A 69049-nucleotide genomic window follows, 5' to 3' on the forward strand; every position below is an offset into this window, starting at 1 on the left:
GGTTGGCCGAATTGGTGATGGTGGTAGGCGGCTCCTCCAAATGAATCCACCATAACAAGATTCTCATTGACCTGCTATTTCTGATCAAACATCATGAGTTTAAACTCTCAAAACTCAAATATAATAACAAACAACAACACAACCTGGGTGTCATCAGCCAAATGCTCTTCCCCCTCACTTTCTCCTACATTCCACAAGAAACTTGCATATGTAGCAAGGACATCACTGTCAAGATGACACCAAGCCTTCAACTGTTAGATCAGTAGCCATTTTGTATTCATGTTTGAATACATGCACTGATGCTAGTTTGTCAGAACAATATGAGACAGCAACAAAAATGAAAACTCGCCTATTCGCAGGAGCAGCCTCAACTGCTTTTTCAAAATAACGTAAGGCTTTAGCTTGGTCACCACGGAGCTGCCATACCAACTTGGCGTATTGAGACAGCAGTTCACCATCTTCAGGATCTGCCTCTGTAGCTCGAAAATAGTATTCCTCAGCACCACATAGGTCTCCAGTGGACTGTCACGAAGTTAAATTCAACAGTTTTATAGCAATGATCAGACTTTGGATGACTGTTTCAACATTTTAGCACAATCTATGGGAAAAAGAGATCGTGCCAAAGCTCTGTGTTAGGATTGGCACACACAAGGCTTTCACACACTCAATAAGATCACACACACACTCACTGTTGTATGAGATCACACAATGCAGAAAACACACACACTCACACTTTGAGTATTGAAGATGATAATTTTGGAGAGAAAACTGGAAAACTCTTTATTGATTAAACTCTACTCTAAACTACATACACGGTGAGCTATTTAAAGCTCTATAATCACGTAGCAACTGCTACTAACTAACTACAAGAAGAATCAAGAAAGCAAGAAGAATAACCGCTACATCTCAGCTAACTAACTGCTGCTCCAACGGCTAGTTCGGCTAGGTTGCTTCTACCTTCTCGGTTCAAGACCGAACTCCTTCCTCGGTTCAAGACCGAACTCCTTCCTCGGCTTACAACCGAACTCTTCCTTCTCGGCTCATTCCAGCTCAACGCCGAGCTTCCTTACCGAGCTTCCTTACCGCTGAGCTTCCTTACCGACTTCTGCCTTCTTCTTCTTCTCGGCTAGTTCCAGGCTAGTTCCAGCTCGGTAAGCCGAGCTTACCGAACTCCTTTCTAGCCGAGCTTCTTCCAACTGAAATGAGCACTCCATTATTACAATTCTCCACCTGAGGGCTCATCTCAGTTCTTGCACAAACATTGATCAATTTCTTGCAATGATCAAACTTGTCTCTACCTAGAGACTTTGTTAGCATGTCAGCCGGATTGTGCAAGGTGTTAATCTTAATCACCTTCACTCTCCCCTTTTCAATCTCATCTCTAATGAAATGCAACTTTATGTCTATGTGCTTGCTCCTTTCATGAAAACCCGGATGTTTAGCCAAGCACATAGCTGAGCTGCTGTCACAATGAATCACCATTGTCTTTTGGTCAAAACCAAAGTCAGAAATCACTCCCTGAATCCAAAAACTCTCCTGTACAGCTGCAGTGAGAGCTATATACTCTGATTCTGTTGTTGAGAGAGCAACAACACTTTGCAACCCTGACTTCCAGCTGATTACAGTTCCAAACATGGTGAAAAGATAACCTGTTTGGGACTTTCTGTTGTCCAGGTTTGCAGCATAGTCTGCATCACAATAGCCCTGCACAACCTCCTCAGCTTCACCTTCCCAGCCATTGAACACAATCCCCCAGTCCTTAGTTGACTTCATGTACCTCAATATCCACTTAAGAGCATTCCAATGCTCCTTCCCCGGGTCTGCCATGTATCTGCTAGTCACTGAGATAGCATGAGCCAAATCTGGTCTTGTACAAATCATAGTGTACATAACACTTCCAACCACACTAGCATAAGGGATAGCCTCCATCTCATCAGCCTCTTGCTTAGTTTTAGGGGCTTGTTCCTTTGATAGCTTAAAACTCTGGGACAGAGGAGTTGATGCAGCTTTTGCATTTTCCATTTTGAATCTCTGCAAAACTTTCTCAATATAGTCAGTTTGCAGCATCCACAGCTTCTTGCAGCCTCTATCTCTCTGAATATGTATGCCTAGGATCTTCCTTGACTCTCCTAGATCCTTCATTTCAAAGCTTGACTTCAGATCTTGTTTAACTTTCTGAATTTCTGTCATAGAAGGCCCTGCAAGTAGCATATCATCCACATAGAGTAATAGGTAGGCAACGGGAGTCCTGCCTGCCTTCTTGATGTAGATGCAATCATCATATTCTGACTTTGAGAAGCCAATCTTCTTCATCTGTGCATCAAACTTCTTATTCCACTGTCTAGGACTTTGCTTAAGTCCATAAAGACTTTTCTGTAACAGGCACACCTTGCCTTCTTCTCCAATCTTCACATAGCCCTCTGGCTGTTCCATGAAGATAGTTTCCTCTAGATCTCCATTGAGGAAGGCTGTCTTCACATCAAGCTGTTGTAGCTCCCAGTCAAGCTGATTCACCACAGCCAATAGAATCCTAATCGAAGTGTGCTTCACAACAGGTGCAAACACTTCATTGAAATCGATTCCCTCCTGCTGTGTGAAGCCTCTAGCCACCAGCCTTGCCTTGAACCTGATTCTGTCTTTATCAGTGGTTTCTACCTTCTTTTTAAACAACCACTTGCAACTGATCAGCTTCCTCTCCTTTCCATCTGTATTCAGCTTGGATTTGTCCACCAAAATCCATGTTTTGTTCTTGAGTAAAGACTCTATTTCCTCATTCATGGCTTCAATCCATCTTTCTCTATCTTTACTCTGCATAGCTTCTTTATATGTGAGTGGATCTGCACCATCAATACCTTCAGCAGCACACAGAGCATAATACACAACATCAGAGAACTTTGTTGGTGGCCTTGTTTCTCTTCTAACTCTGTCCCTTGCAAGCTGATAGTCTCTGATAGAGTCTGATATAGACTCACCAGCCTGGTTGCCCTGAGTTGGAGCCTCTTCTTTATCTGAATCAGACTCACTCCCTGAGTCAATAACTCCACCTGCTCCTAGGCCAACCCCCACAGGCTCCACCTTGAAGAAATCACCCTCATCTTCATTGGAGTCCGGCTTATCTTTCAGGTATGGCATCTGATCCTCCAAGAACACCACATCCCTACTCACCAAGACCTTCTGCTTACCGGGCTCAATACACCAGAGCCTATACCCCTTAACACCCCTCTGATACCCCAGCAAGATACATTTCAGAGCCCTAGCTTCAAGCTTACTTTGCCTAGCATGAGCATAGGCCACACACCCAAACACCTTGTATTTTGAGTAGTCACTATGAGCTCCATACCACATGTAATCAGGAGTTTCAGATTTCAGGGCAGTAGATGGGCATTTATTGATGAGATAGGCTGCTGTATACACAGCCTCACCCCAGAATCTGCTGCTCAAACCAGACCCAAGAAGTAAGCACCTCACCCTCTCTAGGATTGTCCTATTCATCCTTTCCACAACACCATTTTGCTGAGGATTACCAGGAACAGTCCGGTGCCTCTTCATACCCTTCTCTTTACAGAACAGATCAAACTCAGCAGACAAGAACTCTAGGCCATTGTCTGTCCTTAAGCATTTAACACTTCTACCCTTCTCTAGCTCAACCTCCTTACACCATATCTTGAACTTTGTGAGTGTTTCAGATTTTTCTTTAAGAATATATACCCACAACTTTCTTGTATAGTCATCAATGATAGCTAGATAATACTTTCCTCCACCAATTGAACACACCGGTGAAGGCCCCCAAAGATCACTATGTATGTAGTCTAAAGGGGCTGTAGAAGAGTGAATACCTGTAGGATAGGGTGCCTTCTTAGCCTTTCCAAGTATACATTGCTCACAGGGGTCCATCTTGTTGAAATCTCCAGAGATCAGACCCTTCTTGATGAGTTCTTTCAAGCTTCCTTCGGCTGGGTGGCCCAATCTCTTGTGCCATAGCATTATGGAATCATCTGACACTGCATTGCTTTCTCCATCAACAGCCTTAGCCTTCAGATAATAGAGAATATGCTCTCTGTCAGCCTCCATCATCACTGCATCTCCAGATTTCACAAACAATTTTCCTTGACTCATCAATATGGTGAACCCTTTCTGTTCCAGCATTCCCAATGAGATGAGGTTCCTCTTTACTTCTGGAATATACCTCACCCCAGTTAGGATCTTTATAGAGCCATCTTGTAGGCTTAGCTTTACCTTCCCTATTCCTTTGATCTGACAAATGTGGTTATTACCAAGAACAACCGTACCCGATGCTTCTTGAAGATCATGAAACCAGCTTCTATTGGGGCACATATGGAAGCTGCACCCCGAGTCCATTATCCACCTATGACTGACCCCACTATCACTGATATTCATGAGTTGAGCCGGGGGATCAGCACTCTCCACACAATCAGATTGATTGTGTCCCTCAGAGGCCATCTTTCTCTTCCATGCATGACAATCTTTCTTCAAATGTCCAGGTTTCTTGCACCAATAGCAAGCTCTGGTTTCCTTCTGAGCATCAGAACTTGAGGGTTTAGGGCCCTCAAACTTCTTCTTGAAGTTCTGCTTCTTGAACTTCTTCACATTCAAGGCCTCTGCAGCTTGAACATTGGAGCTTGCAGAGCCTCTGTTGGCTGTCTTCTGGAGTTCTTTGGCCATCAAGGCTGAATAGACTTCTGCATAGGTGATAGGTTTATCTCTTCCATAGATAATTGCATCACTTAGCTGGTCATACGAGCTAGGCAAGGCATTCAAGGTGAGAATGGCCTTATCCTCATCTGAGATCTTGACATCAACAGATCCCAGGTCATCAATGATCTTGTTGAACTCCTCTAGCTGCTCAATGATGGACCTATCTCCAGAAAAACTATAGGCATACAGCCTCTTCTTGAGATACAGCCGGTTAGCCAAGGATTTGGCCAAGTAAACTTCATCTAACTTGTCCAAGATCTCCACCGCAGTCTTGGCTTCTTGAACTTCCCTCAAGACCTTATCTCCAAGGCACAGAATCACTGCAGAATGTGCCTTGAGCTGCATCTCCTCCATCTTTGCCTGAGCTTTTTCATCAAGCACTGGAGCCTTTCCTTTCTCCTCTGGTTTTGCAAGAACTGCCGCCAAGCCTTGTTGAATTAAAACCGCCTTCATCTTCATCTTCCACAGGCCATAATCATTCTTGCCTGTGAACTTTTCTGCATCAAGCCTTGCTGCCATCTTTGAAACCGTTTGATCCTCTGTAAATCAGTTTCAATATCCCTTTCCCACAGACGGCGCCACTTGTTAGGATTGGCACACACAAGGCTTTCACACACTCAATAAGATCACACACACACTCACTGTTGTATGAGATCACACAATGCAGAAAACACACACACTCACACTTTGAGTATTGAAGATGATAATTTTGGAGAGAAAACTGGAAAACTCTTTATTGATTAAACTCTACTCTAAACTACATACACGGTGAGCTATTTAAAGCTCTATAATCACGTAGCAACTGCTACTAACTAACTACAAGAAGAATCAAGAAAGCAAGAAGAATAACCGCTACATCTCAGCTAACTAACTGCTGCTCCAACGGCTAGTTCGGCTAGGTTGCTTCTACCTTCTCGGTTCAAGACCGAACTCCTTCCTCGGTTCAAGACCGAACTCCTTCCTCGGCTTACAACCGAACTCTTCCTTCTCGGCTCATTCCAGCTCAACGCCGAGCTTCCTTACCGAGCTTCCTTACCGAGCTTCCTTACCGCTGAGCTTCCTTACCGACTTCTGCCTTCTTCTTCTTCTCGGCTAGTTCCAGGCTAGTTCCAGCTCGGTAAGCCGAGCTTACCGAACTCCTTTCTAGCCGAGCTTCTTCCAACTGAAATGAGCACTCCATTATTACACTCTGCAACACAAAATTCAGCAAGATATTTGCTCCCGGATCTCTTCCTCTCCATGGTCCTTACATTTTCTTGAAAATTATACTCCTGAGTAAAGGAGTATAATTGATGCCCAAACATTACACGATGCACCAACCAAGATATTATTTATTATTACACCAAAAGCCCAAATGGCCTATATACTTCTTACAAAATCACTGTACTACCTAAATTAGTATGTTCTTGAATAACTGTACCACAGTTAATATGTGTGTACAAATACAGAAACAAATAAAAAATCTTAAATTACAGTATTTTTTTTATTAAACCTTGACTTTAATGAAAGGATTTTCAGCAGACAAACTGAAAAATTGCGATAGGGCTACTCAATAAATACAGCAAAAATAGTACTCCAGTAAAAACAAAGTTATAGAAATCTCACCTCCAAATATTCAGCATGATTTCTCCACTTTGTGAGAGCGGCCGCATCGGCATCGCCACCTCCCCCTTCCACCAGAAAAATAGAAGGGATAGTTTGGTCTCCTCCGGTTTCAATCTTGAGATTTTTGAATCTACTCGGTGCCTTTCCCTCCTCTTGTTCGTCTTCATCCTCAACTTCTTGAATCACCCTCATCCCATTTTCCCCAAAACTGAACTCAGCATCCGCGTTTTCCCCAATCGTAGCAGTACTCTCAATCTTTTCTCTAACCGCCTCCACATTTCCGACATGTTGGCCGAACTCGTCGTCAGTGTATATGCAGAAGGAGGGCTCCGTGCGCAGCAGCATCGATTCTTCATGGCTTTACTGCGCGAATTCACTCATACTTGTCTAGAATTGAAATAGATGGAGAAATGTTAGAGAGGAGTTTGAGGCGGTGGGATTGATGAACTACTCTTTTATATGCAAGGTGTGATCAGAAACATGTGATTAAGATAGGATCTAATTACAGGCAGTCAATGCAAGTGCAACTTTTTTTTTTCTTCCGATTTTTTGATATTGGCAACTTTTATAGGGTTGACTTATTCTACTCACAAGTGAAGATACTTAATTAGCGCACTTATTTATTTATTTATTTATTTAAATAGATAAATAAGAGTATATTCTTATAATATTTTTATTGATATTTCGTAGATCCAGTAGATAAGACTAAATCTATATTTCTATATTTATAAGTGGATGAGATTAAGGCTCATAAATTTCAATAAATAGTAAATAAAATATCAATAAAAGAGTAATATCGTAATTATGTTATCATATGATAATTTTCGTGGTTTTTTTATATCAACATAGTGCATCACAAATATCAACACAATGATATGATTATTTCAACACAAGTACACGAAAATATCTATACAGTTTTATTGATATTTTACATAGTTGATCCGTCAGCGTAGATCCAGTAGTTCTTAGCTTAAATTTCTCGTTGTTCCGTTTGAAGCATGCTTTGTTTACCACGCCAATGGTGTCTCAATGATCTGTTTTAGCTCTGTTTTAAACTTAGTTACATGAAGAAGATGAAGTAGGAGGTAGTTAGAGATTCAGATATGAAGTTTGCTTTATGCTTTTGCTTTTCCAGTTTTTTCTGTCAACCCAGCCAGTTAGACAAATACGGTCCCCACTTACTTTTCTTACCTTGTCTGCCTAATTTAGGAAATCTCTAGTATGAGTTGTTAGTTGCATGTGCTCTTAGTTGTTTTAATTTAGATTCAAATGTTTGCTTCTTGTTTAGTCTTTCATGCATATTTTCGTACGTTCCAATCTAGTTGATTAGTTTAGGTAGAGTTCCTTGTTTAGTCTTCTAAGTCAAGTAGGCAATTCTTAACCCACTTTAGCTGCGTGCCAGCAGCCAAACCCTCCCAAAATGTCCTTCACACATGTTTACACCTCTATCCTTGTGGGATTGAATCCTTACTTCCCTATGCTAATTAATACTCCATCCGTCCCCTAATAGGAGTCTCTCTTTGACCGGGCACGAGTTTTAAGAAATGTAGAGAAAAGTTGGTTGAAAAAGTTAGTGGAATGTGAGACCCATATTTTTATATTGGTTTTATAATAAAATGTGAGTGGAGTGAGTTAGTGGAATGTGGGGCCTACTACCATTTATGGTAAAAATGAAGAGTGACTCTTAATGGGGGACGACCCAAAATGAAAATTAGCGACTCTTATTCGGGGACGGAGGGAGTAGTATTTATGGGTTAAGGTTTTGAAAGAAACTTCGGATTGCACGTCTGATGACAAATAGATAGGTCTAGAGAGTCTGCCTGGTCAGTTCACGTGTTTCCAATGCACATGCACAGACGTGGATTGGTTTAGCCAATTTACTTGATCAGTCCACAATTATTTTATTCACAACACGCATTCCAAGCTAGACTTCATGTACCATGATTATCCATTTAGGATTGAGTTATGAATATTGAAGGAAGATTCATCTAAGGAAATAAATCAGAATATAAGTTTTGAGATAAAATTTAAATTAAAAAATTGAACCCTAATTAAAATTTATAAAAAACCTCCATCCGTCAATTACCAGACTAAGTCTCTGATGATGATATAGCCCATCGCTTTGAGAAAATGAAGACTCGTAGAAAAATAAATTAGATTTTATGTATAGTTTTTAGTTTATTTTATTTTAAAATACACGAGTTCAAAATTGAATAATAATTCAAATATTATTTTACCGCTATTTTCTATTTTTTTAAAGTTTATGTAATTATTTATCATACGACTCGTACCCCAGATGACAAATCCTGTATCTGCCACTGCACTCAAGTTCATGTATATAATGGATATAGACATATAGTACATAATAATTATGGAGATGAGATGCCGTCCATTTTAATTTTACATTAAATTTAACTTGTAATGCGTTAAAAATGATTTGTTGCAAAGAAAAGAAGAAATCGAACATAATGTAAAATACTATACTAGTACATGATTGTGGCATTAGTACTAATTTAATTACCTAATTAATTCTTTGTTTGGGCGTTGTTGCACTTGAGTGAAGCTAATTATATGGTGTTTACTAATAAGGATTGAAGAGTTAACGCCAAAACAAAGAGGAAAAACAGGGTTGGAAATATATACTACCACAAAATATAACGTAGAGAAACGAATGCTTCGCAGTGAAGAACATTTCACATCCACTCGTTCCTAAATTAGTAAAAATGCAAGAAAGCCAATTCCGATATCATTCTTTATCTAACCTCCCTACATCCATTGCATTGATGTTGTAGTTATCAATCTCCTCCAGCGCCTCTCAGACCTACCTGCAAACACCGGCAACGGTGGGATTTTCCGCCCACCGTTGCATGTGAAGAAGAATAAAAAATGGCGCCGCCGTCGAAAACGCACCAGCTGCTGGAGATCAACATCATCTCCGCCCAGGATCTGGAGCTGGTGTCGAAATCGATGAAGACATACGCGATGGCGTGGATGAATCCGAAGCGGAAGCTGACGTCACGCGTGGACGAGGAAGGGAGGAATAATCCTACGTGGAACGAGAAGTTTGTGTTCAGGGTGGAGGACGAGTTTCTGAAGCAGGACACTTCGGCCGTGATGATCGAGATCTACTCCAACAATTGGTTCCGCGACACGCTGGTGGGCACCGTGCGCTGCCTCGTCGGAAATCTGATTCCTCAGACCGGGAGATCTCACAGGGGCCAGCCTTATATCGGCATGCGCTTTGTTGCTCTTCAGATACGCCGTCCATCGGGGAGGCCGCAAGGTATCTTGAACATCGGCGTGGCCTTACTGGATAGCTCGATGAGAAGCATGCCGTTATACACCCAACCTGCCATGTCCGCCGTCGGGTACCACGATCTAATGGAGGACCCGGAGGCGATTCCCGGTGATGGCCCCATGCTGCGGAGACTGAGAAGCGAACGTAGCGAGATGACGGGCTTCGGCAATTTCTCCCCGAGTAGCTCCATCATCGTAGTCAAGCCCAAGATCGAAGCTAAAGAGAACTCCATTTTGAGCATCACCGAATGCATGGTTCCCGTGGAGACTATAAGGAGGGTGGGCAAAGCCAGTTCTGTCATTAATGGCGCAGAGCTCAGAGATGACAGGCCTAGACCACTACCTAGGAAAGGTAAGGCAAGTTCAGTAGTGAGCTATTCGGTGAAGAGCACCAAGAAACCGGAATCTCTTAAGGCAATAAATGTTGACGTTAAACAACTAGCAAAAATGTACGACGAGGCCGTTGATCAAAGCTACAACACCACAAAACCTGACGACGACAGCAGCCAAGCCGTTAAGGACTCTGAGCCACAGCAGGAGTACGTCAAGAAGGGAAATACGGCATGGTCGGACTCCGAGGTGGGGCCGTCTCCTTCGGAGGTGGCGGCAGTGATGGCGGAGAGGCGGTATCCGCTGCAGGGCGATGACAAGGAGAGCTCGGTGTTGGACGGCTGGAGCATGGACGAGAGCGTGGAAGGGCTCAGATCAAAGCTAGAGAGGTGGCGGATGGAGCTGCCGCCCTTGTACGACAACGCCGCCGCCGGCGACTTCTCGCCCAGTAGTTATATGTCGTCGACGAGGACTAAGGCTGATAAAGCTAAGGATGGCAAGTTTTCATGCTTTGGGAATATATTTGGATACGAATGCCAATGCGTCTGCGGCAAGCCTCCCGGCGACAAGAAGCGCCAGCTCACGTCTCCGGAATCTTCGCCGGATAAATCATCCATCTTTTGAAGGAACACGCATTTGACAAGTTTATGTGTATTAGAGTGAAGTTGATACTACTCTTGCATGGTGGTGTTTTTCATTTCAAATCTACGTTGTTTTTGTATGTTTTTTTGGCGTTCATGATTTCAAGTTTTGATTTTTCAATCTTGATCAAAGATTCAAGTGCAGAAAATGGTGGATGATTCGATTGGGAGGTTTTTGGAGTGAGATTGATTTCATGGGCTTGTAATTGTTCGTCTAATTAGTTATTTTACATGATTTGTAAATCAATAATATTGTTGCTCCTTTTTGAGAGTATAGATATATTTATTTAATGCGTATTTTTACTTCGTGTAGTTATCTTAATTACATGTTATTTATTGTTAGTGGTGCATAACTAACCTCGTACGCTTTCTATAATTTAGGTTGTGACTTTTAACGTACAAAGATGACTTACTATCTTTTTTTAGTTTATCCCACTCAAGAAGACTCATTATTAAAAATAGAAATCCTTTTATCTAGACTTTATTTCATCTCTCATACTTTATTCTCTCCAACTAACACACAAAATACTGCATAAAATCCTATGCATCCCAAAAAATGGGTCATCTTCCTTAGGATGGAGGGAGTAGATAATAATTATTTTTATTAAAATTAATGTATTGCTCTCTTTGTCTCCTAAAAGTATGAATTACTTCTTTATTAGTCTCCTTAAAAAGTACTAAGAACTTTCTAATTTTAGAATTATTAAACAACACACTATCCCTACACATAATTTTATATACAACTTATACAATTAAACTTCGTTCGTCTGTCCTACAAAAATATGTGCCTTCCATTTTTAAAAAGTTATATCAATTAAATAATATAGGTCCTACTATCTACTAACTCTACTTTAACTACCATTCTCCTCCTCTCTCTTACTTTACCATACCATTCTCCTCCCCTCTCTTACTTTACCAATTTTCTCTTAGTTCCCGTGCCATACCCATTGCCCATATTTTTATGGGACGGAGGGAGTACTTTACTCTATCTTCAGCTCTATTACTTTATTCTCTCTATTTTAATTTTTATCACATCAGTTTTTAAATCCTGTGCTCAAAAGAAATACCTGAACTAGCTTGTGGTAGATAAAAGGGTTTAAGGTTTTTTTATCCTCAAACACCGTCGTGGTGGGGGTTAGGCGGACCTCCAACATGTTCATATCAAAACCAAAACAGGGTTTAGGGTTTAGAGTTTTTTTTTCAAACACCTTCACGGTGGGGGGTTAGGCGGACCCCCAACTTGTCTATATCAAAAATCAACAAAGTGTCATACATTGGCCAAGCCCAAAAGTGACTTGGTCCACAAAGTAATGCATATCAACAACTCTAACTAAACTACTTGGATATCCCCACAAACCGGGTACTATCCGTCTAGCAAGAGAACAAAAAACAAACAAAACGACATGGGTGATGACCAAGAGCTGGCCAAGCCCAAAGGAAGTACAAAACATACAAATCAAAAACCAGAACAAAGTGTAGGAAGCATCATCCATCTCGATATCTGAATCTGAAGTTCGGATAGCCCAAATCAAAAGTGTAGAAAGTTCGATTGCAAAGGCTAATCGGCATGTACTCCGCCCAGGTCGCCAGGCTTGCCTTCTTCGGCAAGAGAATGATGGTCGTGGCTGTGAAGCTGCGGGGCATAGGAGCTCCTAAGAAGAAGTCCTCCACTGCTGCCACCACCTTTGCTCCAACGATGTCCCAACAGTGCTGGAAGAACAGGGACGAGAAACCATCTGGTCCTGAGGCGCTGTCTCCACTGATGCCAAAGACCGCTGTCTCCACAGAGGCCCTCGCGGTTCACAGACTCTGGGAGACTGCGCAAGAGATCAAGGTCCGGGTGCTCCAAGTGCTCAACGTCTGTCGTGAGCAGCGGCTGGAAGAAGCCAACCGCCGACTGTCTGATGTCCTCCTCTGACGTGAGAGTCTGTCCTCCTGCCTGAATGGCATGAATTCGGGACTTCATCCCGCTTCTGTCGCACCCACCCATGGAAAAATTTGGAATTCCTTTCGCCTTCTGCCGCCCACCGAATGACAGCCTTCTGCTTCCAGAAATCCTCCTCCATCCTAGTGCGGAGTACATAGAGAGCGGTGCATCGGCTAAGCTCACTCCTACGGGCTCCTGTCGGGTCCCCGTTGTAAGCCGCCTGTGCAACGGTAACTGCCTCCTCTGCCTCTCTCAGCCTGTCGAAGATGTTCCCAAAGACCTCTCTGTTCCAACCTTTGAAGAAACTCTTGACTCTGATGAGTTTGAACTGAAGATTGAGCATGCCGAAGAAGCCCATGTCTGCCGCACACACTCTGGCAATCTCATCCCTGAAAGTGGGATGACGAACCCACATGTTCTGAAACCTAAAGGAAGGCCTCGGAATCTGAGTAGTGAGCTGGCACCGCACAAGCAAAGGGGCATGATCTGAACAGATCCTAGGCAAATGAGTCACCCTAGTAGCTGCAAAGACGGTCGTCCAATGCTCCCCTAGAAGGACTCTGTCCAATCTCTCCTAGAGCCCACTCCTCGTCCAAGTGAACGGTGGGCCATCAAAACCTGGGTCAAGGAGCTGGCAGTATGCGAAGTCCATCCTCTCTCCGTGCTTGTCTGTCGTGCTACCCTGCCTCTCTTCCTCCAGCAAGAAGATGTTGAAGTCTCCTCCAACAAGCCAGGGAGCCCCGTCAGTAGCTAAGGAGATGTCCCTGAGCTTATTCCACAAATCGTATCTCCCCTCCCTGAATCCGCATCGAAGAAGGTGATGGCAGGGGTCTGGACCCCCCTACCTGCCAAAAAGTCTGCTGGTCGGTTGCCCTCTCGAAAGATGTGAGAGAACATGAACTGTATCTGTGCGAGCAAAGTGCGAATGCGAGCCATGTGATGTCTCACATCCGCTGCTCCTCGGCGTCCTGAAGTGAACACCGCGACCACTGCTGCCGCATCCATCTCGACCCAGACATGTGAGGAGAACTGCATAGCCAGTGTCAGCCCGTGAAGAAGAGCTAATAGCTCCGCCTCGAAGGCCGACCCAGCTGCGAGAGGCATACAAAAGGCCCCCAGGAGAGAACCGTCTGAGCCCCGAACCACTCCCCCACCGCCTGCCTGTCCCGTCGAGCTAGTAAAGGCCCCGTCGGTGTTCAGCTTCACCCAAGGATCGTCGGGTGGATGCCAAAGCACTTGCAGGGACCTCAGAACTCGCCGGCGAGGAGGAGCCAAAGGCATGAAGTCAACGGCCGGGGTGCAACCGCGCCAATGAAGGGGGACTAGCACACCCGCCGCCACCAAGATCCGCAGGTGCCGAACAACCTGCCAAATAACATGTGAAGAACGAAAAGAAATGCCGCGATGCTTGCAGCTATTCCTCTCCGTCCAGATAAACCAGTATACCAAACAGGGAATGATGAAACTAATGTGCAAGGCGGTGGCCCTGTGAGAGGACCTCCACCAAAAACCTAATCTAAGTGCAATGTCAGTGCACGTGTGAATGTGTGTGCTGATGTAAGGGAACCAAAAACCGGTGAGAGGACCTCCACCAACGGGTTTAGGGTTTTTAGGGTTCCCTTTTTTTTTTTTTTTTTTTTTTTTTACGAGGATCGACGATGGTTCCCCATCTACCCTCCGATGTGACTCGGACCCCCGACCTAACAGTTGGAGGTGAAGCGTCTTACCCCGTAGGTGCGCTTCGTTGTCATTCTGGGCCCACAGGCCCAAGGAGAAATTAATCCCCAAATCTGCACTTCCTAGGATTCGAACCTGCGACCTCCTAGGAAGTGAAAGCTCCCTGATATCAACTCCCAAGCCACTAGAGCAGCTTGGTTGGATTTTAGGGTTTTTAGGGTTTTTTTTTTTTTTTTTAAAAAAAATTAACTTCATATATTTATATCATATATATGAAGGAGGAAATTACAAATCAACTCCTATAACAAGGAGGAAAGACAAATTACGCCACCCTGGGTTCGAACTCGAGACCTCCAGGATAGACGCGGTATCCAGCACCCTTTACCGCTAGGCCAAGGGGCTTGGATTTTAGGGTTTTTAGGGTTTAGGGTTTAGGGTTTAGGGTTTAGGGTTTTTTTTTTTTTTTTCCTCAAACACCATCACGACGGGGGGTTAAGGCGGACCCCCAACCTGTATATATCAAAAAACACCAAACGAACATACATCAGACGAGCCCAAAAGTGACTCGGTCCGCACGAGAGATACAAAACACAAGAGCTAACTAAGCTACTATGGTATCCCCACAGACCGGGTACTAACCATCTAACTAAAGAGAGAAAAAACATAACAAAGCTATACATCATAACAAATCCAAAGGAAAACAAAAAACCATAAATCAAAACAACGAACCAAGTGAAGAAGTCATCCATCTCGATATCTGAATCTGAAGTTTGGATAGCCCAACTGGTCCATCCTGACGAGAGACTTCAAATACCGAGGCGCTGAATCCGCATCATAGAAAGTGATGGCAGGGGTCTGGACCCCCTACCTGCCAAAAAGTCTGCTGGCCGGTTGCCCTCACGAAAGATGTGAGAGAACATATACTGTATCTGTGCGAGCAAAGTACGAATGCGAGCCATGTGATGTCTCACATCCGCTGCTCCTCCGCGTCCTGAAGTGAACACCGCGACCACTGCTGCCGCATCCATCTCGACCCAAACCTGCGAGGAGAACTGCATAGCCAGTGTCAACCCGTGAAGAAGAGCTAAAAGCTCCGCCTCGAAGGCCGACCCAGCTACAAGAGGCGTACAAAAGGCCCCCAAGAGAGAACCGTCTGAGCCCCGAACCACTCCCCCACCGCCTGCCTGTCCCGTCGAGCTAGTAAAGGCCCCGTCGGTGTTCAGCTTCACCCAAGGATCGTCGGGTGGATGCCAAAGCACTTGCAAGGACCTCAGAACTCGCCGGCGAGGAGGAGCCAAAGGCATGAAGTCAACGGCCGGGGTGCAACCGCGCCAATGAAGGGGGACTAGCACACCCGCCGCCACCAAGATCCGCAGGTGCCGAACAACCTGCCAAATAACATGTGAAGAACGAAAAGAAATGCCACGATGCTTGCAGCTATTCCTCTCCGTCCAGATAAACCAGTATACCAAACAGGGAATAATGAAGCTGATGTGCAAGGCGGTGGCCCTGTGAGAGGACCTCCACCAAAAACCTAATCTATGTGCAATATCAGTGCACGTGTGAATGTGTGTGCTGATGTAGGGGAACCAGCCGTCGAAGTAATCCCAAACCGATCTCGCCAGAGGACTCGACACAAACAAATGCTGAAACGACTCGACTGAAAAAGAAGAGACACAACACAGACACTTGGATGCAAGAGAGATACCACGACTCTGAACATAACACTCGACTGGGACCCTGTGGAGGAGGAGGCGCCAGATGAAGACAGAGATGGTCGGGGTCAGCCCAGCATTCCAAACCATGCGAAGTCCGAAATGTCTAGGGGACCGTGTCCGGATGAGCTCCCAAGCAGAGGCCGTCGAGAACTCGCCATCGCCAGTGAGGCTCCATCGCATCACATCCCGCCTGCCCACCTCAATCGGATCCGCCGTGATAATATCCAACACATGCAAAGGCACACCATACATAGCCAAATAATCATGCAGTTTATCAACATGCCAAGTATGATCACGCCAAAACCTAGAGACCTCAGCGGCAGGAAGATCCGTCCCAGGCGGACAATAGGTCCTAAGGGGACGATCCCCGACCCACACGTCGTCCCAGAAACTAATCCCCCCTTCGCCTAGGGACCACCTAATGAGACCATGAACCTGACCCCTAATGTCCGTGAGACGATGCCAGATAGGACTATCATGCACAGAGTAAGGAGAAATGAAAGCACGACCAGCATGGAAACAATACTTGCGCATGGTGAACTGCGCCCAAAGAGAATCCTGCGCGAGAAATCTCCACCAGAGCTTGATGCTGAAAGATTTGACGACCTCGCGGAAACGACGGACACCGAGGCCCCCCTCATCCAGCGGCAGGCAAATCTTCTTCTTCCAGCTAACCCAGTGAATCTTCCTCTGCTCCCCGACCGTGCCCCAAAAAACCGGGCTAAGATCTGCTCCAACTCCCTCATCCAATACTCAAACGGCTTCAGGACCTGGAAGATGTGAAGAGGGATGGTGACAAGGGTGCTCTTGATCAGAGCGAGGCGCCCTCCGAGAGAAAGATGTCTGTGAGACCAACTGTGAATCCGGTCTACCATCTTCTGTCGGATATCTAATAGGTAGGCGGCCTTCAGCCCCCCCTTATAGATAGGGACACCAAGGTAAGTGAAGGGGAGGGATCCCTGTTGGAATCCACTCGCCTCTGCCACCTCAGCCGCCCAAGCGTCGAACTTCTCAAAGAGGTAAAAGTGACTCTTTCCCCTGTTCACCATCTGACCCGACACGGCAGAATAGTGCTCGAGACAATGAACCAGTCTCTCCACGGACTGTCAGTGCGCCCTGACAAAAATGACAACGTCATCGGCATAAGACAAATGGGATATGGCCGGCGCGCGCCTAGCACATCTATACTCCATATCTGGATGAGTGTCCACAAGCCTGTTCAAGCTCCTCGACAGATAATCTGCAGCAAGCACGAAAAGCGACGGCGAAAGCGGGTCTCCCTGGCAAAGTCCCCTCGTAGACTGGAAGAAACCTGCCGGAGCCCCGTTCACGAGCACTGAAAACCAGCATGAAGAGATGCATCGATCGACCATACTCACCCAGCCCGGCGGGAATCCCATCATCTCAAGTACCAGGAGGAGGAAAGGCCACTGCACTCGATCATAGGCCTTAGCCATATCTAGCTTGAGGGCCAGATTAGGCGAGTTTGCCTTCTGAATGAGCGACCTGCCGATGTCGTGAATCAGTTCCTGAGCCAAGAGCACGTTATCACTAAGCAAGCGACCCTTTACAAAACCGCTCTGGTTCGGCGCCACAACCTGAGGAAGCAGCGGCGCCAAACGCGATGTCAAGATCTTGGTGATGATCTTGTTGGTCACGTTGCAAAGGCTAATCGACCTGTACTCTGCCCAGGTCGCCGGGCTTGCCTTCTTCGGCAAGAGTATGATGGTCGTCGCCGTGAAGCTACGGGGCATGGGCGCTCCTAAGAAGAAGTCCGCCACAGCTGCCACCACCTCTGCTCCAACGATGTCCCAACAGTGCTGGAAGAAAAGAGACGAGAAGCCATCCGGTCCCGAGGCGCTGTCCCCACTGATGGCAAAGACCGCCACCCTCACCTCATCGTAGCCGGGGACTGCACAGAGGCCCTCGCTGTCTACATCCTCTGGGAGACCGCGCAGTAGATCTAGGTCCGGCTGCTCCAAGTGCGCAACGTCTGACGTGAGCAGCCGCTGGAAGTAGTCAACCGCCGACTGTCTGATATCCTCCTCCGACGTGAGAGTCTGTCCTCCTGCCTGAATGGCGTGAATCCGGGACTTCACCCGCTTCTGTCGTACCCAACCATGGAAGAATTTGGAATTCCTTTCGCCTTCTGCCGCCCACCGAATGGCAGCCTTCTGCTTCCAGAAATCCTCCTCCATCCTAGTGCAGAGTACGTAGAGAGCGGTGCATCGGCTAAGCTCACTCCTGTGGGCTCCTGTCGGGTCCCCGTCGTAAGCCGCCTGCGCAGCGGCAACTGCCTCCTCCGCCTCCCTCAGCTTGTCAAAGATGTTCCCAAAGACCTCCCTGTTCCATCCCTTGAGAAAACCCTTAACTCTGCTGAGTTTGAACTGAAGATTAAGCATACCGAAGAAGCCCGTCTCCGCCGTCCACACTCTGGCAATCTCATCCCTGAAAGTGTGATGCCGAACCCACATGTTCTGAAACCTAAACGAAGGCCTCGGAATCTGAGTCGTGAGCTGGCACCGCACGAGCAAAGGTGCATGATCTGAGGAGATCCTGGGCAAGTGAGTCACCCTAGTAGCCGCAAAGGCGGTCGTCCAGTGCTCCCCAAGAAGGACTCTGTCCAATCTCTCCCAGAGCCCACTCCTCGTCCAAGTGAACGGCGGGCCATCGAAACCTGGGTCCAGTAGCTGGCAGTCTGCAACGGCGTCAGCAAAGTCCATCATCTCTCCGTGCCTGTCTGTCGTGCTGCCCTGTCTCTCTTCCTCCAACAAGAAGATGTTGAAGTCACCACCAACAAGCCATGGGGCCCCGTCAGTAGCTAGAGAGATGTCCCTGAGCTTATTCCACAGATCATATCTCCCCTCTCTCGAGCACTTAGCGTACACTACGGAGAGATAGATTTAGAAAGGGAATATCGCAGCAGAAACTCAGACGTGAAGGACCTGCTCAGAGTCATCAATGACCTCGACCTGCCAGTCCCTGTGGGAAAAGATCCAAATCTTGCCGGTCGTGTTCGAACACCTAAACTGCAACCCAAAACGCCTACTAAAGAAAGAAGGCTGGGGATCCGTCTGGGGCTCAAGGACCGCGGCAAACAAAATACTGTACATATCGATCATATTCTTGAAAGTGCCCTGGGTAGTAGCGTTCGCTATCCCCTGGGCATTCCAAATCATGAAGTGAGAAGACATGGGAAACTCAGTAGGCTCCCGAGGCCGAAAGCCTCGCCTTCTTCGATGAACCCTCTGCGGTAGGGGAAGTATAACCAACGTACTGCAGCACCGGATCCGAGGGTTCAAGCCTCGTCTTCGGAACCTCACAAATCATATGATCCTGGTGGTCATCGCTATCAGCCTCAACCTCAGCATCATCCGAGGGAAAATCATCCAAGGCCCCGAACATGTTATCTCCGTGCACAACCATCGCTAGGGGGCCGTACCCGAAGCCGCGTGTAATAGAGGGCGATCGGGATCTAGAGCCCCGCTCACTCCCTGACGAGGACTCATCTGCTTCCATTCCCTGATGTCCCTCTCCCTCTGACACTGTCCTCGCCGAGGTGGCTTCCGCCTGCTTCTTCTTTCGGCGCCTCTCTCGTTCCCTCTTGCGTTGAGATTTAGTCATCTTTTTCTCTTTAGGCACGACAAAGGCATCATCAAAAGCAGCCTGTAAACCCTCTGCGGCTGCTGAATAAGGTCCGGGGTGTAAGACGGGGCCAGGGGCCGGCTCTCTGATCACGAAGCCGTGTTTGCGCCTTTCCTGACGCAAAGGCTGTCCAACCTCAGGGGGAGGCCTCTTTGTAGGGTGGCTAGCAAAAGGCTGGAACCTCGAGCCCTGAGGCTGTCTACTCGGGCCTGCCGGATGCGATTCTCCCTCTCTATTGGGAGGAGGCCGGTTCTGCGTGGTCGGCCTTTGGGAGTAGTCCCTCTTGGGAGGCATAGGACGCCTCCCCGAAGCGTAGCATGACATCGCCGTGTGCCCCACGTGCTTGCACTCGTTACAATACAACGGGATCTTGTCCCATTTCACCTTAAGTGTCACATGTTTACCTGCAATATCAATATCTATCTCCTCCAGAATAGGGCGCGACAAATCAACCTCGACACAAATCCGAGCAAAGGAGACGCGAGATCTAGTAATAGTGGCCCTATCAACTTGCACGGGTTTACCGAGCATTTCACCAATAGCAATCAACGAGGACTCCTCAAATAAATGCACAGGTAAGGCAAGAATATTACACCAAATAGCCACAATAGGGATTTCGAAAAAGGGGTCAAAATCGGGGGTCCACTTAAAGACACGCATAGGGTGATGCTCAACATACCAAACAGGCGAGTTATTAGGACCATTCAAAATTTTCACATAGTCACGCATATCGGAAAGTTGAATAAATATATGCTTAGCATTTAAGAAATTCCAAGACAAAGATCCCACAAGTTTGAGGTTACCTAAGGCCTTTTGAATTTGGTGGGCAGGAGGGATGGAGTGAGAGAATTTTCCGACGATGGCAGGTCCTATACGGCCTGCAAGATAAGAAGTCTCATTAGCCGAAAAAAATAAACAAGGTTTACCTTCGACAATGCGGACTTCGCCTCGTTTATCCGCCTTTTCTCGATCCAAAAGAATCGGACCTTCAGCCGGCTGCCCCTTCTTTAAAACATCAGCCATAGACCTCCCAAAAACAACGTTTGATCGGTCTCCATGATTTTCAGCCGAATGAGATGATTGTCCCATTGATGTTTCACCATGTAATTGTTTTTCCATGTGAGCTTCTGCCTCCAGCCGATCAGCCCAAGACAGAGGTGAAGAAGAGGCATAATTGGCAGTGAGGCTCGGTGTTTGAGGCTGTTGAACAACCGAAGAGGGAGCAGCATGTTTGGAGACATGGGGAGCAACAAAAGTCGAAGCTACTGGAGGGATTTTCGGGGGGATTATCGGCGGAAAAGCTTCCATGTTCAGGCTGGGAACAGCATTGATGGGAAGAGGTTGTGGGAGGGGAGAGATATCTGGGTGGTTGCTGTGTTTTTGGCCGGAAAAAAGAGCAACGGCGAGGTCTCTTCCGGCGGCAGAAACTGCCTGAGATTGACGAAGCAGAGGGGGGGTGTTTTTTTGGATTTTCAAAAGGGCTGCATGTTTGGGTTTAATTTGCAAATGTTTGGGTTGTGGGGAATTGACGTGAGGAGTTTTTTTGGGCTGGGGGGAAATTGAATTGTAATTGGGCTTAGGGTTAACATGATAGGTAAAGGCCTGGGCCTGGGGGATATTTGAATTGCAATTGGGCTGAGGGATAATATTTTGGTTAAAGGGCTGGGAATTAAAAGGAGAGGGTGTATTAAAGAGGGAATGATCCAGCAAGGAGGTTACCTGGGCCGAGGCGGAGCCCAAATTCACAGGTTGGTCGACGAGAGTTCGAGTCTCCGAGAGATCGAGGTGAAAGGTTTCTTCCGAGAGGGCAGCTGGTAGGAGATCCATGGATCGAATCTCAGCGGGATCGAGGAGTGCCGAATCTTCTTCAATCAGACGCCCATACCCAGCTGCCAAAAGCTGTTTCTTTTCCATAAAAGAGGGAATATTACCTTGATTCTTGGTACTTCCAAAAGCTGAATAATCAACCTTTGCATTTAATGTATGTCCACTCCCCATGCAAGCTTGCATGCTAGTCTCATCAGCCATGCTATTTTCAGAAAAAGGCTGCTTCACCATCACCGAAACAGAGCCGTTTCCTACCTTGATCGATGATGCGTCGCCGCCCAAGCCAAGATTTTCGCGATCAAGCACCTGCTCCAGACATGGATTTTCAGCCAAAAGGTGATCCTGGTACAGAAGGGCTCCAGCAGACGAGCTAGAGGAGAAGTCAACCGCCTGCTTTACCGACGCCGTCGTCAAAATCGGCGGGTGTCTTCCATTTTTTACGTCGGACAGGCGTTGATCTTCCATTTCCCTCCGATATTCCTCTTCATCATCGAGCAAATCGTCCTCTTCAAGCTCTTCCTCAGTCATGGAGTGGACGGAGGCCTCTGAAAAGAATTCGTCGGCGGCATCCGAATTCAGCGGGCACTCTAAAAAACGCTCCTGATTTCTTCTTGGAATGTTATCAGCATCCCTCCCACGTACTGAATCAGAGGCTTGCCGCTGCCGAGAGGCCCGGACTCGACGCTCCGGTGAATCCGCCATTGACGGCCGAGCTCGAGTTTTTCCGATCACGGCCAAACTTCAATCAGAATACACCAAACGATTCCTTACGCCTTGCAGACCCCTAGACCAGACACGACACGACAAGGAGGCGGCCAGACCCGCCGGAAAAGATGGAAGAAGGTGACGGAATTATAGAGAGAGAAAGTGACGAAAATCAAAGTGGCCGGAAATGGCCAAAAACACGACGACGACAAAAACAAAAACGGTAGAACAACTTCTAAGACTTAAACGAAGAAGATGAACGGAAAAAACAAGAACAAAAAACGTGAAAAAAAGACGAAATCGGATTTGGAAATTTCAAGGGGTTAGAGAGCATTGTGTGTTTTTAGTGTGTGTGATTTGCATGCAAGGGCATGAATGGTTTTTTGGTTTAGGGTTTTTTTTTTTTTTTTTTTTTTTAAAAAAAAATTAACTTCATATATATGAAGGAGGAAATTACAAATCAACTCCTATAACAAGGAGGAAAGACAAATTACGTCACCCAGGGTTCGAACTCGAGACCTCCAGGATGGACGCAGTATCCAGCACCCTTTACCGCTAGGCCAAGGGGCTTGGATGTTTTTTGGTTTAGGGTTTTTTTTTTTTTTTTTTTTTTTTTTTTTTTAAATTAACTTCATATATTTATATCATATATATGAAGGAGGAAATTACAAATCAACTCCTATAACAAGGAGGAAAGACAAATTACGCCACCCAGGGTTCGAACTCGAGACCTCCAGGATGGAGGCGGTATCCAGCACCCTTTACCGCTAGGCCAAGGGGCTTGGATGTTTTTTTTTTTTTTTTTTTTTTTTGGTTTAGGTTTTTTTTTTTTTTTTTTTTTTTTCTTTTTTTTTCAGGAGGATCGACGATGGTTCCCCATCTACCCTCCGATGTGACTCGGACCCCGACCTAACAGTTGGAGGTGAAGCGTCTTACCCCGTAGGTGCGCTTCGGGGTTTAGGGTTTAGGGTTTTTTTTTTTTTTTTTTTTTTTTTTTTTTTTTTTTTTTTTCTCAAACACGATCACGGCGAGGGGTTAAGGCGGACCCCCAACCTGTCTATATCAAAAACACCAAAAGAACATACATCAACCAAGCCCAAAAGTGACTCGGTCCGCACGAGAGATACAAATCACAAGAGCTAACAAAGCTATTATGGTATCCCCACAGACCGGGTACTAACCATCTAACTAACGAGAAAACAAACATAACAAAGCAATACATCAAAATAAAAACAAGGATGATGGCCAAAAGTTGGCAAAATCCCAAGGAAAACAAAAAACCATAAATCAAAACCACGAACCATGTGAAGTAGTCATCCATCTCGATATCTGAATCTGAAGTTCGGATAGCCCAACTGGTCCATCCTCACGAGCGACTTCAAATACCGAGGCGCTGAATCTGCATCAAAGAAGGTGATGGCAGGGGTCTGGACCCCCCTACCTGCCAAAAAATCGGCTGCTCGGTTGCCCTCTCGATAGATGTGAGAGAACATGACCTGCAGCTGTGAGATCTACCAGGGGTCGAACACGCGACCACCTGGGAAAGGGACACGGATATCCAGCGCTGGTTGCCACTAGAGCAACTTGGCTTGGATTAGGGTTTAGGGTTTAGGGTTTTTTTTTTTTTTTTTTTTCTCAAACACCATTACGGCGGAGGGTTAGGCGGACCCCCAACCTGTCCATATCAAATCAAACGATAAAGTGTCGTACATTGACCAAGCCCAAAAGTGACTTGGTCCACAAAAAGAGATACATATCAAAAAACTTATCTAAGCTACTAGGATATCCCCACAAGCCGGGTATTATCCATCTAGCAAACGAACTAATAAAGCACATAATAACTTGGGCGATGACCAAGGAGTGGTCAAGCCCAAAGGAAATACAAGAAATACATATCAAAATCCATAACAAAAATAAAAACTCATCCATCTCGATATCTGAATCTGAAGTTCGGATAGCCCAGCTGGTCCATCCTCACAAGCGACTTCAAGTACCGAGGCGCTGTATCTGAATCATAGTAAGTGATGGCAGGGGTCTGGACCCCCCTACCTGCAAGAAAATCTGCTGCCCGGTTACCCTCTCGGTGGATGTGAGAGAACCGAACCTGCATCTGTGAGAGCAAAATGCGAATGCGAGCCATGTGATGTCTCACGTCCGCCGCTCCCATGCGTCCCGAAGTGAACACTGCGACCACTGCTGCTGCGTCCATCTCGACCCAAACCTGTGATGAGAACTCCATAGCCATCGTCAACCCATGAAGAAGAGCTAGAAGCTCCGCCTCGAAGGCCGACGCAGCTACAAGGGGCGTGCAAAAGGCCCTCAAAAGAGAACCGTCTGAGCCACGAACCACTCCCCCACCACCAGCCTGTCCCGTCGAGGTAGAGAAGGCCCCATCTGTGTTCAGCTTCACCCAAGGATCGTCGGGTGGATGCCAAAGCACACTCAAGGACCTCAGAACTCGCCGGCGAGGAGGAACTGAAGGCATGAAGTCGACAGTCGGGGTGCAACCGCGGCAATGAAGGGGGACTAGCACACCCGCCGCCACAAGAATCCGCAAATGCCGAATCACCTGCCAAATAACATGGAAGAACGAAAAGAAACGCCGCGGTGCTTGCAGCTATTCCTCTCCGTCCAAATGAACCAATATACCAAGCAAGGAATGGTAAAACTGATGTGCAAGGTGGGAGCCCTGTGAGAGGACCTCCACCAAAAACCTAATCTAAGTGCAATATCAGTGCACGTGTGAATGTGTGTGCTAATATAAGGGAACCAGCCATCGAAGTAGTCCCAAACAGATCTCGCCAACGGACTCGACACAAACAAATGCTGAAAAGACTCGACTGAAAAAGAAGAGACACAACACAGACACTTGGATGCGAGAGAGATACCGCGGGTCTGAACATAGCACTCAACAGGGACCCTCTGGAGGAGGAGGCGCCAGATGAAGATAGAAATGGTCGGGGTCAGCCCAGCATTCCAAACCATGCGAAGTCCGAAATGTCTAGGGGACCGTGTCCGGACGAGCTCCCAAGCTGAGGCCGTCGAGAACTCGCCATCGCCAGTGAGGCTCCATCGCATCACATCCCGCCTGCCCACCTCAATCGGAACAGCCCTGATAAGATCCAACACATGCAAAGGCACACCATACAAAGCCAAATAATCATGCAGTTTATCAACATGCCAAGTATGATCACGCCAAAACCTAGAGACCTCAGCGGCAGGAAGATCAGTCCCAGGCAGACAATAGGTCCTAAGGGGGAGATCCCCGACCCACACGTCATCCCAGAAACTAATCCGCCCTTCGCCGAGGGACCACCTAATGAGACCATGAACCTGACCCCTAATGTCCGTGAGACGATGCCATATAGGACTATCATGCACAGAGTAAGGAGAAATGAAGGCACGACCAGCATGGAAACAATACTTGCGCATGGTGAACTGCGCCCATAGTGAATCCTGCGCGAGAAATCTCCACCAGAGCTTGATGCTGAAAGCTTTGACGAGCTCACGAAAACGACGGATGCCAAGGCCTCCCTCATCCAACGGCAAGCAAATCTTCTTCTTCCAGCTAACCCAGTGAATCTTCCTCTGCTCCCCAACCGTGCCCCAAAAGAACCTGGCCAAGATCTGCTCCAAGTCCCTCATCCAGTACTCAAACGGCTTCAGAACCTGGAAGATGTGAAGAGGGATAGTGACAAGGGTGCTCTTGATCAGAGCAAGGCGACCTCCAAGAGAGAGATGTCTGTGGGACCAGCTGTGAATCCGGTCCACCATCTTCTGTCGGATATCTAAAAGGTAGTCGGCCTTCAGCCCCCCCTTATAGATAGGCACTCCCAGGTAAGTGAAAGGGAGGAATCCCTGCTGGAATCCACTCACCTCTGCCACCTCAGCCGCCCAAGAATCGAACTTCTGAAAGAGATAGAAGTGACTCTTTCCCTTGTTCACCATCTGGCTCGACACGGCAGAATAGTGGTCAAGACAATGAACCAGCCTCTCCACGGACTGTCTGTGTGCCCTGACAAATATGACAATGTCGTCGGCATAAGACAGATGGGATATGGCCGGCGCGCGTCGAGCACATCTATACTCCATACCAGGATGTGTGGCCACAAGCCTGTCCAAGCTCCTCGACAGATAATCTGCAGCAAGCACGAACAAAGACGGTGATAACGGATCTCCCTGGCGAAGTCCCCTCGTAGAGTGGAAGAAACCTGCCGAAGCCCCGTTCACAAGCACAGAGAACCAGCACGAAGAGATACATCTCCTGACCATACTCACCCACCCCGGCGGGAATCCCATCCTCTCAAGCACCATGAGGAGGAAAGGCCACTGCACTTGATCATAGGCCTTCGCCATATCTAGCTTGAGGGCCAGATTAGGGGAGTTAGCCTTCTGAATGAGCGACCTGCTGATATCATGAATCAATTCCTGAGCCAGGAGCACATTATCACTAAGCAAGCGACCCTTGACAAAACCGCTCTGGTTCGGCGCCAATACTAGAGGAAGCAGTGGCGCCAAACGCGATGTCAAGATCTTGGTGATGATCTTGTTGGTCACATTGCAAAGGCTAATCGGCCTGTACTCCGCCCAGGTCGCCGGGCTTGCCTTCTTCGGTAAGAGTATGATGGTCGTGGCTGTGAAGCTGCGGGGCATAGGGGCCCCCAAGAAGAAGTCCTCCACTGCTGCCACCACCTCTGCTCCAACGATGTCCCAACAGTGCTGGAAGAACAGGGACGAGAAACCATCCGGTCCAGAGGCGCTGTCTCCACTGATGCCAAAGACCGCCGCTCTCACCTCATCTGAGTCCGGGACTGCACAGAGGCCCTCGCGGTCCACTGAGTCTGGAAGGCTGCTCAAGAGATCAAGGTCCGGCTGCTCCAACTGCTCAACGTCTGTCGTGAGCAGCTGCTGAAAGAAACCTACCGCCGACTGTCTGATATCGTCCTCTGACGTGAGAGTCTGTCCTCCTGCCTGAATGGCGTGAATCCGTGACTTCACCCGCTTCTGTCGCACCCACCCATGGAAGAATTTGGAATTTCTTTCACCTTCTGCCGCCCACCGAATGACAGCCTTCTGCTTCCAGAAATCCTCCTCCATCCTAGTGCAGAGTACATAGAGAGCGGTGCATCGGCTGAGCTCACTCCTATGGGCTCCCGTGGGATCCCCGTCGTAAGCCGCCTGCGCAACGGTAACTGCCTCCTCTGCCTCCCTCAGCCTCTCGAAGATGTTCCCAAAGACCTCTCTGTTCCATCCTTTGAGAAAATTCTTCACTCTGCTGAGTTTGAACTGAAGATTGAGCATGCCGAAGAAGCCCGTCTCCGCCGCCCACACTCTGGTGATCTCATCCCTGAAAGTATGATGCCGTACCCACATGTTCTGAAACCTAAAGGATGGCCTCGGAATCTGGGTAGTGAGCTGGCATCGCACGAGCAAAGGGGCATGATCTGAAGAGATCCTAGGCAAGTGAGTCACCCTAGTAGCTGCAAAGACTGTCGTCCAATGCTCCCCTAGAAGGACTCTGTCCAACCTCTCCCAGAGCCCACTCCTCGTCCAAGTAAAAGGTGGGCCATCAAAGCCTGGGTCCAGGAGCTGGCAGTCTGCAACGGCGTCAGCAAAGTCCATCATCTCTCCGTGCCTATCTGTCGTACTGCCCCGTCTCTCTTCCTCCAACAAGAAGATGTTGAAGTCGCCTCCAACAAGCCAGGGTGCCCCGTCAGTCGCTAAGGAGATGTCCCTGAGCTTATTCCACAAATCGTATCTCCCCTCCCTCGAGCACTTAGCGTACACTACGGAGAGAAAGATTGGAGTAGGGAATAAAGCAGCAGTAACTCGGACATGAAGAACTTGCTCGGAATCGTCGATCACATCGACCTGCCAATCCCTGTGAGAGAAGATCCAAATCTTGCCGTTTGTGTTCGAGCACCTAAATTGCAACCCAAAGCGCCTACTAAAGAAAGAAGGCTGGGGTTCTGTCTGAGGCTCAAGCACTGCGGCAAACAACACACTATACATATCGATCATATTCTTGAAACTGCCTTGGGTAGTAGCGTTCGCTATCCCCTGGGCATTCCAGATCATGAAATGGCTAGACATTGGAAACTCAGCGAGTTCCCGAGGCCGATAGCCTCGCCCTCTTCGGTGTACCCTCTGCTGGAGGGGAAGGAGGTCCTATGTACTGAATCACCGGATCTGAGAGTTCAAGCCTCGTCTTCGGTACCTCACAAATCATATGATCCTGGTGGTCATCGCTGTCTACCTCAACCTCAGCATCATCAGAGGGAAAATCCTCCAAGGCTCCGAACATGTTGTTGTCATGCAACACCATCGCTAGGGGGCCGAACCCGAGCCCAAGTCGAAGTGTAGGAGAGAGCGATCTAGAACCCCGCTCACTCTCTGACGAGGACTCATCCGCCTCAATGCCATGCTCTCCCTCGCCGTCTGACACTGTCCTCGCTGCGATAGAGGCTGCCCGTCTCTCTGCCCGGCGTTTCTCTCGCCACCTCTGTCGACAAGCAACATTCTTCGCGTTCATCTTCTTCTTAGGGGCGACGAAACCGTCGTCCTCAGCAACCTGTGCACCCTCTGCGGCTGCGGAAGAAGACCCAGGGTGTGAGACAGAGGTGGGGGCCATCTCTCTGACCGCCAACTCCTGCCTGCGTCTCACTTGACACGCAGGCTGGCTAACCTCTGGGGGAGGCCTCTCTGTAGCCTTTCCCGCGCTAGGCTGCTGCCGCTGGACCTGTGTAGGATTACCAGCCGTGGAGGTCGCCGCAAGGGGCTGCTCTGCACGTCGCAACTCGCTCTCTCTGTTGGGAGTCGGTCTGTTCTGTGCGGACGGCCCGTACGTGTAATCCCTCTTAGGAGGCATGGGGCGCTTCCCAGAAGCGTAGCAAGTCATCGCCGAGTGGCCTACGTGCTTGCACTCGGAACAATATAGGGGAATCTTATCCCATTTTACCTTCAAAGTCACGTGTTTCCCTGCAATGTTAATATCTATCTCCTCTGGAATAGGCCTCGACAAATCAACCTCAACACAAATACGTGCAAAGGACACGCGTGATCTAGAAATAGTGGCACGATCCACTTGTACTGGCTTACCTAGCATCTCACCAATGGCAATTAAGGAGGACTCCTCAAATAAGTGCACAGGTAACGCAAGAATGTTACACCAAATTGCCACAATAGGTATCTCAAAAAAAGGATCAAAATCAGGGGTCCATTTAAAAACACGCATTGGGTGATGTTCAACATACCACACAGGAGAATTATTCGGACCATTTAACAATTTCACATAGTCACGCATATCAGACAATTGCATAAAAATATGTTTTGCATTCAAAAAATTCCAAGACATTGCACCCACAAATTTGATATTACCTAAGGCCTTTTGAATTTGGTGGGCAGGGGGGATGGAGTGTGAAAATTTGCCGACGATGGCAGGTCCTAAACGGCCTGCAAGAATAGAAGTTTCATTAGCCGAAAAAAATAAGCACGGTTTACCCTCGACAATGCGGACCTCGCCACGCTTATCGGCTCTTTCACGATCAAGCAATATGGGACCCTCCGCCGGCTGCCCCGACCGAAGAACATCAGCCATGGAGCGGCCAAAATGGATGTTAGGCTGTCCTCCATTGGAGTTTTCGTGCTGATCATGATGGTGAGAATTAGAAGCACCCTCTCGGTTCATTTCCTTTTCCATAGATTCTGGCCCGGTTTTAGTGACATTTGTTGGGTTCGTTGGGGCTGTTTTGGTGGGTTGTCCAGCATGAGGAGCTGGGACTGAGATGGCTGCTGGACTGGTTTGTACAGCAGAGGCTCCGGCAGCCTTTTTCTGACCATTTCCGGCTGACTGCAAGGGAGGAAATTCTGCCATTTCTTCATCTACTAGAGGAGCAGTTTCAATGCGTTGGGGCAATTTTTGTTGGGCAATCTGCTGCCTGGTTCGAACTCCAGAGAACAAGGACGCTGCTATTTCATTATTTTTGAGAATGGACTTGGGTTGGAATTTTTTCTTCTTTTGGGCTGATTTGGCAGGAAGTTTAAAAAGGGAACGTGGTTGGGATTTATTTTTGGTTTGGGCTGCGGTTTTTTTGACGTTGGCAGGTGGGTCGGGCAATTTAGGATGAGACTGTATTTTATTTTGGTTATCGGGTCTGGACTGATGTGTATTGGGTTTAATAGGCTGGTGGGGATTTTCGGGAGGCATGGAATTTTTTAAGAGAGGCGTTGGGCTGGGGGAAACGACTTGTCCAGATAGAACACTTACCTGCTGGGGGATGGGATTATTTAGGCCCATCGAAGGAGGCCCAATTACAGCAGCTTCTCCAACTTGCTGCACCACCAGAGATCGATTCTCCACCATGTCCAAATGAGTGTTTTCCTCCGCATGAAACAAATTACTGACGTCCTTAAAGTTTGCAAGATTCTCCTCTTCAAATTCACGAATATCTCCCAAAATTAATTCAGGATCCGCGCCTCCACGACTTTGCATAATTCTTCCCCTATTTTCCGCATGCAATCTTTCCAAATCCAGCCTTTTTCCTTCGGTTTGAATTTGAATATGGGGCGTTTTGAAACTGCCCAGATTTCCAAGAATCTCGCTATTCTCCTCAACGCTCCCATCTTCCAAAAAATCGGCCAGATACATGTTGGATATGGCCTTAGCTTTGTGAGTGGCCAAGGAAACCCTAGATGGCGCCGTCGTAGACTGTTCAACGATGAACGAAGACTCCGTCGCCGGAGTTGCGAACTGACTGGACATGGACAGAATGTCATCCCGATGACCACCAAAATGCCCATTCTTCTCATCTGCTCGACGTTGCTCCTCCATCTCCTTCTCAAATTCCTCCGCGACATCCACCGAGCCGTCGGAGGGACAATCTGGAAACTCACCAACGTCCTCTTCCTTCCCTGATTCCTCCATCTTTTCCAAAGAATTCCTCCATTCCTCCTCCGAGATTGAGCGACCACCTCTCTTATCCCAGTCTGCTTGCGTTCCAGGGATCGGCGGCGGCGGATCCGCCATGGCCGGAAATGCTGAAGCTTTCCGACGACCACAAAAACTCGCAAAACTTGGGTAGAAAGGTTCAGCGCAACCCACCCACACCAGAACAGGACTCGACGCGACGAACTGGCGGCAAAATCCGCCGGAAAAGAGAAAGAAGACGACGACCAAAAAAAGTGACGACGGCAAAAAATGAAAACTGCCGATTTCCGGCAAAAAACTCGACGCAAAGACAAAAACTAAACGGTAGAAACACTACTAAGACGATTACGAACAGAAAGGACGGAAAAAAACTAACAAAACATGGCTAAAAGTGACGAAATCTGATTTGGGGACCTCCAAAAGCTAGAGAGCATTGTGTGTTTTTAGTGTGTGTGATTTGCGTGCAAAGTGACGAATGGTTTAGGGTTTAGGGTTCCCTTTTTTTTTTTTTTTTTTTAAAATTAACTTCATATATTTATATCATATATATGAAGGAGGAAATTACAAATCAACTCCTATAACAAGGAGGAAATACAAATTGCGCCTCCCAGGGTTCGAACTCGAGACCTCTAGGATGGACGCGGTATCCAGCGCCCTTTACCGCTAGGCCAAGGGGCTTGGATGGTTTAGGGTTTAGGGTTTAGGGTTTTTTTTTTTCCTCAAACACCATCACGGCGGGGGGTTAAGGCGGACCCCCAACCTGTATATATCAAAAATCACCAAAAGAACATACATCAGACGAGCCCAAAAGTGACTCGGTCCGCACGAGAGATACAAAACACAAGAGCTAACAAAGCTACTATGGTATCCCCACAGACCGGGTACTAACCATCTAACTAAAGAGAAAATAAACATAACAAAGCAATACATCAAAAAAAAAGAACAAGGAGGATGGCCAAAAGCGGGCCAAATCCAAAGGAAATCAAAAAACCATAAATCAAAATCACGAACCAAGTGAAGTAGTCATCCATCTCGATATCTGAATCTGAAGTTTGGATAGCCCAACTGGTCCATCCTGACGAGCGACTTCAAATACCGAGGCACTGAATCCGCATCAAAGAAGGTAATGGCAGGGGTCTGGACCCCCCTACCTGCCAGAAAGTCAGCTGGCTGGTTGCCCTCTCGATAGATGTGAGAGAACATGAACTGTATCTGTGCGAGCAAAGTACGAATGCGAGCCATGTGATGTCTCACATCCGCTGCTCCTCCGCGTCCTGAAGTGAACACTGCGACCACTGCTGCCGCATCCATCTCGACCCAGACATGCGAGGAGAACTGCATAGCCAGTGGCAGCCCGTGAAGAAGAGCTAAAAGCTCCGCCTCGAAGGCCGACCCAGCTACGAGAGGCGTACAAAAGGCCCCCAAGAGAGAACCGTCTGAGCCACGAACCACTCCCCCACCGCCTGCCTGTCCCGTCGAGCTAGTAAAGGCCCCGTCGGTGTTCAGCTTCACCCAAGGATCGTCGGGTGGATGCCAAAGCACTTGCAGGGACCTCAGAACTCGCCGGCGAGGAGGAATCGAAGGCATGAAGTCAACAGCCGGAGAGCAACCACGCCAATGAGTGGGGACGAGCACGCCTGCCGCCACCAAGATCCGCAGGTGCCGAACAACCTGCCAAATAACATGCGAAGAACGAAAAGAAATGCCGCGATGCTTGCAGCTATTCCTCTCCGTCCAGATAAACCAGTAGACCAAACATGGAATGGTGAAGCTGATGTGCAAGGCGGTTGCCCTGTGAGAGGACCTCCACCAAAAACCTAATCTAAGTGCAATGTCAGTGCACGTGTGAATGTGTGTGCTGATGTAAGTGAATGTGTGTGCTGATGTGTGTGAATGTGTGTGCTGAATGTGTGTGCTGATGTAAGGGAACCAGCACACTTGGAGAAAGAAATTTATGGGGAAAATTCAAAGGAGCAGCCGTCTCTGTCGGCTGAAAGTTTGGGTAACAAATCAAAAATTCATTTTGGGAAGTCTATGGTTAATGTTTTAAAGGAAGGGCAGCCGGCAGAAGGCCCTATATTTTTGGATCGAGAAAAGGCGGATAAACGAGGCGAAGTCCGCATTATCGAAGGTAAACCTTGTTTATTTTTTTCTGCTAATGAGACTTCTCTTCTTGCAGGCCGTTTAGGTCCCGCCATCGTCGGCAAATTTTCTCACTCCATCCCCCCTGCCCACCAAATCCAGAAGGCTCTAGGTAATTTAAAACTTGTTGGTTCTATGTCATGGAATTTCTTAAATGCTAAACATATTTTCATTCAATTGTTTGATATGCGCGACTATGTGAAATTGCTTAATGGTCCTAATAACTCACCTGTTTGGTATGTCGATCACCACCCGATGCGTGTGTTTAAATGGACTCCTGACTTTGATCCTTTCTTTGAAATTCCCATAGTGGCTATTTGGTGTAACATACTTGCTTTGCCTGTTCATCTTTTTGAAGAGTCGTCTCTTATAGCGATTGGTGAGCTGCTAGGCAAACCTGTTCAAGTAGATAGGGCCACTATCACTAGATCTCGTGTTTCATTTGCCCGCATTTGTGTCGAAGTTGATTTGTCACGCCCCATCCCTGAGGAGATCGATGTGAATATTGCGGGGAAACATGTCACGTTGAAGGTCAAATGGGACAAGATCCCATTATATTGCTCTGAATGCAAACACGTAGGACATTCGGCGGCGACATGCTATGCTTCTGGGAAGCGGCCTATGCCTCCCAAGAGGGACTACTCCCAAAGGCCGAACCCACAGAACCGGCCTCCTCCCAACAGAGAGGGAGAGTCGCATCTGGCAGGCCCTAGTAGTCAGCCTCAGGCCCCGAGGTACCAGCCTTTCCCTAGCCAGCCTACAGCAAGGCCACCCCCAAGGTTGGACAGCCACAGCGTCAGGAGAGACGCAACCAGGGTGTGGTGATCAGAGAGCCGACCCCTGGCTCCATCTTACACCCTGAGCCTTCAGCAGCCGCAGAGGGTGCACAGGCTGCATGGGACGATTGCTTCGTCGTGCCTACGAAGAAGAATAAGAACAAGTACGCAGCCAAACACGAGAGGGAGCGAAAGAAGCGCCAAGAGAAGAGGCAGGAGAAGGCCACCTCGGCGAGGACAGTGTCAGACGGAGAGGGACAGCAGGGTATGGAGGGGGATGATTCCTCGTCAGGGAGGAGAGCGGGCCTCTAGGTCCAGATCGCCTTCAATTACACGCGGTTTCGGATACGGCCCTCTGGCGATGGTCTTACACGGTGATAACATGTTCGGGGCTTTGGAGGATTTTCCCTCGGATGAGGCCGAGGTTGACATGGACAGCGATACCCACCAGGATCATATGATAGTGGTGGTACCGAACACGAGGCTGGAATCCGACGATCCGGTGCTGCAGTACATTGGATACACTTCCCCTCCCGCAGAGGGTTCATCGAAGAAGCCGAGGCTTTCAGCCTCGGGAGCCTACTGAGTTCCCCATGTCTTCTCACTTCATGATCTGGAATGCCCAGGGGATAGCGAACGCTACTACCCAAGGCACTTTCAAGAATATGATAGATATGTACAGTGTTTTGTTTGCCGCGGTGCTTGAGCCCCAGACGGATCCCCAGCCTTCTTTCTTTAGTAGGCGATTTGGGTTGCAGTTTAGGTGTTCGAACACAAACGGCAAGATTTGGATCTTCTCTCACAGGGACTGGCAGGTCGAGGTCATTGACGACTCTGAGCAGGTCCTTCACGTCCGAGTTTCTGCTGCGATATTCCCTTTTTCAATCTATCTCTCTGTAGTGTATGCTAAGTGCTCGAGGGAGGGGAGATACGATCTGTGGAATAAGCTCAAGGACATCTCTCTAGCCACTGACGGGGCCCCCTGGCTTGTTGGTGGTGACTTCAACATCTTCTTGTTGGAGGAAGAGAGACAGGGCAGCACGACAGACAGGCACGGAGAAATGATGGACTTCGCCGACGCCGTAGCCGACTGCCAGCTACTAGACCCAGGCTTTGATGGCCCACCGTTCACATGGACGAGGAGTGGGCTCTGGGAGAGATTGGACAGAGTTCTTCTTGGGGAGCACTGGACGACCGCCTTTGCGGCTACTAGGGTGACTCATTTGCCTAGGATCTCCTCAGATCATGCCCCTTTGCTTGTGCGGTGCCAGCTCACGGCTCAGATTCCGAAGCCTTCGTTTAGGTTTCAGAACATGTGGGTTAGGCATCACACTTTCAGGGATGAGATTGCCAGAGTGTGGACGGCGGAGACGGGCTTCTTCGGCATGCTTAATCTTCAGTTCAAACTCAGCAGAGTTAAGGGTTTTCTCAAGGGATGGAACAGGGAGGTCTTTGGGAACATCTTTGAAAAGCTGAGGGAGGCAGAGGAGGCAGTTGCCGCTGCGCAGGTGGCTTACGACGGGGACCCCACGGGTGCCCACAGGAGTGAGCTTAGTCGTTGCACCGCTCTCTACGTACTCCGCACTAGGATGGAGGAGGATTTCTGGAAGCAGAAAGCTGCCATTCGGTGGGGCGGCAGAAGGCGAAAGGAACTCCAAATTCTTCCACGGGTGGGTGCGACAGAAGCGGGTGTGAAGTCCCGGATTCACGCCATTCAGGGTAGGAGGACAGACTCTCACGTCGGAGGAGGACATCAGACAGTCGGCGGTTGACTACTTCCAGCGGCTTCTCACGTCAGACGTTGAGCACTTGGAGCAGCCGGACCTTGATCTCTTGCGCGGTCTCCCAGGACTCCGTGGACCGCGAGGGCCTCTGTGCAGTTCCCGACTACGATGAGGTGAGGGCGGCGGTCTTGGCATCAGTGGGGACAGCGCCTCGGGACCGGATGGCTTCTCGTCTCTTTTCTTCCAGCACTGTTGGGACATCGTAGGAGCAGAGGTGGTGGCAGCAGTGGCGGACTTCTTCTTAGGAGCTCCCATGCCCCGCAGCTCTCACGGCCACGACCATCATTCTCTTGCCGAAGAAGGCAAGCCCGGCGACCTGGGCAGAGTACAGGCCGATCAGCCTTTGCAACGTGACCAACAAGATCATCTCCAAGATCTTGACATCGCGTTTGGCGCCGCTGCTTCCTCAGGTTGTGGCGCCGAACCAGAGCGGTTTTGTAAAGGGTCGCTTGCTTAGTGATAATGTGCTCTTGGCTCAGGAATTGATTCACGATATCGGCAGGTCGCTCATTCAGAAGGCAAAGTCGCCTAATCTGGCCCTCAAGCTAGATATGGCTAAGGCCTATGATCGAGTGCTGTGGCCTTTCCTCCTCCTGGTGCTTGAGAGGATGGGATTCCCGCCGGGGTGGGTGAGTATGGTCGATCGATGCATCTCTTCTTGCTGGTTCTCAGTGCTCGTGAACGGGGCTCCTCCGGCAGGTTTCTTTCAGTCTACGAGGGGACTTCGCCAGGGAGATCCGTTATCGCCGTCGCTGTTCGTGCTTGCTGCAGATTATCTTTCGAGGAGCTTGAACAGGCTGGTTGACACACATCCCGATATGGAGTATAGATGTGCAAGGCGCGCGCCGGCCATATCCCATTTGTCTTATGCCGATGACGTTATCATTTTTGTCAGGGCGCACAGACAGTCGTGGAGAGGCTGGTTCATTGTCTCGAGCACTATTCTGCCGTGTCGGGTCAGATGGTGAACAGGGGAAAGAGTTCATTTCAACCTCTTTGAGAAGTTCGACGCTTGGGCGGCTGATGGTGGCAGAGGCGAGTGGATTCCAGCAGGGATTCCTCCCTTTCACTTACCTTGGTGTCCCTATCTATAAGGGGGGGCTGAAGGCCGGCTACCTTTTAGATATCCGACAGAAGATGGTGGACCGGATTCACAGCTGGTCTCACAGACATCTTTCTCTTGGAGGGCGCCTCGCTCTGATCAAGAGCACCCTTGTCACCATCCCTCTTCACATCTTCCAGGTCCTGAAGCCGTATCAGTACTGGATGAGAGAGTTGGAGCAGATCTTGGCCCGATTCTTTTGGGGCACGGTTGGGGAGCAGAGGAGATTCACTGGGTTAGCTGGAAGAAGAAGATTTGCCTGCCGTTGGATGAGGGAGGCCTCGGCATCCGTCGTTTCCGCGAGGTCGTCAAAGCTTTCAGCATCAAGCTCTGGTGGAGATTTCTCGCGCAGGATTCACTTTGGGCGCAGTTCACCATGCGCAAGTATTGTTTCCATGCTGGTCGCGCTTTCATTTCTCCTTACTCTGTGCATGATAGTCCTATCTGGCATCGTCTCACGGACATTAGGGGTCAGGTTCATGGTCTCATTAGGTGGTCCCTAGGCGAAGGGCGGATTAGTTTCTGGATGACGTGTGGGTCGGGGATCCCCCCTTAGGACCTATTGTCCGCCCGGGACTGATCTTCCTGCAGCTGAGGTTTCTAGGTTCTGGCATGATCATACTTGGCATGTTGAAAAACTGCATGATTATCTGGCTTTGTATGGTGTGCCTTTGCATGTGTTGGATCTTATCAGGGCTGTCCCGATTGAGGTGGGCAGGTGGGATGTGATGCGATGGAGCCTCACTGGCGATGGCGAGTTCTCGACGGCCTCAGCTTGGGAGCTCATCCGGATACGGTCCCCTAGACATTTCGGACTTCGCATGGTTTGGAATGCTGGGCTGACCCCTACCATCTCTGTCTTCATCTGGCGCCTCCTCCTCCAGAGGCTCCCTGTTGAGTGTTATGTTCAGGCCCGGGGTATCTCTCTTGCATCCAAGTGTCTTTGTTGTGTCTCTCTTTTTCTCAGTCGAGTCGTTTCACAGCATTTGTTTGTGTCGAGTCCTCTGGCGAGATCGTTTGGGATTACTTTGATGGCTGGTTCCCTTACATCAGCACACACATTCACACGTGCACTGACATTGCACATAGATTAGGTTTTTGGTGGAGGTCCTCTCACAGGGCCACCGCCTTGCACATCAGCTTCACCATTCCATGTTTGGTCTACTGGTTTATCTGGACGGAGAGGAGAATAGCTGCAAGCATCGCGGCATTTCTTTTCGTTCTTCGCATGTTATTTGGCAGGTTGTTCGGCACCTGCGGATCTTGGTGGCGGCAGGCGTGCTCGTCCCCACTCATTGGCGTGGTTGCTCTCCGGCTGTTGACTTCATGCCTTCGATTCCTCCTCGCCGGCGAGTTCTGAGGTCCCTGCAAGTGCTTTGGCATCCACCCGACGATCCTTGGGTGAAGCTGAACACCGACGGGGCCTTTACTAGCTCGACGGGACAGGCAGGCGGTGGGGGAGTGGTTCGTGGCTCAGACGGTTCTCTCTTGGGGGCCTTTTGTACGCCTCTCGTCCCTTCGCCTAGGGACCACCTAATGAGACCATGAACCTGACCCCTAATGTCCGTGAGACGATGCCAGATAGGACTATCATGCACAGAGTAAGAGAAATGAAAGCGCGACCAGCATGGAAACAATACTTGCGCATGGTGAACTGCGCCCAAAGTGAATCCTGCGCGAGAAATCTCCACCAGAGCTTGATGCTGAAAGCTTTGACGACCTCGCGGAAACGACGGATGCCGAGGCCTCCCTCATCCAACGGCAGGCAAATCTTCTTCTTCCAGCTAACCCAGTGAATCTTCCTCTGCTCCCAACCGTGCCCCAAAGAATCGGGCCAAGATCTGCTCCAACTCTCTCATCCAGTACTGATACGGATTCAGGACCTGGAAGATGTGAAGAGGGATGGTGACAAGGGTGCTCTTGATCAGAGCGAGGCGCCCTCCAGAGAAAGATGTCTGTGAGACCAGCTGTGAATCCGGTCCACCATCTTCTGTCGGATATCTAAAAGGTAGCCGGCCTTCAGCCCCCCCTTATAGATAGGGACACCAAGGTAAGTGAAAGGGAGGAATCCCTGCTGGAATCCACTCGCTCTGCCCACCTCAGCCGCCCAAGCGTCGAACTTCTCAAAGAGGTTGAAATGACTCTTTCCCCTGTTCACCATCTGACCCGACACGGCAGAATAGTGCTCGAGACAATGAACCAGCCTCTCCACGGACTGTCTGTGCGCCCTGACAAAATGATAACGTCATCGGCATAAGACAAATGGGATGGCCGGCGCGCGCGCCTTGCACATCTATACTCCATATCGGGATGTGTGTTAACCAGCCTGTTCAAGCTCCTCGAAAGATAATCTGCAGCAAGCACGAACAGCGACGGCGATAACGGATCTCCCTGGCGAAGTCCCCTCGTAGACTGAAAGAACCCTGCCGGAGCCCCGTTCACGAGCACTGAGAACCAGCAAGAAGAGATGCATCGATCGACCATACTCACCCACCCCCGGCGGGAATCCCATCCTCTCAAGCACCAGGAGGAGGAAAGGCCACTGCACTCGATCATAGGCCTTAGCCATATCTAGCTTGAGGGCCAGATTAGGCGACTTTGCCTTCTGAATGAGCGACCTGCCGATATCGTGAATCAATTCCTGAGCCAAGAGCACATTATCACTAAGCAAGCGACCCTTTACAAAACCGCTCTGGTTCGGCGCCACAACCTGAGGAAGCAGCGGCGCCAAACGCGATGTCAAGATCTTGGAGATGATCTTGTTGTCACGTTGCAAAGGCTGATCGGCCTGTACTCTGCCCAGGTCGCCGGCTTGCCTTCTTCGGCAAGAGAATGATGGTCGTGGCCGTGAAGCTGCGGGGCATGGGAGCTCCTGAGAAGAAGTCCGCCACTGCTGCCACCACCTCTGCTCCTACGATGTCCCAACAGTGCTGGAAGAAAAGAGACGAGAAGCCATCCGGTCCCGAGGCGCTGTCCCCACTGATGCCAAGACCGCCGCCCTCACCTCATCGTAGTCGGAACTGCACAGAGGCCCTCGCGGTCCACGGAGTCTGGAGACCGCGCAAGAGATCAAGGTCCGGCTGCTCCAAGTGCTCAACGTCTGACGTGAGAAGCCGCTGGAAGTAGTCAACCGCCGACTGTCTGATGTCCTCCTCCCCGTGAGAGTCTGTCCTCCTACCTGAATGGCGTGAATCCGGGACTTCACCCCTTCTGTCGCACCCACCCGTGGAAGAATTTGGAGTTCCTTTCGCCTTCTGCCGCCCACCCGAATGGCAGCCTTCTGCTTCCAGAAATCCTCCTCCATCCTAGTGCGGAGTACGTAGAGAGCGGTGCAACGGCTAAGCTCACTCCTGTGGGCACCCGTGGGGTCCCCGTCGTAAGCCACCTGCGCAGCGGCAACTGCCTCCTCTGCCTCCCTCAGCTTTTCAAAGATGTTCCCAAAACCTCCCTGTTCCATCCCTTGAGAAAACCCTTAACTCTGCTGAGTTTGAACTGAAGATTAAGCATGCCGAAGAAGCCCGTCTCCGCCGTCCAGCAGGAGACAGACTCTCACGTCAGAGGAGGACATCAGACAGTCGGCGGTTGGCTTCTTCCAGCCGCTGCTCACGACAGACGTTGAGCACTTGGAGCACCCGGACCTTGATCTCTTGCGCAGTCTCCCAGAGTCTGTGAACCGCGAGGGCCTCTGTGGAGACAGCGGTCTTTTGGCATCAGTGGAGACAGCGCCTCAGGACCAGATGGTTTCTCGTCCCTGTTCTTCCAGCACTGTTGGGACATCGTTGGAGCAAAGGTGGTGGCAGCAGTGGAGGACTTCTTCTTAGGAGCTCCTATGCCCCGCAGCTTCACAGCATCCACGACCATCATTCTCTTGCCGAAGAAGGCAAGCCTGGCGACCTGGGCGGAGTACATGCCGATTAGCCTTTGCAATCGAACTTTCTACACTTTTGATTTGGGCTATCCGAACTTCAGATTCAGATATCGAGATGGATGATGCTTCCTACACTTTGTTCTGGTTTTTGATTTGTATGTTTTGTACTTCCTTTGGGCTTTGGCCAGCTCTTGGTCATCACCCATGTCGTTTTGTTTGTTTTTTGTTCTCTTGCTAGACGGATAGTACCCGTTTTGTGGGGATATCCAAGTAGTTTAGTTAGAGTTGTTGATATGCATTACTTTGTGGACCAAGTCACTTTGGGCTTGGCCAATGTATGACACTTTGTTGATTTTTGATATAGACAGTTGGGGGTCCGCCTAACCCCCCACCGTGAAGGTGTTTGAAAAAAAAACTCTAAACCCTAAACCCTGTTTTGGTTTTGATATGAACATGTTGGAGGTCCGCCTAACCCCCACCACGACGGTGTTTGAGGATAAAAAAAGGGTTTAAGGTTTTTTTAAGGGTTTAGGGTTTAGGGTTTAGGGTTTAGGGTTTAGGGTTCAGGTTTAGGGTTTTTTTTTTTTTTTTTTTTTTTTTTTTTTTTTTTAGGAGGATCGACGATGGTTCCCCATCTACCCCTCCGATGTGACTCGGACCCCCGACCTAACAGTTGAGGTGAAGCGTCTTACTCTACCCCGTAGGTGCGCTTCGTTGTCTTTCTGGCCCACAGGCCCCAAGGAGAAATTATCCCAAATCTGCACTTCCTAGGATTCGAACCTGCGACCTCCTAGGAAGTGAAAGCTCCTTGATATCAACTCCCAAGCCACTAGAGCAGCTTGGTTGGATGGGTTCAGGTTTTTTTTTTTTTTTTTTTTTTTTTTTTTTTTTTTTTTTTTTCCTCCAACAAACACCATCACGGCGGGGGGTTAAGGCGGACCCCAACCTGTATATATCAAAAATCACAAAAGAACATACATCAGACGAGCCCAAAAGTGACTCGGTCCGCACGAGAGATACAAACACAAGAGCTAACAAAGCTACTATGGTATCCCCCAGACCGGTACTAACCATCTAACTAAAGAGAGAATAAACATAACAAAGCTATACATCATAAAAGGACAAGGATGATGGCCAAAAGCGGGCCAAATCCAAAGGAAATCAAAAAACCATAATCAAAACCACGAACCAAGTGAAGTAGTCATCCATCTCGATATCTGAATCTGAAGTTCGGATAGCCCAACTGGTCCCATCCTGACGAGCGACTTCAAATACCGAGGCGCTGAATCCGCATCGAAGAAGGTGATGGCAGGGGTCTGGACCCCCCCCCACCTGCCAAAAAGTCGCTGGTCCGGATTTGCCCTCTCGAAAGATGTGAGAGAACATGAACTGTATCTGTGCGAGCAAAGTACGAATGCGAGCCATGTGATGTCTCACATCCGCTGCTCCTCTCCTTCTGCGTCCTGAAGTGAAACACCGCGACACTGCTGCCGCTCCATCTCGACCCAGACATGCGAGGAGAACTGCATAGCCAGTGTCAGCCCGTGAAGAAGAGCTAATAGCTCCGCCTCGAAGGCCGACCCAGCTGCGAGAGGCGTACAAAAGGCCCCCAGGAGAGAACCGTCTGAGCCCCGAACCACTCCCCCACCGCCTGCCTGTCCCGTCGAGCTAGTAAAGGCCCCGTCGGTGTTCAAGCTTCACCCAGGATCGTCGGGTGGATGCCAAAGCACTTGCAGGGACCTCAAGAACTCGCCGGCGAGGAGGAGCCAAAGGCATGAAGTCAACGGCCGGGGTGCAACACCGCGCCAATGAAGGGGGGACTAGCAACACCCGCCGCCACCAAGATCCGCAGGTGCCGAACAACCTGCCAAATAACATGTGAAGAACGAAAAGAAATGCCGCGATGCTTGCAGCTATTCCTCTCCGTCCAGATAAAACCAGTATACCAAACAGGGAATGATGAAACTAATGTGCAAGGCGGTGGCCCTGTGAGAGGACCTCCACCAAAAACCTAATCTAAGTGCAATGTCAGTGCACGTGTGAATGTGTGTGCTGATGTAAGGGAACCAGCCATCAAAGTAATCCCAAACCGATCTCGCCAGAGGACTCGACACAAACAAATGCTGAAACGACTCGACTGAAATAGAAGAGACACAACAGAGACACTTGGATGCAAGAGAGATACCACGGGCCTGAACATAACACTCAACAGGGAGCCTCTGGAGGAGGAGGCGCCAGATGAAGACAGAGATGGTAGGGGTCAGCCCAGCATTCCAAACCATGCGAAGTCCGAAATGTCTAGGGGACCGTGTCCGGATGAGGATGAGCTCCCAAGCTGAGGCCGTCGAGAACTCGCCATCGCCAGTGAGGCTCCATCGCATCACATCCCGCCTGCCCACCTCAATCGGAACAGCCCTGATAAGATCCAACACATGCAAAGGCACACCATACAAAGCCAGATAATCATGCAGTTTTTCAACATGCCAAGTATGATCATGCCAAAATCTAGAGACCTCAGCGGCAGGAAGATCAGTCCCGGGCGGACAATAGGTCCTAAGGGGGAGATCCCCGACCCACACGTCGTCCCAGAAACTAATCCGCCCTTCGCCTAGGGACCACCTAATGAGACCATGAACCTGACCCCTAATGTCCGTGAGACGATGCCAAATAGGACTATCATGCACAGAGTAAGGAGAAATGAAAGCACGACCAGCATGGAAACAATACTTGCGCATGGTGAACTGCGCCCAAAGTGAATCCTGCGCGAGAAATCTCCACCAGAGCTTGATGCTGAAAGCTTTGACGACCTCGCGGAAACGACGGATGCCGAGGCCTCCCTCATCCAACGGCAGACAAATCTTCTTCTTCCAGCTAACCCAGTGAATCTTCCTCTGCTCCCCAACCGTGCCCCAAAAGAACCGGGCCAAGATCTGCTCCAACTCCTTCATCCAATACTGATACGGCTTCAGGACCTGGAAGATGTGAAGAGGGATGGTTACAAGGGTGCTCTTGATCAGAGCGAGGCGCCCTCCAAGAGAAAGATGTCTGTGAGACCAGCTGTGAATCCGGTCCACCATCTTCTGTCGGATATCTAAAAGGTAGCCGGCCTTCAGCCCCCCCTTATAGATAGGGACAACCGAGGTAGGTGAAAGGGAGGAATCCCTGCTGGAATCCACTCGCCTCTGCCACCTCAGCCGCCCAAGCGTCGAACTTCTCAAAGAGGTAGAAATGACTCTTTCCCCTGTTCACCATCTGACCCGACACGGCAGAATAGTGCTCGAGACAATGAACCAGCCTCTCCACGGACTGTCTGTGCGCCCTGACAAAGATGATAACGTCATCGGCATAAGACAAATGGGATATGGCCGGCGCGCGCCTAGCACATCTATACTCCATATCGGGATGTGTGTCCACAAGCCTGTTCAAGCTCCTCGAAAGATAATCTGCAGCAAGCACGAACAGCGACGGCGATAACGGATCTCCCTGGCGAAGTCCCCTCGTAGACTGAAAGAAACCTGCCGGAGCCCCGTTCACGAGCACTGAGAACCAGCAAGAAGAGATGCATCGATCCACCATACTCACCCACCCCGGCGGGAATCCCATCCTCTCAAGCACCAGGAGGAGGAAAGGCCACTGCACTCGATCATAGGCCTTAGCCATATCTAGCTTGAGGGCCAGATTAGGCGACTTTGCCTTCTGAATGAGCGACCTGCCGATATCGTGAATCAATTCCTGAGCCAAGAGCACATTATCACTAAGCAAGCGACCCTTTACAAAACCGCTCTGGTTCGGCGCCACAACCTGAGGAAGCAGCGGCGCCAAACGCGATGTCAAGATCTTGGAGATGATCTTGTTGGTCACGTTGCAAAGGCTGATCGGCCTGTACTCTGCCCAGGTCGCCGGGCTTGCCTTCTTCGGCAAGAGAATGATGGTCGTGGCCGTGAAGCTGCGGGGCATGGGAGCTCCTGAGAAGAAGTCCGCCACCGCTGCCACCACCTCTGCTCCTACGATGTCCCAACAGTGCTGGAAGAAAAGAGACGAGAAGCCATCCGGTCCCGAGGCGCTGTCCCCACTGATGCCAAAGACTGCCGCCCTCACCTCATCATAGTCAGGAACTGCACAGAGGCCCTCGCGGTGGATGGAGTCTGGGAGACCGCGCAAGAGATCAAGGTCCGGCTGCTCCAAGTGCTCAACGTCTGACGTGAGAAGCCGCTGGAAGTAGTCAACCGCCGACTGTCTGATGTCCTCCTCCGACGTGAGTGTCTGTCCTCCTGCCTGAATGGCGTGAATCCGGGACTTCACCCGCTTCTGTCGCACCCACCCATGGAAGAATTTGGAGTTCCTTTCGCCTTCTGCCGCCCACCGAATGGCAGCCTTCTGCTTCCAGAAATCCTCCTCCATCCTAGTACGGAGTACGTAGAGGGCGGTGCAACGGCTAAGCTCACTCCTGTGGGCTCCTGTCGGGTCCCCGTCGTAAGCCGCCTGCGCAGCAGCAACCGCCTCCTCTGCCTCCCTCAGCTTTTCAAAGATGTTCCCAAAGATCTCCCTGTTCCAACCCTTGAGAAAACCCTTAACTCTGCTGAGTTTGAACTGAAGATTAAGCATGCCGAAGAAGCCCGTCTCCGCCGTCCACACTCTGCCAATCTCATCCCTGAAAGTGTGATGCCTAACCCACATGTTCTGAAACCTAAACGAAGGCCTCGGAATCTTAGCCGTGAGCTGGCACCGCACAAGCAAAGGGGCATGATCTGAAGAGATCCTAGGCAAATGAGTCACCCTGGTAGCCGCAAAGGCGGTCGTCCAGTGCTCCCCGAGAAGAACTCTGTCCAATCTCTCCTAGAGCCCACTCCTCGTCCATGTGAACGGTGGGCCATCAAAGCCTGGGTCCAGAAGCTGGCAGTCTGCTACGGCGTCGGCGAAGTCCATCATCTCTCCGTGCCTGTCTGTCGTGCTGCCCTGTCTCTCTTCCTCCAACAAGAAGATGTTGAAGTCACCACCAACAAGCCAGGGGGCCCCGTCAGTAGCTAGAGAGATGTCCCTGAGCTTATTCCACAGATCGTATCTCCCCTCCCTCGAGCACTTAGCGTACACTACGGAGAGATAGATTGAAAAAGGGAATATCGCAGCAGAAACTCGGACGTGAAGGACCTGCTCAGAGTCATCAATGACCTCGACCTGCCAGTCCCTGTGAGAGAAGATCCAAATCTTACCGTTTGTGTTCGAACACCTAAACTGTAACCCAAATCGCCTACTAAAGAAAGAAGGCCGGGAATCCGTCTGGGGCTCAAGCACCGCGGCAAACAAAACACTATACATATCGATCATATTTTTGAAAGTGCCCTGGGTAGTAGCGTTCGCTATCCCCTGGGCATTCCAGATCATGAAGTGGGAAGACATGGGAAACTCAGTAGGCTCCCGAGGCCGAAAGCCTCGCCTTCTTCGCTGAACCCTCTGCGGGAGGGGAAGTGGGTCCAATGTACTGCAGCACCGGATCGTCAGATTCAAGCCTCGTGTTCGGTACCTCACAAATCATATGATCCTGGTGGTCATCGCTGTCCCCCTCAACCTCGGCCTCATCCGAGGGAAAATCCTCCAAAGCCCCGAACATGTTATCACCGTGTAAAACCATCGCCAGAGGTCCGTATCCGAAACCCGCGTGTAATAGAAGGCGATCTGGACCTAGAGGCCCGCTCTCTCCCTGACGAGGAGTCATCTCCCTCAAATGCCTTATGTCCCTCCCCATCTGACACTGCCCTCTCCGAGGTGGCTTTCGCCTGCATCTTCTCTTGGCGTCTCCTTCGCTCCCTCTCGCGCTTTGCTGCGTTCTTAGCCATGTTCTTCGTCTTAGGCACGACGAAGCCATCTTCCCGTGCAGCCTGAGAACTCTCTGCGGCTGTTGAAGACGGCCCGGGGTGTAAGACGGGGCCAGGGGCCGGCTCTCTGATCACCACGCCCTGGTTGCGCCTCTCTTGACGCCGTGGCTGTCCAACCTCAGGGGGAGGCCTCTCTGTAGGCTGGTACCTCGGGCCCTGAGGCTGTCTACTAGTGCCTGCCTGATGCGATTCTCCCTTTCTGTTGGGAGGAGGTCGGTTCTCTGGGGTCGGCCTTTGGGAGTAGTCCCTTTTGGGAGGCATAGGCCGCCTCCCAGATGCATAGCATGTCGACGCCGAGTGACCAACGTGCTTGCATTCGGAGCAATATAGAGGGATCTTGTCCCATTTCACCTTCAACGTGACATGTTTCCCCGCAATGTTGACATCTATCTCCTCGGGGATGGGACGTGACAAATCGACCTCGACACAAATGCGTGCAAAAGAAACACGAGATCTAGTGATTGTGGCTCTGTCTACTTGCACGGGTTTACCGAGCATCTCACCAATAGCAATTAGAGACGATTCTTCAAATAGATGCACAGGCAACGCAAGTATATTACACCAAATAGCAACAATGGGGATTTCGAAGAAAGGGTCAAAGTCAGGGGTCCATTTAAACACACGCATCGGATGGTGTTCGACATACCACACAGGAGAGTTATTCGGTCCACTAAGCAACTTAACATAATCACGCATATCAGACAATTGAATGAAAATATGCTTCGCATTTAGGAAATTCCAAGACATAGCACCAACAAGTTTTAAATTACCTAATGCTTTCTGAATTTGGTGGGCAGGGGGGATGGAGTGTGAGAATTTGCCGACGATGGCAGGTCCAATACGGCCTGCAAGAAGAGAAGTCTCATTAGCCGAAAAAAATAAACATGGTTTACCTTCAACAATGCGGACTTCGCCTCTTTTATCCGCCTTCTCGCGATCAAGTAAAAAAGGCCCCTCGGCTGGCTGCCCCTTCTGCAAGACATCCGCCATCGAACGTCCGAAAAAAATATGTGGTTGCTCTTTGTTTTGTTCGGCCGAATTCTGGGGCTGATCATTCGAAGAATTAATTGCAACTATCTTCTCCACAATTCTGTCACTATTCATCATATCTGCCCATTTTTTAGGAGGATCATGCACCATATCCTCTGAATTTGCAGCATTAGGCGTAGAAGGTTGGGCTGATGAGTTTGGTAAAAGTGGGAACTCAATCTCATTCACGGTTTGCAAGCTCGGTGGCGTCGAAAATGACGCAGCAGGCTGCTGGGGCCTTTTTCGTGGGTGGCTGCCGCCAGCCAAAGGTGCAGCGGCGACCTGTTTTGCGGTCAGAACTGAGGCAGGCTGCTGGGGGGTTTTAAGGGGGTGGCTGCCGGCGACAAAAATTGCTTCGGCGATTTGTTTTCCGGCGAGGGCAGAGGCAGGCTGGGAGCTTTTGTTTTTGGGTTGGGCTGCTGCTTTGAATTTGGAGAGGGGGGCTGATTTAATTTTAAAGTGGGCTGGAGGTTTGGGTAAGGGGAATTTGGATTTTGGCGTAAGTTTTTTTGGATGCTGGGTGGGGATTTGGGCTGGGGATTGAGGAATTAAAACTAGATTGGTACTGGGCTGCTGCAAAAAAGCTTGATTTGGAAGTTGGATTAAGGTTTGGGTTGATGACAGTGAAGAGGCATTGGGCTGGGGGAAGTTTGGAAGGGAGATGGGCTGGGGGATATTTGGGGAGAGATTGGGCTGTGGATTTAATGGAGGAGATGAAGGAAAAGAAGAATGATCCAGCAAGAGGGGTACCTGGGCCGAGGGAGGTAAAATTGACAAAATCGGCGGCCCGTAAGCGGGGCCCGAATTCGCCTGCTGAAGGACGAGGGTTCGAGTCTCCTTGAGATCAAGAAGGAGGCTTTCTTCTGTCAAGGCAGCTGGTAGGAGATCCATGGATCGAATCTCAGCAGGGGCGAGGTGACGAAAATCTTCTCCATTCACACATGCAGACCCAGTTGGCAGCAGCTGCTCCTTCTCCAAAAAACAATTCACGCTCCCTTGATTCTCGGAATTAACTAAAGGTGGGGAAGTCAGCTTTGCATTTAATGTATGCCCACTCCCCATGCAAGCATGCATGCTATTATCATTAGCCATTTCTGGGTATGGGAGACGTCGCATCATCGGTTCATGGAGGAGGCAGCTACGGCTCGGACGTGATTGCACAGCCGTTTTTTGAGAAGTGTATGGCTAATGATAATAGCATGCATGCTTGCATGGGGAGTGGGCATACATTAAATGCAAAGCTGACTTCCCCACCTTTAGTTAATTCCGAGAATCAAGGGAGCGTGAATTGTTTTTTGGAGAAGGAGCAGCTGCTGCCAACTGGGTCTGCATGTGTGAATGGAGAAGATTTTCGTCACCTCGCCCCTGCTGAGATTCGATCCATGGATCTCCTACCAGCTGCCTTGACAGAAGAAAGCCTCCTTCTTGATCTCAAGGAGACTCGAACCCTCGTCCTTCAGCAGGCGAATTCGGGCCCCGCTTACGGGCCGCCGATTTTGTCAATTTTACCTCCCTCGGCCCAGGTACCCCTCTTGCTGGATCATTCTTCTTTTCCTTCATCTCCTCCATTAAATCCACAGCCCAATCTCTCCCCAAATATCCCCCAGCCCATCTCCCTTCCAAACTTCCCCCAGCCCAATGCCTCTTCACTGTCATCAACCCAAACCTTAATCCAACTTCCAAATCAAGCTTTTTTGCAGCAGCCCAGTACCAATCTAGTTTTAATTCCTCAATCCCCAGCCCAAATCCCCACCCAGCATCCAAAAAAACTTACGCCAAAATCCAAATTCCCCTTACCCAAACCTCCAGCCCACTTTAAAATTAAATCAGCCCCCCTCTCCAAATTCAAAGCAGCAGCCCAACCCAAAAACAAAAGCTCCCAGCCTGCCTCTGCCCTCGCCGGAAAACAAATCGCCGAAGCAATTTTTGTCGCCGGCAGCCACCCCCTTAAAACCCCCCAGCAGCCTGCCTCAGTTCTGACCGCAAAACAGGTCGCCGCTGCACCTTTGGCTGGCGGCAGCCACCCACGAAAAAGGCCCCAGCAGCCTGCTGCGTCATTTTCGACGCCACCGAGCTTGCAAACCGTGAATGAGATTGAGTTCCCACTTTTACCAAACTCATCAGCCCAACCTTCTACGCCTAATGCTGCAAATTCAGAGGATATGGTGCATGATCCTCCTAAAAAATGGGCAGATATGATGAATAGTGACAGAATTGTGGAGAAGATAGTTGCAATTAATTCTTCGAATGATCAGCCCCAGAATTCGGCCGAACAAAACAAAGAGCAACCACATATTTTTTTCGGACGTTCGATGGCGGATGTCTTGCAGAAGGGGCAGCCAGCCGAGGGGCCTTTTTTACTTGATCGCGAGAAGGCGGATAAAAGAGGCGAAGTCCGCATTGTTGAAGGTAAACCATGTTTATTTTTTTCGGCTAATGAGACTTCTCTTCTTGCAGGCCGTATTGGACCTGCCATCGTCGGCAAATTCTCACACTCCATCCCCCCTGCCCACCAAATTCAGAAAGCATTAGGTAATTTAAAACTTGTTGGTGCTATGTCTTGGAATTTCCTAAATGCGAAGCATATTTTCATTCAATTGTCTGATATGCGTGATTATGTTAAGTTGCTTAGTGGACCGAATAACTCTCCTGTGTGGTATGTCGAACACCATCCGATGCGTGTGTTTAAATGGACCCCTGACTTTGACCCTTTCTTCGAAATCCCCATTGTTGCTATTTGGTGTAATATACTTGCGTTGCCTGTGCATCTATTTGAAGAATCGTCTCTAATTGCTATTGGTGAGATGCTCGGTAAACCCGTGCAAGTAGACAGAGCCACAATCACTAGATCTCGTGTTTCTTTTGCACGCATTTGTGTCGAGGTCGATTTGTCACGTCCCATCCCCGAGGAGATAGATGTCAACATTGCGGGGAAACATGTCACGTTGAAGGTGAAATGGGACAAGATCCCTCTATATTGCTCCGAATGCAAGCACGTTGGTCACTCGGCGTCGACATGCTATGCATCTGGGAGGCGGCCTATGCCTCCCAAAAGGGACTACTCCCAAAGGCCGACCCCAGAGAACCGACCTCCTCCCAACAGAAAGGGAGAATCGCATCAGGCAGGCACTAGTAGACAGCCTCAGGGCCCGAGGTACCAGCCTACAGAGAGGCCTCCCCCTGAGGTTGGACAGCCACGGCGTCAAGAGAGGCGCAACCAGGGCGTGGTGATCAGAGAGCCGGCCCCTGGCCCCGTCTTACACCCCGGGCCGTCTTCAACAGCCGCAGAGAGTTCTCAGGCTGCACGGGAAGATGGCTTCGTCGTGCCTAAGACGAAGAACATGGCTAAGAACGCAGCAAAGCGCGAGAGGGAGCGAAGGAGACGCCAAGAGAAGATGCAGGCGAAAGCCACCTCGGAGAGGGCAGTGTCAGATGGGGAGGGACATAAGGCATTTGAGGGAGATGACTCCTCGTCAGGGAGAGAGCGGGCCTCTAGGTCCAGATCGCCTTCTATTACACGCGGTTTCGGATACGGACCTCTGGCGATGGTTTTACACGGTGATAACATGTTCGGGGCTTTGGAGGATTTTCCCTCGGATGAGGCCGAGGTTGAGGGGGACAGCGATGACCACCAGGATCATATGATTTGTGAGGTACCGAACACGAGGCTTGAATCTGACGATCCGGTGCTGCAGTACATTGGACCCACTTCCCCTCCCGCAGAGGGTTCAGCGAAGAAGGCGAGGCTTTCGGCCTCGGGAGCCTACTGAGTTTCCCATGTCTTCCCACTTCATGATCTGGAATGCCCAGGGGATAGCGAACGCTACTACCCAGGGCACTTTCAAAAATATGATCGATATGTATAGTGTTTTGTTTGCCGCGGTGCTTGAGCCCCAGACGGATTCCCGGCCTTCTTTCTTTAGTAGGCGATTTGGGTTACAGTTTAGGTGTTCGAACACAAACGGTAAGATTTGGATCTTCTCTCACAGGGACTGGCAGGTCGAGGTCATTGATGACTCTGAGCAGGTCCTTCACGTCCGAGTTTCTGCTGCGATATTCCCTTTTTCAATCTATCTCTCCGTAGTGTACGCTAAGTGCTCGAGGGAGGGGAGATACGATCTGTGGAATAAGCTCAGGGACATCTCTCTAGCTACTGACGGGGCCCCCTGGCTTGTTGGTGGTGACTTCAACATCTTCTTGTTGGAGGAAGAGAGACAGGGCAGCACGACAGACAGGCACGGAGAGATGATGGACTTCGCCGACGCCGTAGCAGACTGCCAGCTTCTGGACCCAGGCTTTGATGGCCCACCGTTCACATGGACGAGGAGTGGGCTCTGGGAGAGATTGGACAGAGTTCTTCTCGGGGAGCACTGGACGACCGCCTTTGCGGCTACCAGGGTGACTCATTTGCCTAGGATCTCTTCAGATCATGCCCCTTTGCTTGTGCGGTGCCAGCTCACGGCTAAGATTCCGAGGCCTTCGTTTAGGTTTCAGAACATGTGGGTTAGGCATCACACTTTCAGGGATGAGATTGGCAGAGTGTGGACGGCGGAGACGGGCTTCTTCGGCATGCTTAATCTTCAGTTCAAACTCAGCAGAGTTAAGGGTTTTCTCAAGGGTTGGAACAGGGAGATCTTTGGGAACATCTTTGAAAAGCTGAGGGAGGCAGAGGAGGCGGTTGCTGCTGCGCAGGCGGCTTACGACGGGGACCCGACAGGAGCCCACAGGAGTGAGCTTAGCCGTTGCACCGCCCTCTACGTACTCCGCACTAGGATGGAGGAGGATTTCTGGAAGCAGAAGGCTGCCATTCGGTGGGCGGCAGAAGGCGAAAGGAACTCCAAATTCTTCCATGGGTGGGTGCGACAGAAGCGGGTGAAGTCCCGGATTCACGCCATTCAGGCAGGAGGACAGACACTCACGTCGGAGGAGGACATCAGACAGTCGGCGGTTGACTACTTCCAGCGGCTTCTCACGTCAGACGTTGAGCACTTGGAGCAGCCGGACCTTGATCTCTTGCGCGGTCTCCCAGACTCCATCCACCGCGAGGGCCTCTGTGCAGTTCCTGACTATGATGAGGTGAGGGCGGCAGTCTTTGGCATCAGTGGGGACAGCGCCTCGGGACCGGATGGCTTCTCGTCTCTTTTCTTCCAGCACTGTTGGGACATCGTAGGAGCAGAGGTGGTGGCAGCGGTGGCGGACTTCTTCTCAGGAGCTCCCATGCCCCGCAGCTTCACGGCCACGACCATCATTCTCTTGCCGAAGAAGGCAAGCCCGGCGACCTGGGCAGAGTACAGGCCGATCAGCCTTTGCAACGTGACCAACAAGATCATCTCCAAGATCTTGACATCGCGTTTGGCGCCGCTGCTTCCTCAGGTTGTGGCGCCGAACCAGAGCGGTTTTGTAAAGGGTCGCTTGCTTAGTGATAATGTGCTCTTGGCTCAGGAATTGATTCACGATATCGGCAGGTCGCTCATTCAGAAGGCAAAGTCGCCTAATCTGGCCCTCAAGCTAGATATGGCTAAGGCCTATGATCGAGTGCAGTGGCCTTTCCTCCTCCTGGTGCTTGAGAGGATGGGATTCCCGCCGGGGTGGGTGAGTATGGTGGATCGATGCATCTCTTCTTGCTGGTTCTCAGTGCTCGTGAACGGGGCTCCGGCAGGTTTCTTTCAGTCTACGAGGGGACTTCGCCAGGGAGATCCGTTATCGCCGTCGCTGTTCGTGCTTGCTGCAGATTATCTTTCGAGGAGCTTGAACAGGCTTGTGGACACACATCCCGATATGGAGTATAGATGTGCTAGGCGCGCGCCGGCCATATCCCATTTGTCTTATGCCGATGACGTTATCATCTTTGTCAGGGCGCACAGACAGTCCGTGGAGAGGCTGGTTCATTGTCTCGAGCACTATTCTGCCGTGTCGGGTCAGATGGTGAACAGGGGAAAGAGTCATTTCTACCTCTTTGAGAAGTTCGACGCTTGGGCGGCTGAGGTGGCAGAGGCGAGTGGATTCCAGCAGGGATTCCTCCCTTTCACCTACCTCGGTGTCCCTATCTATAAGGGGGGGCTGAAGGCCGGCTACCTTTTAGATATCCGACAGAAGATGGTGGACCGGATTCACAGCTGGTCTCACAGACATCTTTCTCTTGGAGGGCGCCTCGCTCTGATCAAGAGCACCCTTGTAACCATCCCTCTTCACATCTTCCAGGTCCTGAAGCCGTATCAGTATTGGATGAAGGAGTTGGAGCAGATCTTGGCCCGGTTCTTTTGGGGCACGGTTGGGGAGCAGAGGAAGATTCACTGGGTTAGCTGGAAGAAGAAGATTTGTCTGCCGTTGGATGAGGGAGGCCTCGGCATCCGTCGTTTCCGCGAGGTCGTCAAAGCTTTCAGCATCAAGCTCTGGTGGAGATTTCTCGCGCAGGATTCACTTTGGGCGCAGTTCACCATGCGCAAGTATTGTTTCCATGCTGGTCGTGCTTTCATTTCTCCTTACTCTGTGCATGATAGTCCTATTTGGCATCGTCTCACGGACATTAGGGGTCAGGTTCATGGTCTCATTAGGTGGTCCCTAGGCGAAGGGCGGATTAGTTTCTGGGACGACGTGTGGGTCGGGGATCTCCCCCTTAGGACCTATTGTCCGCCCGGGACTGATCTTCCTGCCGCTGAGGTCTCTAGATTTTGGCATGATCATACTTGGCATGTTGAAAAACTGCATGATTATCTGGCTTTGTATGGTGTGCCTTTGCATGTGTTGGATCTTATCAGGGCTGTTCCGATTGAGGTGGGCAGGCGGGATGTGATGCGATGGAGCCTCACTGGCGATGGCGAGTTCTCGACGGCCTCAGCTTGGGAGCTCATCCGGACACGGTCCCCTAGACATTTCGGACTTCGCATGGTTTGGAATGCTGGGCTGACCCCTACCATCTCTGTCTTCATCTGGCGCCTCCTCCTCCAGAGGCTCCCTGTTGAGTGTTATGTTCAGGCCCGTGGTATCTCTCTTGCATCCAAGTGTCTCTGTTGTGTCTCTTCTATTTCAGTCGAGTCGTTTCAGCATTTGTTTGTGTCGAGTCCTCTGGCGAGATCGGTTTGGGATTACTTTGATGGCTGGTTCCCTTACATCAGCACACACATTCACACGTGCACTGACATTGCACTTAGATTAGGTTTTTGGTGGAGGTCCTCTCACAGGGCCACCGCCTTGCACATTAGTTTCATCATTCCCTGTTTGGTATACTGGTTTATCTGGACGGAGAGGAATAGCTGCAAGCATCGCGGCATTTCTTTTCGTTCTTCACATGTTATTTGGCAGGTTGTTCGGCACCTGCGGATCTTGGTGGCGGCGGGTGTGCTAGTCCCCCTTCATTGGCGCGGTTGCACCCCGGCCGTTGACTTCATGCCTTTGGCTCCTCCTCGCCGGCGAGTTCTGAGGTCCCTGCAAGTGCTTTGGCATCCACCCGACGATCCTTGGGTGAAGCTGAACACCGACGGGGCCTTTACTAGCTCGACGGGACAGGCAGGCGGTGGGGGAGTGGTTCGGGGCTCAGACGGTTCTCTCCTGGGGGCCTTTTGTACGCCTCTCGCAGCTGGGTCGGCCTTCGAGGCGGAGCTATTAGCTCTTCTTCACGGGCTGACACTGGCTATGCAGTTCTCCTCGCATGTCTGGGTCGAGATGGATGCGGCAGCAGTGGTCGCGGTGTTCACTTCAGGACGCAGAGGAGCAGCGGATGTGAGACATCACATGGCTCGCATTCGTACTTTGCTCGCACAGATACAGTTCATGTTCTCTCACATCTTTCGAGAGGGCAACCGACCAGCAGACTTTTTGGCAGGTAGGGGGGTCCAGACCCCTGCCATCACCTTCTTCGATGCGGATTCAGCGCCTCGGTATTTGAAGTCGCTCGTCAGGATGGACCAGTTGGGCTATCCGAACTTCAGATTCAGATATCGAGATGGATGACTACTTCACTTGGTTCGTGGTTTTGATTTATGGTTTTTTTATTTCCTTTGGATTTGGCCCGCTTTTGGCCATCATCCTTGTCCTTTTTATGATGTATAGCTTTGTTATGTTTATTCTCTCTTTAGTTAGATGGTTAGTACCCGGTCTGTGGGGATACCATAGTAGCTTTGTTAGCTCTTGTGTTTTGTATCTCTCGTGCGGACCGAGTCACTTTTGGACTCGTCTGATGTATGTTCTTTTGGTGATTTTTGATATTTACAGGTTGGGGGTCCGCCTTAACCCCCCGCCGTGATGGTGTTTGAGGAAAAAAAAAAAAAAAAAAAAAAAAAAAAAAAAAAAAAAAAAACCCTGAACCCTAAACCCTGAACCCTAAACCATCCAACCAAGCTGCTCTAGTGGCTTGGGAGTTGATATCAGGGAGCTTTCACTTCTTAGGAGGTCGTAGGTTCGAATCCTAGGAAGTGCAGATTTAGGGATTAATTTCTCCTTGGGCCTGTGGGCCCAGAATGACAACGAAGCGCACCTACGGGGTAAGACGCTTCACCTCCAACTGTTTGGTCGGGGGTCCGAGTCACATCGGAGGGTAGATGGGGAACCATCGTCGATCCTCCTAAAAAAAAAAAAAAAAAAAAAAAAAAAAACCCTGAACCCTAAACCCTAAACCCTAAACCCTAAACCCTAAACCCTAAACCATCCAAGATCCAAGCCCCTTGGCCTAGCGGTAAAGGGTGCTGGATACCGCGTCCATCCTGGAGGTCTCGAGTTCGAACCCTGGGTGGCGTAATTTGTCTTTCCTCCTTGTTATAGGAGTTGATTTGTAATTTTCTCCTTCATATATATGATATAAATATATGAAGTTAATTTTTAAAAAAAAAAAAAAAAAAAAAAAAAAACCCTAAACCATCCAAGCCCCTTGGCCTAGCGGTAAAGGGTGCTGGATACCGCGTCCATCCTGGAGGTCTCGAGTTCGAACCCTGGGTGGCGTAATTTGTCTTTCCTCCTTGTTATAGGAGTAGATTTGTAATTTCCTCCTTCATATATATGATATAAATATATGAAGTTAATTTTTAAAAAAAAAAAAAAAAAAAAAAAAAAAAAAAAAAAAAACCCTAAACCCTAAACCCTAAACCCTAAACCTTCGAATCCTAGGAAGTGCAGATTTGGGGATTAATTTCTCCTTGGGCCTGTGGGCCCAGAATGACAACGAAGCGCACCTACGGGGTAAGACGCTTCACCTCCAACTGTTAGGTCGGGGGTCCGAGTCACATCGGAGGGTAGATGGGGAACCATCGTCGATCCTCCTAAAAAAAAAAAAAAAAAAAATAAAAAAAAAAAATAAAAAAAAAAAAAAAAAAAAACCCTAAACCCTAAACCCTAAACCCTAAACCCTAAACCCTAAACCCTGAACCCTAAACCCTAAACCCTGAACCCTAAACCCTAAACCCTGAAGGGAAACAAGCAGATTTTTATCCAACCAAGCTGCTCTAGTGGCTTGGGAGTTGATTTCAGGGAGCTTTCACTTCCTAGGAGGTCGCAGGTTCGAATCCTAGGAAGTGCAGATTTGGGGATTAATTTCTCCTTGGGCCTGTGGGCCCAGAATGACAACGAAGCGCACCTACTGGGTAAGACGCTTCACCTCCAACTGTTAGGTCGGGGGTCCGAGTCACATCGGAGGGTAGATGGGGAACCATCGTCGATCCTCCTAAAAAAAAAAAAAAAAAAAAAAAAAAAAAAAAAAAAAAAAAAACCCTAAACCCTGAACCCTAAACCCTAAACCCTGAACCCATCCTGGAGGTCTACTGAGGGTTCATCGGAGGGTACATTGGACCCATTTCCCCTCCCGCAGAGGGTTCATCCAAGAAGGCGAGGCTTTCGGCCTCGGGAGCCTACTGAGTTTCCCATGTCTTCTCACTTCATGATCTGGAATGCCCAGGGGATAGCGAACGCTACTACCCAGGGCACTTTCAAAAATATGATCGATATGTATAGTGTTTTGTTTGCCGCGGTGCTTGAGCCCCAGACGGATCCCCGGCCTTCTTTCTTTAGTAGGCGATTTGGGTTGCAGTTTAGGTGTTCGAACACAAACGGCAAGATTTGGATCTTCTCTCACAGGGACTGGCAGGTCGAGGTCATTGACGACTCTGAGCAGGTCCTTCACGTCCGAGTTTCTGCTGCGATATTCCCTTTTTCAATCTATCTCTCCGTAGTGTACGCTAAGTGCTCGAGGGAGGGGAGATACGATCTGTGGAATAAGCTCAGGGACATCTCTCTAGCCACTGACGGGGCCCCCTGGCTTGTTGGTGGTGACTTCAACATCTTCTTGTTGGAGGAAGAGAGACAGGGCAGCACGACAGACAGGCACGGAGAGATGATGGACTTCGCCGACGCCGTAGCAGACTGCCAGCTACTGGACCCAGGCTTTGATGGCCCACCGTTCACATGGACGAGGAGTGGGCTCTGGGAGAGATTGGACAGAGTTCTTCTTGGGGAGCACTGGACGACCGCCTTTGCGGCTACTAGGGTGACTCATTTGCCTAGGATCTCTTCAGATCATGCCCCTTTGCTTGTGCGGTGCCAGCTCACGGCTCAGATTCCGAGGCCTTCGTTTAGGTTTCAGAACATGTGGGTTAGGCATCACACTTTCAGGGATGAGATTGCCAGAGTGTGGACGGCGGAGACGGGCTTCTTCGGCATGCTTAATCTTCAGTTCAAACTCAGCAGAGTTAAGGGTTTTCTCAAGGGTTGGAACAGGGAGGTCTTTGGGAACATCTTTGAAAAGCTGAGGGAGGCAGAGGAGGCGGTTGCCGCTGCGCAGGCGGCTTACGACGGGGACCCCACGGGAGCCCACCGGAGTGAGCTTAGCCGTTGCACCGCTCTCTACGTACTCCGCACTAGGATGGAGGAGGATTTCTGGAAGCAGAAGGCTGCCATTCGGTGGGCGGCAGAAGGCGAAAGGAACTCCAAATTCTTCCATGGGTGGGTGCGGCAGAAGCGGGTGAAGTCCCGGATTCACGCCATTCAGGCAGGAGGACAGACTCTCACGTCAGAGGAGGACATCAGACAGTCGGCGGTTGACTACTTCCAGCGGCTTCTCACGTCAGACGTTGAGCACTTGGAGCAGCCGGACCTTGATCTCTTGCGCAGTCTCCCAGAGACCGTGGACCGCGAGGGCCTCTGTGCAGTTCCTGACTATGATGAGGTGAGGGCGGCGGTCTTTGGCATCTGTGGGGACAGCGCCTCGGGACCGGATGGCTTCTCGTCTCTTTTCTTCCAGCATTGTTGGGACATCGTAGGAGCAGAGGTGGTGGCAGCAGTGGCGGACTTCTTCTTAGGAGCTCCCATGCCCCGCAGCTTCACGGCCACGACCATCATTCTCTTGCCGAAGCAGGCAAGCCCGGCGACCTGGGCAGAGTACAGGCCGATCAGCCTTTGCAACGTGACCAACAAGATCATCTCCAAGATCTTGACATCGCGTTTGGCGCCACTGCTTCCTCAGGTTGTGGCGCCGAACCAGAGCGGTTTTGTAAAGGGTCGCTTGCTTAGTGATAATGTGCTCTTGGCTCAGGAATTGATTCACGATATCGGCAGGTCGCTCATTCAGAAGGCAAAGTCGCCTAATCTGGCCCTCAAGCTAGATATGGCTAAGGCCTATGATCGAGTGCAGTGGCCTTTCCTCCTCCTGGTGCTTGAGAGGATGGGATTCCCGCCGGGGTGGGTGAGTATGGTCGATCGATGCATCTCTTCATGCTGGTTCTCAGTGCTCGTGAACGGGGCTCCGGCAGGTTTCTTTCAGTCTACGAGGGGACTTCGCCAGGGAGATCCCTTATCGCCGTCGCTGTTCGTGCTTGCTGCAGATTATCTTTCGAGGAGCTTGAACAGGCTTGTTGATACACATCCCGATATGGAGTATAGGTGTGCTAGGCGCGCGCCGGCCATATCCCATTTGTCTTATGCCGATGACGTTATCATCTTTGTCAGGGCGCACAGACAGTCCGTGGAGAGGCTGGTTCATTGTCTCGAGCACTATTCTGCCGTGTCGGGTCAGATGGTGAACAGGGGAAAGAGTCATTTCTACCTCTTTGAGAAGTTCGACGCTTGGGCGGCTGAGGTGGTAGAGGCGAGTGGATTCCAGCAGGGATTCCTCCCTTTCACCTACCTCGGTGTCCCTATCTATAAGGGGGGGCTGAAGGCCGGCTACCTTTTAGATATCCGACAGAAGATGGTGGACCGGATTCACAGCTGGTCTCACAGACATCTTTCTCTTGGAGGGCGCCTCGCTCTGATCAAGAGCACCCTTGTAACCATCCCTCTTCACATCTTCCAGGTCCTGAAGCCGTATCAGTATTGGATGAGGGAGTTGGAGCAGATCTTGGCCCGGTTCTTTTGGGGCACGGTTGGGGAGCAGAGGAAGATTCACTGGGTTAGCTGGAAGAAGAAGATTTGTCTGCCGTTGGATGAGGGAGGCCTCGGCATCCGTCGTTTCCACGAGGTCGTCAAAGCTTTCAGCATCAAGCTCTGGTGGAGATTTCTCGCGCAGGATTCACTTTGGGCGCAGTTCACCATGCGCAAGTATTGTTTCCATGCTGGTCGTGCTTTCATTTCTCCTTACTCTGTGCATGATAGTCCTATTTGGCATCGTCTCACGGACATTAGGGGTCAGGTTCATGGTCTCATTAGGTGGTCCCTAGGCGAAGGGCGGATTAGTTTCTGGGACGACGTGTGGGTCGGGGATCTCCCCCTTAGGACCTATTGTCCGCCCGGGACTGATCTTCCTGCCGCTGAGGTCTCTAGATTTTGGCATGATCATACTTGGCATGTTGAAAAACTGCATGATTATCTGGCTTTGTATGGTGTGCCTCTGCATGTGTTGGATCTTATCAGGGCTGTTCCGATTGAGGTGGGCAGGCGGGATGTGATGCGATGGAGCCTCACTGGCGATGGCGAGTTCTCGACGGCCTCAGCTTGGGAGCTCATCCGGACACGGTCCCCTAGACATTTCGGACTTCGCATGGTTTGGAATGCTGGGCTGACCCCTACCATCTCTGTCTTCATCTGGCGCCTCCTCCTCCAGAGGCTCCCTGTTGAGTGTTATGTTCAGGCCCGTGGTATCTCTCTTGCATCCAAGTGTCTCTGTTGTGTCTCTTCTTTTTCAGTCGAGTCGTTTCAGCATTTGTTTGTGTCGAGTCCTCTGGCGAGATCGGTTTGGGATTACTTTGATGGCTGGTTCCCTTACATCAGCACACACATTCACACGTGCACTGACATTGCACTTAGATTAGGTTTTTGGTGGAGGTCCTCTCACAGGGCCACCGCCTTGCACATTAGTTTCATCATTCCCTGTTTGGTATACTGGTTTATCTGGACGGAGAGGAATAGCTGCAAGCATCGCGGCATTTCTTTTCGTTCTTCACATGTTATTTGGAAGGTTGTTCGGCACCTGCGGATCTTGGTGGCGGCGGGTGTGCTAGTCCCCCTTCATTGGCGCGGTTGCACCCCGGCCATTGACTTCATGCCTTTGGCTCCTCCTCGCCGGCGAGTTCTGAGGTCCCTGCAAGTGCTTTGGCATCCACCCGACGATCCTTGGGTGAAGCTGAACACCGACGGGGCCTTTACTAGCTCGACGGGACAGGCATGGCGGTGGGGGAGTGGTTCGGGGCTCAGACGGTTCTCTCCTGGGGGCCTTTTGTACGCCTCTCGCAGCTGGGTCGGCCTTCGAGGCGGAGCTATTAGCTCTTCTTCACGGGCTGACACTGGCTATGCAGTTCTCCTCGCATGTCTGGGTCGAGATGGATGCGGCAGCAGTGGTCGCGGTGTTCACTTCAGGACGCAGAGGAGCAGCGGATGTGAGACATCACATGGCTCGCATTCGTACTTTGCTCGCACAGATACAGTTCATGTTCTCTCACATCTTTCGAGAGGGCAACCGACCAGCAGACTTTTTGGCAGGTAGGGGGGTCCAGACCCCTGCCATCACCTTCTTGATGCGGATTCAGCGCCTCGGATATTTGAAGTCGCTCGTCAGGATGGACCAGTTGGGCTATCCGAATCTTCTGATTCAGATAGCGAGATGGATGACTTCTTCACTTGGTCCTGGTTTTGATTTATGGTTTTTTATTGCCCTTTGGATTTGGCACTCATTTGGCCATCATCCTTGTTCTTTTTAGGATGTATAGCTTTGTTATGTTTATTTCTCTTTAGTTAGATGGTTAAGTACCCGGTCTGTGGGGATACCATAGTAGCTTTGTTAGCTCTTGTGTTTTGTATCTCTCGTGCGGACCGAGTCACTTTTGGGCTCGTCTGATGTATGTTCTTTTGGTGATTTTTGATATATACAGGTTGGGGGTCCGCCTTAACCCCCGCCGTGATGGTGTTTGAAGGAAAAAAAAAAAAAAAAAAAAAAATAATATAAAAATATATGAAGTTAATTTAAAAAAAAAAAAACCATAAACCCTTTGGGCGCAAGTTTCCCATGCGCAAGTATTGTTTCCATGCTGGTTCGCGCTTCTTCTCCTACTCTGTGCATGATAGTCCTATCTGGCATCGTCTCACGGACATTAGGGGTCAGGTTCATGGTCTCATTAGGTGGTCCCTAGGCGAAGGGCGGATTAGTTTCTGGGATGACGTGTGGGTCGGGGATCTCCCCCTTGACCTATTGTCCGCCCGGACTGATCTTCCTGAGCTGAGGTTTCTAGTTTTGCATGATCATACTTGCATGTTGAAAAACTGCATGATTATCTGGCTTTGTATGGTGTGCCTTTGCATGTGTTGGATCTTATCAGGCTGTCCCGATTGAGGTGGGCAGGCGGATGTGATGCGATGGAGCCTCACTGGCGATGGCGAGTTCTCGACGGCCTCAGCTTGGAGCTCATCCGACACGGTCCCCTAGACATTTCGGACTTCGCATGGTTTGGAATGCTGGGCTGACCCCTACCATCTCTGTGTTCATCTGGCGCCTCCTCCTCCACAGGCTCCCTGTTGAGTGTTATGTTCAGGCCCGTGGTATCTCTCTTGCATCCAAGTGTCTCTGTTGTGTCTCTTCTATTTCAGTCGAGTCGTTCAGCATTCATCTTGTTTGTGTCGAGTCCTCTGGCGAGATCGGTTTGGGATTACTTTGATGGCTGGTTCCCTTACATCAGCACACACATTCACACGTGCACTGACATTGCACTTAGATTGGTTTTTGGGTGAGTCCTCTCACAGGGCCACCGCCTGCACATTAGTTTCATCATTCCCTGTTTGGTATACTGGTTTATCTGGAACGGAGAGGAATAGCTGCAAGCATCGCGGCATTTCTTGTCGTTCTTCACATGTTATTTGGCAGGTTGTTCGGCACCTGCGGATCTTGGTGGCGGCGGTGTGCTAGTCCCCCTTCTTTGGCGCGGTTGCACCCCGGCCGTTGACTTCATGCCTTTGGCTCCTCCTCGCCGGCGAGTTCTGAGGTCCCTGCAAGTGCTTTGGCATCCACTCCCCTACGATCCCTGGGTGAAGCTGAACACCGACGGGGCTTTTTCTAGCTCGACGGGACAGGCAGGCGGTGGGGGAGTAGTTCGGGGCTCAGACGGTTCTCTCTTGGGGCCTTTTGTACGCCTCTCGCAGCTGGGTCGGCCTTCGAGGCGGAGTGTAGCTCTTCTTCACGGGCTGACTTTAGCTATGCAGTTCTCATCGCATGTTTTGGGTCGAGATGGATGCGCAGCAGTGGTCGTGGTGTTCACTTCAGGACGCGGGAGCAGCGGATGTGAGACATCACATGGCTCGCATTCGTACTTTGCTCGCACAGATACAGTTCATGTTCTCTCACATCTTCGAGAGGGCAACCGGCCAGCAGACTTTTTGGCAGGTAGGGTCCAGACCCCTGCCATCACCTTCTTTGATGCGGATTCAGCGCCTCGGTATTTGAAGTCGCTCGTCAGGATGGACCAGTTGGGCTATCCGAACTTCAGATTCAGATATCGAGATGGATGACTACTTCACTTGGTTCGTGTTTTGATTTATGGTTTTTTTGATTTCCTTTGGATTTGGCCCGCTTTTAGCCATCATCCTTGTCCTTTTTATTTGTATAGCTTTGTTATGTTTATTCTCTCTTTAGTTAGATGGTTAGTACCCGGTCTGTGGGGATACCATAATAGCTTTGTTAGCTCTTGTGTTTTGTATCTCTCGTGCGGACCGAGTCACTTTTGGCTCGTCTTATGTATGTTCTTTTGGTGATTTTTGATATATACAGGTTGGGGGTCCGCCTTAACCCCCCGCCGTGATGGTGTTTGAGGAAAAAAAAAAAACCCTGAACCCCTAAACCCTAAACCCTAAACCCTACCCTAACCCCTGAACCCTAAACCCTAAACCCCTAAACCCTAAAAAAAAAACCCTAAACCCTAAACCATCAAGCCTCCTAGCTCAACTGGTTGGGAAGGGAGGCAATGGATACCGCCCATCCAGGAGGTCAGGAGTTCGAATCCTGGATGGCGCATCCTGGGATTAATTTCCCTGTGGGCTCAAGGCTTGTTGCCTTGGGACTTTGCAAGCGTGCAGGCCTGGACCTGTCTGAGGGTGGTCAACTTACATGCCCGGGACCCATCTGGAGGATAACTTACCGGTCTAGTACCGGCTGCGAAGAAGGCTAGTTCGTTTGGGGGCCACGAGGTGGTAGATAGCTTACATGCCTAGTACCAGCTGGAAGAAGACTAGTTCGTTGGGGCCACGAAGGGCTGGGGGGGCTAGTTCGTGCGGACACGAGGGACTGGAAGAGGCTGGTTCGCTTACCAATGTATCTCGAACTCCGATTTGTATGTGTGTGTGTGTGAAAAAAAAAAAACCCTAAACCCTAAACCCTGGTGCCTTGAGCCATCCAAGCCCCTTGGCCTAGCGGTAAAGGTGCTGGATACCGCGTCTATCCTGGAGGTCTCGAGTTCGAACCGCGGGTGGCGTAATTTGTCTTTCCTCCTTGTTATAGGAGTTGATTTGTAATTTCCTCCTTCATATATATGATATAAATATATGAGTTAATTTTTTTAAAAAAAAAAAAAAAAACCCTGGTGCCTTGAGCCATCCAACCCCTGGCCTAGCGGTAAAGGGTGCTGGATACCGCGTCCATCCTGGAGGTCTCGAGTTCGAACCCTGGGTGGGTAATTTGTCTTTCCTCCTTGTTATAGAGTTGATTTGTAATTTCCTCCTTCATATAATGATATAAAATATGAAGTTAATTTTTTAAAAAAAAAAAAAAAAAACCCTGGTGCCTTGAGCCCACTTTCAAAAATATGATCGATATGTATAGTGTTTTAGGTTGCAGTTTGGGTTGCAGTTTAGTGTTCGAACACGAACGGTAAAATTGGATCTTCTCTCACAGGGACTGGCAGGTCGAGGTCATTGACGACTCTGAGCAGGTCTTCACATCCGAGTTTTGCTGCGATATTCCCTTTTTCAATCTATCTCTCCGTAGTGTACGCTAAGTGCTCGAGGGAGGGGAGATACGATCTGTGGAATAAGCTCAGGGACATCTCTCTAGCCACTGACGGGGGCCCCTGGCTTGTTGGTGGTGACTTCAACATCTTCTGTTGGAGGAAGAGAGACAGGGCAGCACGACAGACAGGCACGGAGAGATGATGGACTTCGCCGACGCCGTAGCAGACTGGCAGCTACTGGACCCAGGCTTTGATGGCCCACCATTCACATGGACGAGGAGTGGGCTCTGGGAGAGATTGGACAGAGTTCTTCTTGGGGAGCACTGGACGACCGCCTTTGCGGCTACTAGGGTGACTCATTTGCCTAGGATCTCCTCAGATCATGCCCCTTTGCTTGTGCGGTGCCAGCTCACGGCTCAGATTCCGAGGCCTTCGTTTAGGTTTCAGAACATGTGGGTTAGGCATCACACTTTCAGGGATGAGATTGCCAGAGTGTGGACGGCGGAGACGGGCTTCTTCGGCAGCTTAATCTTCAGTTCAAACTCAGCCAGAGTTAAGGGTTTCTCAAGGAGGAACAGGGAGGTCTGGGAACATCTTTGAAAAGCTGAGGGAGGCAGAGGAGGCAGTTGCCGCTGCGCAGACGGCTTACGACGGGGACCCGACTGGAGCCCACAAGAGTGAGCTTAGCCGTTGCACCGCCCCTCTACGTACTCCGTACTAGGATGGAGGAAGATTTCTGGAAGCAGAAGGCTGCCATTCGGTGGGCGCAGAAGGCGAAAGGAATTCCAAATCTTCCACGGTGGGTGCGACAGAAGCGGGTGAAGTCCCGGATTCACGCCATTCAGGCAGGAGGACAGACTCTCACGTCGGAGGAGGACATCAGACAGTCGGCGGTTGACTACTTCCAGCGGCTTCTCACGTCAGACGTTGAGCACTTGGAGCAGCCGGACCTTTATCTCTTGCGCGGTCTCCCAGACTCCGTGGACCGCGAGGCCTCTGTGCAGTTCCGACTACGATGAGGTGAGGGCGGCGGTCTTTGGCATCAGTGGGGACAGCGCCTCGGGACCGGATGGCTTCTCGTCTCTTTTCTTCCAGCACTGTTGGGACATCGTAGGAGCAGAGGTGGTGGCAGCAGTGGCGGACTTCTTCTTAGGAGCTTCCATGCCTCGCAGCTTCACGGCCACGACTACCATTCTCTTGCCGAAGAAGGCAAGCCGGCGACCTGGGCAGAGTACAGGCCGATCAGCCTTTGCAAACGTGACCAACAAGATCATCTCCAAGATCTTGACATCGCGTTTGGCGCCGCTGCTTCCTCTCCTCAGGTTGTGGCGCCGAACCAGAGCGGTTTTTGTAAAGGTCGCTTGCTTAGTGATAATGTGCTCTTGGCTCAGGAATTGATTCACGATATCGGCAGGTCGCTCATTCAGAAGGCAAAGTCGCCTAATCTGGCCCTCAAGCTAGATATGGCTAAGGCCTATGATCGAGTGCAGTGGCCTTTCCTCCTCCTGGTGCTTGAGAGGATGGGATTCCCGCCGGGGTGGGTGAGTATGGTCAATCGTTGCATTCTCTCCTCTTGCTGGTTCTCAGTGCTCGTGAACGGGGCTCCGGCAGGTTTCTTTCAGTCTACGAGGGGACTTCGCCAAGGAGATCCGTTATCGCCGTCGCTGTTCGTGCTTGCTGCAGATTATATCTGTCGAGGAGCTTGAACAGACTGGTTGACACACATCCCGATATGGAGTATAGATTGTGCAAGGCGCGTGCCGGCCATATCCCATTTGTCTTATGCCGATGACGTTATCATTTTTGTCAGGGCGCACAGACAGTCCGTGGAGAGGCTGGTTCATTGTCTCGAGCACTATTCTGGCCGTGTCGGGTCAGATGGTGAACAGGGGAAAGAGTCATTTCTACCTCTTTGAGAAGTTCGACGCTTGGGCCGCTGAGGTGGCATAGGCGAGTGGATTCCAGCAGGGATTCCTCCCTTTCACTTACCTTGGTGTCCCTATCTATAAGGGGGGGCTGAAGGCCGGCTACCTTTTAGATATCCGACAGAAGATGGTGGACCGGATTCACAGCTGGTCTCACAGACATCTTTTCTCATGGAGGGCGCCTCGCTCTGATCAAGATCACCCTTGTCACCATCCTCTTCACATCTTCTAGGTCCTGAAGCCGTATCAGTACTGGATGAGAGAGTTGGAGCAGATCTTGGCCCGGTTCTTTTGGGGCACAGTTGGGGAGCAGAGGAAGATCCACTGGGTTGCTGGAAGAAGAAGATTTGTCTGCCGTTGGATGAGGGAGGCCTCGGCATCCGTCGTTTCCGCGAGGTCGTCAAAGCTTTCAGCATCAAGCTCTGGTGGAGATTTCTCGTGCAGGATTCACTTTGGGCGCAGTTCACCATGCGCAGTATTGCTTCCATGCAGGTCGTGCTTTCATTTCTCTTACTCTGTGCATGATAGTCCTATCTGGCATCGTCTCACGGACATAGGGGTCAGGTTCATGTCTCATTAGGTGGTCCCTAGGCGAAGGGCGGATTAGTTTTCTGGGATGACGTGTGGGTCGGGGATCTCCACCTTAGGACCTATTGTCCGCCCGGGACTGATCTTCCTGCTGCTGAGGTTTCTAGGTTCTGGCATGATCATACTTGGCATGTTGAAAAACTGCATGATTATCTGGCTTTGTATGGTGTGCCTTTGCATGTGTTGGATCTTATCAGGGCTGTCCCGATTGAGGTGGGCAGGCGGGATGTGATGCGATGGAGCCTCAATGGCGATGGCGAGTTCTCGACGGCCGCAGCCTGGGAGCTCATTCGGACACGGTCCCTAGACATTTCGGACTTCGCATGGTTTGGAATGCTGGGCTGACCCCTACCATCTCTGTCTTCATCTGGCGCCTCCTCCTCCACAGGCTCCCTGTTGAGTGTTATGTTCAGGCCCGTGGTATCTCTCTTCCATCCAAGTGTCTATGTTGTGTCTCTTCTATTTCAGTCGAGTCGTTTCAGCATTTGTTTGTGTCGAGTCCTCTGGCGAGATCGGTTTGGGATTACTTTGATGGCTGGTTCCCTACATCAGCACACACATTCACACGTGCACTGACATTGCACATAGATTAGGTTTTTGGTGGAGGTCCTCTCACAGGCCACCCATTTGCACATTAGTTTCATCATTCCCTGTTTGGTATACTGGTTTATCTGGACGGAGAGGATATCTGCAAGCATCGCGGCATTTCTTTTCGTTCTTCACATGTTATTTGGCAGGTTGTTCGGCACCTGCGGATCTTGGTGGCGGCGGGTGTGCTAGTCCCCCATTCATTGGCGCGGTTGCACCCCAGCCGTTGACTTCATGCTTTGGCGCCTCCTCTCGCCGCGAGTTCTACGGTCCCTGCAAGTGCTTTGGCATCCACCCGATGATCCTGGGTGAAGCTGAACACCGACGGGGCCTTTTCTAGCTCGACGGGACAGGCAGGCGGTGGGGGAGTGGTTCGGGGCTCAGATGGTTGCACGCCCCTCGTAGCTGGGTCGGCCTTCGAGGCGGAGCTCTTGGCTCTTCTTCACGGCTGACTTTGGCTATGCAGTTCTCATCGCTGTTTGGGTCGAGATGGATGCGGCAGCAGTGGTCGCTGTGTTCACTTCAGGACGCGGAGGAGCAGCGGATGTGAGACATCACATGGCTCGCATTCGTACTTGCTCGCACAGATTCAGTTTATGTTCTCTCACATCTTTCGAGAGGGCAACCGGCCAGCAGACTTTTTTGGCAGGTAGGGGGTCCCAGACCCCTGCCATCACCTTCTTTGATGCGGATTCAGCACCTCGGTATTTGAAGTCGCTCGTCAGGATGGACCAGTTGGGCTATCCGAACTTCAGATTCAGATATCGAGATGGATGACTACTTCACTTGGTTCGTGGTTTTGATTTATGGTTTTTTGATTTCCTTTGGATTTGGCCCGCTTTTGGCCATCATCCTTGTCCTTTTTATGATGTATAGCTTTGTTATGTTTATTCTCTCTTTAGTTAGATGGTTAGTACCCGGTCTGTGGGGATACCATAGTAGCTTTGTTAGCTCTTGTGTTTTGTATCTCTCGTGCGGACCGAGTCACTTTTGGGCTCGTCTGATGTATGTTCTT

At 50.1% G+C, this 69049-nt stretch overlaps 4 protein-coding genes across 4 annotated transcripts in view; 3 read left to right on the top strand and 1 right to left on the bottom strand.

Moving 5' to 3' along the window:
* Positions 1 to 6728, bottom strand: part of LOC121776501 — a 7607-nt gene extending 879 nt beyond the window's left edge. Inside the window, exons 1-4 of the mRNA XM_042173673.1 lie at positions 6322 to 6728; positions 350 to 522; positions 144 to 225; positions 1 to 71 (exon numbers count right to left, since the gene is read on the bottom strand). The exon at positions 1 to 71 is cut by the window's left edge and continues 879 nt beyond it. Of these exons, the coding sequence (XP_042029607.1) occupies positions 1 to 71; positions 144 to 225; positions 350 to 522; positions 6322 to 6666 (671 nt within the window). The 5' untranslated portion in view covers positions 6667 to 6728. The remainder of the gene's footprint in view (positions 72 to 143; positions 226 to 349; positions 523 to 6321) is intronic.
* Positions 6729 to 9120: 2392 nt separating this feature from the next.
* Positions 9121 to 10888, top strand: LOC121776457. The gene has a single exon (XM_042173629.1). It carries the CDS (start codon positions 9208 to 9210, stop codon positions 10570 to 10572), a length of 1365 nt encoding a protein of 454 aa, XP_042029563.1. The 5' UTR covers positions 9121 to 9207; the 3' UTR covers positions 10573 to 10888.
* Positions 10889 to 34525: 23637 nt separating this feature from the next.
* LOC121777001 lies at positions 34526 to 40437 on the top strand. Its single transcript, XM_042174133.1, has 2 exons — positions 34526 to 35247; positions 40317 to 40437. The coding sequence occupies exons 1-2, from the start codon at positions 34526 to 34528 to the stop codon at positions 40435 to 40437; spliced, it is 843 nt and encodes a 280-aa protein (XP_042030067.1).
* Positions 40438 to 51446: 11009 nt separating this feature from the next.
* On the top strand, positions 51447 to 52346 carry LOC121777002 (the record flags this gene model as incomplete). Its single annotated transcript, XM_042174134.1, has 2 exons — positions 51447 to 52087; positions 52187 to 52346. Coding segments are annotated over exons 1-2 (801 nt in total), but the record flags the coding sequence as incomplete, so codon positions are not given.
* Between the last annotated feature and the right edge of the window lie 16703 nt (positions 52347 to 69049).

This window comes from Salvia splendens, chromosome 18, assembly GCF_004379255.2.
Source record: "Salvia splendens isolate huo1 chromosome 18, SspV2, whole genome shotgun sequence".
NCBI lineage: Eukaryota > Viridiplantae > Streptophyta > Magnoliopsida > Lamiales > Lamiaceae > Salvia > Salvia splendens.

Coding starts and splice junctions, on each gene's coding strand:
- LOC121776457 (XM_042173629.1), top strand. CDS start 9,208: ATGGCGCCGCCGTCGAAAACGCACCAGCTGCTGGAGATCAACATCATC.
- LOC121777001 (XM_042174133.1), top strand. CDS start 34,526: ATGTCTTCTCACTTCATGATCTGGAATGCCCAGGGGATAGCGAACGCT. Junction 35,248..40,316: donor TCGTTTAGGTTTCAGAACAT/GTGGGTTAGGCA, acceptor TTTGAACTGAAG/ATTAAGCATGCCGAAGAAGC.